General features: G+C 40.8%; 1 protein-coding gene across 1 annotated transcript; it reads left to right on the top strand.

Annotated features, from left to right (window-relative positions):
• The first annotated feature begins 26,290 nt into the window (after nt 1–26,290).
• Nucleotides 26,291–56,195, top strand: SLC25A36 (solute carrier family 25 member 36). Its single transcript, XM_071437469.1, has 7 exons — nt 26,291–26,571; nt 35,807–35,977; nt 39,762–39,839; nt 42,431–42,531; nt 49,860–49,926; nt 51,052–51,341; nt 52,037–56,195. Exons 1-7 carry the CDS (start codon nt 26,531–26,533, stop codon nt 52,228–52,230), a joined length of 942 nt encoding a protein of 313 aa, XP_071293570.1. The 5' UTR covers nt 26,291–26,530; the 3' UTR covers nt 52,231–56,195.
• Nucleotides 56,196–72,089: the final 15,894 nt, after the last annotated feature.

Genomic DNA, 72,089 nt, shown 5'->3' with positions numbered 1-72,089 from the left:
TTTGGTGCTTCTAGATTTCCTACCAGAGAGCAACCCTGAATATTGTACAGTTTTTCACAACCAGCTTGTAATTTTTTAGAAACCTTTGGGTTTTCCATACAGCAAAATGTATATATGTGTGTGCAGAGAGGAAGAGATGGGAAAACTCTGAAGCAAAAATATAATTTTTAGGATTGGGGTTTTCTGTTTGAATAAACAACACTAATTCCAGACACATGTCCAAATATTGCTTTTGAAAACTTCTGGCAACACCTTGAGCTCCAGTAAGGATGAACCACCCCAGTTAATGCTTTTGGAGGGAGGACTGTAGGTGACATCTTGCCAGCTTTTCTTTTGGCAGCATCATTTCCATGCTAGACCTATCCCAAAGATTTTGTGTGCTTGAAGTATTCAGAAAATGTTGTTGTTAGGCTGTGGAAGTGAGAAGTAACAATTTTCTTATATTGAATCATATTAATAAATTCTCTTATTCTGCTCTGATAGTTTCTTATTTTATTATTATATACATTATTAACTATGCTAGCAGCAGGACATAACAAATGCAAAATACTTGTTCAGGAACACTACTGTTTCCAGCAGGGAATAATTAAGAATGCATGTCAATAACATTTAGGATTCTAATGAATAAAAGATAACTCATGCAGGCAACTCAGAGACCTGCATAATTTTCTCCAAGAAGGTTAAAATGCATGATGAGTGCCTAATTCATAGGAAAGCACTTTTGGGTCATATATTTCAATATCAGACAGGATGAGATCAAGGTTCAGGTAATATACAGGTTTGAAATTTCATCTTTCCTGCAGGAAGCCTTCAAAAGGATGTCAGAAATCTTCAGTGCAATTCACCTGAAAAGCAGAAAATACCTTGCAGAGGTGGAATTTTAGACCTTCAACACGTTAGCAAAGAGAACATACATCAAAATCAGAAACTTTACCTCTCATTCTTGGGAGCACTGACTGCATTTCCCCAGCTGGATCTGAGCTGGTAAACAACTGCTAAGCACATCTGTGCTCCCCTCCACCATTCCTCTAATTCTCCTAATTGCCAGATGCAATTTAGTTTTACATCCCAAAACAACCTTGATTTTATTTTTTCTAGAAAAACAGCAAAGGACAAAATGCATTTCTGTGGCTCAGTCCATTTAGAGCATCTCATTTGTTTTAAACTTGGCTGTCTATGGCAAGTGTAGGCTGTAGCATTATTGGCTGAATCTTGTTGGGATTCCACACCACAAAATTGTAACAGTGTGTTTAGAAATGGCTTCTATTTCTTTAGTACTCTTCATTTCTGGCATTCTGCAGGTATTTTGAGGACAGGGGCAAGATGGGGAGAGTAAACAACAAAGAAAGCAAGTGCAAAGGCTGTGACTGTACAGAACACAGGCTTTAGACAAGCAGGGTTCATGAGACAGGCATTGGTACACAGATCCACTCACAGTGCTGCCTTTAAAACAGATCTAAAAACCATCAGAAATGTATAACACAAAAAGCACAACCAAGACTAGTTTGCTGGTTTGGAACTTTTAGATGCCTGCCTCTCAGTTGCTTTGATAAAACCAAATGCTGAAGTGCAGCTGATGTCTTGGCATCACCTCCACCCTTATGCAACTGAATAGTTTTCCCAAATTAAAAAAAAAAATTCTTCAAACTTGAACCAAACCTAGAGAATATAATTAGTTTTGGATAGGTTACAACTGCCCTCCCTACCAAGCAAGCAGAGACAGCAGCCAGGACTCCACATGAGGCACTCAAAGGTATCCAGACTGGCATTGGGATGTGGAAGGTCCACAGCCAGGCCTCTGCTGCAGGCTGGGACTGTTCAGGGCTGGTGCAAGGCACACAGAGGAAATAAGGGGTTTTGTGTGGCCCACTTTATCACCTGTAGAAGAAAAAAATGCTGCCACTTTTTGTCAATGTTGTTCAAAATTATTTTTATCTCATAAATGACTTTAATGTCACCTGGCAGCTCACTGTGCCTTTATTCATACAGGGACAGCCACTAACTGGTTTTGTTCCTATTCTAAGCTGGGGTTAGCTAAAACAGAGCAGGATTTCAGGCAGCTTTACCTCTACCCCTGTGCTGTTGCCTAGACTACAATAGACAGATTGGGTTTGGCCAGGTTGGTTCATATGTGTGTTGCCTTATGTATCAAGCGTTCTATTATCACTATAGTGCAAGGACTCCATACCAGCAGAGTTTCATACCTCCTTGATATCTCTCATAGGCAGCTCCTCTAAGCACTGACTCTTCCTGGTCCTTGCAGTAGCCATCTAACTCCAGAGCCCACCAATCCACTCTTTTATAATAATGTTCTTATTGGCTACAGGTGTGGCCTGTTAAGATCAGGCCTGCTCCTAATCTAGTAATCCTGCTCTAGTAATTGGTTCAGCTGCAACTCTTTAGGAGATAAGATTACATTCTATACCACCTTCATTTACCCACACTGTATCCCCCTAGAGATGGGCACAATGAAATCTCTTCTGCCCCTCTGGGTGCCTCTTTCCCCAGCATAGCTCCCTCCCAAAGAACAAGCCCTTTCCCTTAGCCCACTGCCATGTCATGTGTGAAGAGCTTTTTTGTTGTTGTTGTTGTTATAGTCTCAACTAATTTCTTTCTCTTTCAACCCAGTTTCTTCTTCTGTTATGAGGGAGATTAAATGTCTGTGTCAAATTTTACTGTATTTGCTGTATTTTTCTAAAAGATGATGGAGTATTTCATCCATTGGCAATGATGTGAATTTGGGTTGGTTCCAGGGTCCTCCAGATTTCTAGACCTAGCTAAAGCATTTCTGATCTTTTCAAGCTCTCAAGGATTTAGAACAAAACTTAAAAACATTATCAGAGCAAACCCTACATTTAAATGCAAGGGAGTGAGCCAAAATAGACCTCCAAGCATTAGTTTAAAACCCTCAATTGATATGTTTGTTTAAAGGCAGGATTCAAGGTGCTGCTTGGCCACAGGAGATATAATTAAAATGGTGTTTCTGACAGGGAAATCAAAACCCTTCAAGTTGATCTCTTAGCCATGCTCACTAACTGCAGTGATTTAGCCCAGGGAATATGTGATGATACTTTTACATCAGAGCTTTGGAGGGTATTTTTTAAAGAGCAAGCATGTGGTGGAGGTATATCAGGCAATTTGACATTGTAATATTGTCTGATCTCCACCAACCAGATTCTGCAACCAACAGCAGGAAGCAGGGCATCAGCTGGCAGCTCTAAATTCATATTCCAAAGGCTGAGGTACATTTTACAAGCCATCTGTGGCCTGCTCTCAAAGGGACAGAAGGCACACAGGAGTGCTTTGAATTCTAATGAGTGCATTGGCTTGTCAGTGCCCTCTGCACTGGCACCCTGCTTCCCTTCACACTCAAAGTTATTTACCTTGAAAAGACAGCTAAAGGATCCACTGTTCAGCTGAGGTGCAGTGCTTCCTGATATCCCAACCATGTCCCTACAACTCTCCTTTTTCCTCTCCTTCTCTGAGAAGACAGAGTTTCTTGCTTGGAATTAATCTAATGAGGATGAAGAAAGAGCCTCTTTGCTAAAAATAGAGGTAGCGAAGTGCCAGATAATATTTCTCTAGTTTCTGGGAAATTCTACATAGCACTTAGCATAGGCCAAGTAATAATTTACTTGATTTCTCCATCTTTTCACTGACCAATCTGTGGACTCATGTAAGATTTGTCACTCTGACCATTTCCTGGAGACCTTTAGAGGAAATTATTAGTACTCCTGAAAAATATTCTGCAAATCCCAAACAGGATGAGGATGACAAGAGAGGAGCTTCACTGCAAGCAGAATAATTACATTAGAATTACCATGGCACAACTGAAGACAGTATCTGGCCCTAAATCTCTGGTTTCAGGCTGTAAGTGCAAATGTCTTCCTGCAAACAGCAGTTAGACTACTTTCCAGCAAATTAGGCAACATTCCAGGGGGACACTTGGCTTTACTGGAAATGATCTTTTAATTCTTTGTAAATGAAGGACTAAAAATTATGGTCAGGTCAAGAAGGTCTGGGGTGCACTTCAGAATGTAGATCAATAGCCAGAAAAATTCCAAATAGACTCCCAGCTAAGTGTCAGTGCAGATTTTCCTCATGAAATGAGTAAAGTGCTGCTCTATTGGCAACCTCATTATTCACTACTTAGCAGATGCCGTAATGACTTCAGGCAAATGTGAATATTGAACCTGAAAGGTCTCAGTACTATAAGCAGGAAACAAGCAGAAATGACAGTTGTGTTATGTCTTAGTCCCTCAGAGGGCCAACAGAGCAGAAAACAGGAACTCAGAATTTGAGCAAATTGTTCTTCTAGGGCAGAACTGTTCTGAGAGCAGAGGGGTGGAAAGTGAAGCAGAAAGAGCCCTGTGAAGTACCTTCCTTGTTTACTGTGCCTTTCTTTCCTGAAGAGAGCAGGGGCCCCGTGAATGTGACACATTTCTAGTAATGTGCAGGCCTGGATGGGTCACACAGACTCTGACATCCTGCTACACCACTGGTGAGGGAAAACATGAACCATGGCTCCCTCCACAGCAATGGCAAGCTGAGCAAGGAGGGTCAGGGTCCCAGTTGTCTCTGGGTCTGGATTGAAGGCACTTGAGACAGTAATTCATGCTCTGACTCAGGTGTTTGTTATTTCTTATCAGTAAAACAGTCTCACTACTGTGAGTTTGGCAGCTTTTCATTAGAAGGCACAAAATGGCCAACAATCTCTTGTTCTAAGGTCTTTAAAGACTAAACTATCCAATTAAGAACTGACACCTGGATTATTTTCCCTTTTAACCCAATAACTGATCCCACAGAGCCCCCAATGGGGACTTTTCTGCCCAATTACCAAATGCCACCCAAACCCAAGAAGAAGAAGAAGGAAGAAGAAGCATGAAGAAGAAACCCAGGACAACACCCTGTGCCCTCCATCTTGCTTCCATCCACAACATACTAAAGATTCCAAAACCTAAATTTCTCACCAAGTGATACACCTACACTACTCTCTAACTGCCAAGATGTTGAGGAAATTTTCCTTACCCCTGCAGTTTAACACACCCCCAGACTTGGAGGACAGTGACAGTCTATATAGCAACCCTCAGGTAACACCTCCCTAGTCCACTGTGCCTGACACAGCTTAAGATATTGCTGTGCCAATAGAAAAACACTGAACACTAAGCAAAATTTAACTGAACCATTCCTTTAATCCTCTGGTAAATGAAAACTGAATTTCTGTTGTACAACCCAGCCTGCCCTGTTCCCTGAATTTTCATGGAATTCTTTCATATGAACAGTTTATTTCCCTCCCATCATTCAGGGTGAATAAAATAAATTTAAATATGTAACATTAACTGACTAGTGAGATAAAAATCTCAATGCCACAACTCAAGCCTTTTGTATATCAAGCCTAGGGAAAAAAAAAGTGAACAATTAATTTCCATGGCATTAATACAGGCAGAAGGACCTGTCACAACCACCAGCACTGATTCCCAAAAGCAACATCTCTCTGCCAAACACTGACACATTTTCAGCCCAGCAAGAAAATCACAGGGAAAACTGAAGCAGCTGAAGGCCACTTCGAATTCTGTCTGGTTCTGCTTTGTTTGCAAGTGAAAACCCTCTTTGCACTATGGCACAGAACTGTCCTCAAAAGTGTTAGATGGGGCTGTCATTTCCCAACAGACTGAGGGAAGCTGCTCTGGAAGAGGCTGTACTGTAATGGCACCTGATTTACCGTAATGAGGGCAATGTTTTGCAGATCTTGGCCTCAGTTCAATTTAAAACTGGAAACACCAGAGCTATAGCTAGTTTAGCTAAGGGGAAGCTAAAGTAAACTGTGCTTTCTAAAAGTAGTTATTTTTATGATGTGTGAGGGGGAACCTTGCTGTTAGCTTCAGCCATACTGAGCAGAGAGTTTAAGAAAGAAAGAAAACGTTGCACAGGGAGGAACTCTTCCCAGGGCCCAGCTCCCTTGGGATTGCCTCTCCTTGCATGTAAATTTTAAATGCTTGTTGAAGGTCATGGCATGGAAAAACTGAACAGGACTGGTTTTGTGGTGTCCAAACCACAGAACACATCACCATTGCTTCATCTGTGTAATTTCCTTTGCACACCAGCTACTGTTAAAAAAAAAAAAGAAAAAAATGCAAACATCTCACTGCTTCAGTAGATCTCTGATCTTGTCTACAACCATTTTCTGTGTCTTCCTTAAAAGCACAAGCCAAATGTGCCATCAGTAGGAGCAGGGCAACCTTTTGTGGTTTAGGATGTGGTAAGGGCAGCAACACTCGGCACTTTGCAGGTTTGCAGTTTCCCTGCTCACTAAGGCTGGCGTGCTCTGCCTCCCTGTGGTTGCTGCTGTTCTGGCATAGCACAGCTCAGAGGAAATCACCTCCTGCAAGGATTGCCCGAGCAACTCGTTCTTTGGACTTGTTCAAGCCTGAGAATATTTTGGAACAAGCCAAAGGATGCTGTGGAGGCCAGGAGCATCATCAGAGGCAAAAAAAAGCATTTCAGTAATGCTGGAGCTTCTCTAATGCCTCTCTGATTATGAAGAGACATTAAAAACACCACATAAAGTAAGAGGCATTGTAGTGTAAATTAGCTGACTTCTGAGCTTGACTAACTAAATTAAATTTATTCTAAATTAACATATTAATCGTTCAGAGCTAGGCTTTTCAAAGGAAGCATTTATAAATCTTTTGGCTACAATTTGATTAAATCTCTCTTTTTCCAGCCTAAAGCCTTTTTATTTAACACTGGTATATCATGCATGTTTTCTTTGTAGGATATGCTAAAGGCTGTTTGTTCTTAGCCTTTCTCTTTGATTTACAACAAAGAAGAAAAACAAATTACTGTGAATACTGAAGCACTTTGGACACTTTAGAACAATTTTCCTTATTATTTATCAACATTCACAATTGATTGCATAAAACAATCAACTGTATTTAGAACATTTTCAAAACTCATTATTTCTCCTAGCCCTTGAAACATAGCTCACAACAGGTGATGATCAATGGAGCTGAATTTTCAGTGTTATACCATGGATGGTTTTTAATATTTTTAAAAGGTCTTGCAAGGGCTGAGTCTCACTTCTCTGCACCACTAGAGGGCAAAATGTTCTCACAGAACTGCTTAAAAAGAGAGAAAAAATACATTCAGGACGATCATTTTGAAAGTACACAAAGTGTCCTTAAAAAGAGGATTACAAAAGTAGGAAAGAGATATATTATAATCCCCAAAACTTAGACAAAATAGAATTGTATCTTTGGAAGCCATGTGCCTTCTTCAGTCTGAGATCCTCTGTCTGCATTTTTCAGTTATTTTAGGGTTATCAAACTAGAATAAAATTCTTCTATGACTGCAAACAAATAGCAATGGCCTGTGGAATGCATGTCTGTCTCAACTTCAGGAAAATAGTTTTAGTACTATATTTTATTCTTTGCTGATGACTTAATGCTCAAAATATCAATAGGCCATTAAAAAGCTTCTACACAGAATTCCTATCTGTTAATGCAGAGTCTAAATCAGACCTGCACAGATGTAAGGAGATTTTTTTCCCCCCATTATTAAGTATTTGCCTAAGGGCCAGGATAAATGAAGAAAGGGTTTTTCCTGCCTCCACATTCACACATGTACAGACCATGAGCATTTGGACAATCTGACCTTGTCCTTTCTCTCAGCACCTCAGTCTGAGAACGGCTGTCCTCACAGAGAACAATTGCCTCCACTGCTATTTGTATTAACAAGTGGCATTTTGGTAGCATCAAAAAGTGAAATGTGAATTCACCTATATTTTCACCTCAAAGAGTTCTCCCCAGATTATGGATACAACAGAAGTAGTGAGAAATCAGTGATAATTGGCATCTCAACACATACCTGAAAATTTTTTCCTCCAGTGCTACCTAAAAATTTTATCATGGTTTTAAGGCTTGAATCCTCCTTGAATAGTTTTTTCATTCATTTTCTGTAACCAGCATAAAAGCAATACAGAAATTTTAGTCATTACTCTGAATTTCCTTTCTTACACTTTTATTTTCCCTGTGTCCACACATGAAGTTCTACAGAGACTTTGCACAATCCAGAGCTGCTCATTAAGGGCAATCTTTCACCTTTCTCCATCCTAAGCACTGGGGGAAAAAAAGACAGAAGGAAAAATTCTAACAGAACTAAATGTTTTGCATGTGAAAAAGTGATAGAAGAATCCTTCTCAAAGGAAAGTGCCCTGGAACTGATGCAGATGCTCCCTCATGGCTTTTGTGTAAAAGAGTGAGTTCAAATGATCAGTTGGAATAAAATTTTGGATGTAGCAGTATAGGGAGGAGATGATGAAGTCCTGTTTAATCCAACTTAGTAAAGTTTCTCATTTAAATTGGTTCCTGTAGTATTGGTAATGGAAAAATAAACTGTATATGATGAGTTGAACAATAATGCATTTATCTGATGTGTTTAATCATAAGATGTATGTCAGTCCCACAAAAGGGTGAAAGAGTTTTCAGAAATTGCAAAGCAACAGGCCCTGCATTGATAAAGAAAAAATAGGATTTCTTTCTCTTTACAAAACAGTGTTGCTAGAATAATTCCCCTACCAGTGCTTTTGTGAGTGGTGTTCTGAGAAAACTGGTCTGAACTGGCTCTCAGTCATTCACATATCCTACTTTGAGCTTCTCTGGCCATGAGATTGAGTGCATCTTTTAATTATACACTGGTTTTAATAATTCACTGGCAGATTTCTCAGGAACTGCTGGTACTAAGCTCCTTTCTACTGTATTACTCATACCTAGATCAGAGAAATAATTGATGCCCAGCTCCATCAAGACAGGCTGTGCAGACAGGGGTGACTTGCACTTTTAGGGTCCAGTTCTTCATGCCAGGAGTGCTGGATGCTGCTTCAACACCACAGAACAGCCACGAACCTCAGTGTCCTCTTTGTGTGGGACACTTTCACCAAAATAAAAAATATTATCTTCCAGATACCTCATTAGATGGACTGCCCTGCTGGGAAATAGTGCAATTCAGAAAGGATCTCAGCACTGGCACCCATGAGGAACCAGTCACTCCAAGGACAGCAAAAATGAAGCTGCTGCTTCACCCCCTCCTGCAATTACTGATCTAAGGTCCTACAACACATGAGGCATAACTGCTGCCTAATTCAATCTGAGTAAATCTTCAGGTGCTTTTCTGCTTCCTATATCTGAATCAGAGGAAATAAAGCTGTGTAAACATCTGTTTTTCTAGGACTCTGATATCTAAGTCAATATAAAGAGAAAACACTTTGAAAAGTATCATTTTGCTGCTGTGGAAATCCTTGCCTGACTCATATCTTAAGTACAGCATGCAGTTGTGGTCTCTGCATCCCAAAGGCACAAATTAATTAACAGAAAGTAAGTATAAGGGAAAGTAAACAGACCAGAAAGATGTGTGGCAATATTTCCCAGGTGTGCATAATTCCTAGAGCTACAGTGATCATGTACAGTTTTTACAAGCAGTGCCATTGTCCTCTGCTCTTCAACATAGCAGGTAGGATTGCTGGCTTGATAAAAGGAAAATATTCCCACATAAGATAGACCTTAGCTTTGCTAATTCCTTCCCTTTCTCTGTCCTATTTGTGTAGTTTCCCTGGTGTAGTGTATTTTCAAGGATGGTGCCTGACAGCCTGTGATTGATTCAAACTGGTGTGGCAAACAGCTCAAAGGCTGCTTCATGAAAATTGGATCTTAATAGCTTAAATCAATTAAAAAGAACAGGGGGCTCTAAGGGGGTAATAATATTGGAGTAAAGGGACTTTTTCCCTGAACCAACAGTATCCCTTCTATTTGTTTTCAAATAAATTACACTACTTTATATGAATTACTCAGATGGAAAAAGGACAGAAAAATATGACTGCTTGAGGTGAAAGCCATTCCTATGGAAGTCTTACTGAGTGCATTGATTTGATTTTGAACAGGCTTTTGAACAGGCTCTCACTTTCTCTAGAACATGCATTCTACATGTCTATTTAAAGAAATCTGACTCTGCTTTTTAAAGCTGAGCATAGGAAATGAAAGATTCTCCCACAGAGAAGTGGATTCTGTACTGATAAGTGAGATCCAAGACACTCTCAATGCCTTGTACCTGCAGCATTTTCTGTCTCTGTTCCACACTGCATCCATGTGTGTGGCTTTGCACAGAGCTGGCATGAACCCTTCCCTGATGAATGTTCTTCACAAAAAGGAATTGTTCTGCTAAATTTATAGCCTTTCTTAAAGACATTTCCATTTTACTTTTAGGAAAAACATACAAGAAAGTCTGAGAAGGTCTGATTACTTCTGAAGGTCAAATAAATGATTTTCTTGATTTAAAGGAGGTGGCTGTAGTAAATTAAAATATCTGTAAGGTTTTAGGGTCTGTATTAGGGAAGCAGGAAAACAAAATACTGGGAAGTTGCCAAGTGAATCGTCCAGAGACTCTGCAGCCAAGACTGAATGTATAAACACTAGAGGAAATTCTGCTGTCCCTCAGGCAGCAGCTCAGCTGCAAAAAGTGAAGTATGAAACCTAATTACCCTGAGCTTGCAGGGCCCATGGCATCACTCATATACTGCTTTTAGAATGTCCATCCCCCTAACTGGATTTATTTCAGTGACTCAGTCTTTAAGCCCCCCTTCAGCAGTACCCAAATTAATATGCAGAACTGGGAATTATAGGAGTAGGCCAAATTCAGCACTGTGAACTTGGCATAGCTTCCAAAGTTAGTAGAGATCTGCAACAGCCAAGAATGTGGCTCACTAACCATTGTCCATTAATTTATGTTCTAAACAGATGAGACAACCTCACCACCTGGGAATGCTGGAAATTTACAGTGGAAGTTAAGAAGAATCAGGTCTGCACACACAACTTGTTTGCTTCAAAGCCCAAATCTTGGTAGTTTTTTCATTGCTACCATTTATGGCACTGTCTTTACCCTGGAAGGAGACCTGCTGAACAGAGCAAGTGAAAAGAGAACCTGTCCTCAAACATATTTTCTGAATTCTAGCAGAACAGAGGAGGGAACTAGAGGGTTTTTTTTAAAAACCTCTTAAGAATATAACTGAAATAACACCATCTTCCCATACCTACATTCTATCAAGGCTTGCTTCCTTTCCCAATTTGCTGGCCAGGCAATGCCATCACAGCAGCACACTTTTGCACCCAAAGTACTTTTGTACTATAAATAAAACCAGGAATCAGTGAAATTAACGGTTGGCAGTTAAGAGTTAAGGACCAACTGAACCATATTCAATCCATATTGCTGCAGATTCATTTGCTTTGATGAAAAGCTACAAGTAATTTGATAACTGCCTGGAAAACACTCTCCAGTCCAAGTTCTGCTTTGCCTTATGAGTTGTCAACACAACAATTCTCTTCAGGGCTATTGCAGGTAAGACAGGGGCAGAACATAAGGGACAAATCCAAATCCTTCTACATATCAAAAGAAGGGGAAGACTACTGCACCCCTTAACATTATTTCTGGCCCAAACTAAGATTTCTGAATTCCCATCTTGCAATTTTTTTAAAAACTGATTTTTTCCCATAATCTCTATGTGTTTTTCCTAGATAAGCTCTAAGATATATCTCATGTTGAGAAACATTTCCATCTAGCTTCAGAGTGAAATACAAACTTTACACAAACATGCAATCTAACTCCTGAGGGAACTCACCACACCACAGGGCAATCAAATCCAGTCTTAATCTTAACTTTGCCCATATCAGACTGAGAACACTTTGTCCTTCCCCTCTGTGATTTTTCCAGAGCCCCCTCTCTGCTCCTCTCTCACAGCAGTGATATTTTCAGCCAAGCTTTTGCCAGTGCAGCTGGAAGCAGGGAGCTGGTTTTGCACTGCTACCAAGGATCTTCCTCTCAAGGATATCAGCAGCTGTTAGTGTCAGCAAATCCAAAGTTCCAACAACTGTCTCCATACCATTACTGTTCTCCATAAATCTCTTTGATTTTGAAATCAAACAAGTTAACCAAAATAAGGCCTCTAGCTACTCTTTGCATCGAAGAGCTCTCAATTTTCTCTGAGTTTTACTTGTTCTCAGGATTTTTAGCTAAAGAAAACACTTTGATATATAATCTCTCATATTGGTCATGGCTCCATAAAACAAGTTCTGTTTGTGTTAAAATTGAAAGTCTACTCACTGCTTTCCATGTAAAAAATATTTCCTTTCTGAAAAAGCAAACAATGCAAAAGTAATTTACCAACAAGAAAAAAAAAAAACTTCAGTGAAAGTGAAAATACTCAATGCTAGTAAAAAACCAGCATCCTGGGCTTTAAGCTGACTTCCTGTCCATTCACTACTTGACATTTTCTCTCTTCCTATTTGAGTTACAAAGGTTTTAACCAGATCCTACCCAACTTTAGCCAAGCTGGCCTCTTCACCACTCCATGTTCTGGCAATCCTGTCACTTAAAAATTGCTACAGTCTACAAAATTTTGGGGTTCTCAGCAGAGGAAGTACTAGCAGGGAAAACTTCCTTTTAGAGAAGTGCTGCAGCACAGATGGTAACAACAAATGCACTGTGACTCAAGGCAGTGACTGTGTGTGGATAGAAGAGGGCAGCAAGGGTAAGGGGAAAATCTGGAACGAAATGTTTTATCAATGTCCTCTGAAAATCCCACTGAGCTTGGTGCCCTCTTTCTCTGAACACATGGCTGAACTTTAGGTCAGCAGAGCAGGCAGTGACTGTTCTCATGCTGCTGTGCTCTTCCTTGAGGAAGGAACTGACTGGTGAGTGTGAGGACAGTCCCCAAGCACTCACATGTCCTCACTCGTTCCAGCCCAATGCTCCCCATGCACACCAGCTGGGGAGCCACAGCATGGCCACAGCCAGCAGCCAAGTAGGAGAACAGAAGGACAGGGAGGGAAAAGGTATTAGCTCATCTGTCTTTTCTTGAAAGTGTAAGCTGGTTCTCTGTGTTTTACAGGGTTTGAAATATTTCTTAGGAAAGCAGAAACTTGTCACTGAACCCAGGCCTTAGGGGTTTTGCTGATAAAAAAAAATAGTTTTTCACGTTCTTCAAAGCACATCTCAACATAACTAATGGTACAGCACTAATCATCCTCTCCCCTGGCATTCACAGTCACAAGAGATCTACTGACACTGTTTTTATACTCAATAGTGCACTACAGCTTAGCCAAACTCAGACTTAGCTCTTTAGAACTCCTTACTCCTTAGAACCTGTGAGAATTATAATAAGAATATTTGCTTTTAGACTTAAATTTTACAATATCAGACTGGCAGTTTTAATAATACAATTACAGATGACTAAGTCTTTGCTCTGGTAGGTTTAATATACCAGAAATTCAGGCATACTGGATGCAAATGCATGCCTGCAAAATAAAATTTATCATAACCCAGCTGCAAAGCTAGTCTTGGATATTTTGATGAAAATTTGGAGACATACCTTTAATGCTGGTCATGAAATCAATGTGAAGTGACTCTGTAAGTGCCCATAATATGACCCATTCAAAAATTCATGTTTTATAAGACTTCATGAAAAGGCATCAAGCAGTGGAAGGAAGGATAGAAACAGGCTGCCTTTGCTCTGAACCTTCAGGAGTAACTCACCAAGCCTTCCCCTAAAGCACCTGTACAGTTATGGCTTTGGGGTCACCACATGTTCTAGGACCGCTTCCTTAAATCTTGCTAGTAAAAGGAAAATGGGACAAAATATAATGCATTGAGCTATTCTCTTCCAATGAGAATAGCCCCACATAGATGCTGCTTTTGCAACACTCTTCCACTGCAGGCAGTAGCTTATGTAAGTTAATACTACAATAAAAACATACATTCATGCAGTTAAGGAACTTCATTTACTGCAGTTTTCTCTGTGGTCTGGATTGTGGCTAGCAAAGGGTTGAAACAAGAAGCATAGACAGAGCTCCAGGCAGTAGAAAGCCAGTTTGCACTGCTGATTCATTTGGGGACTCCAAAGGAGCTGTTCCATCTCCTGCTCTAATATGTTAAAAGGTGGATGTGTCAGACATAAAACATGATCTGTGCTCTTGCTGTAGGCAGTTCCACTTGCAGGGCTCTTGCAGAAATGTTGGTACAAGGGCTCTGCATTTGCTCCAAACCTTGCTTACAACACTGACTAGGCACAGAAAAAAGCAGCTTTTTTGCTTTGCATACTTGTCATAAGAATGGAGAAAGGAACAGGGAGAGAAGAAGCATCAGAGACAATGCAGAGACAAGAAGGCTTTGATTGGCTCAGCACTCAGAGAAATGCAGCCTGTCCCTGCTCCTGTCAGGAGGCTGGAACAGGAGCTCCTGCCAAGCTCTGTACTATCAGTAAGTTTCCACTCTCTAGATGCATGAGCACACATTTTTGTCTCCAGGAGGGATGTGAGATCATCATGTGAAGAGGAATGGTGCAGAGTCCAAAGGGCTCCAAGCAGGACAGCCTCAGATATTGATGAAAACAGTGTGTTTAGAGAAGTTGAAAACATTCCTGATAGGAAAAGGACTTGGTTTATTAAGATAAATACAAGAAAGGGAACTGCTGTCAATTACAACAGCTCCAGTTCCAGGTCATGGAAGCACTTAGCACTGAACCACTTTTCTCAAGCCAGCTGGTTTTATCTGAAAGTAAATGCCAAGAAAAGAGGATAAGCAATGTGTCAGGTCAGAACTTAGTTGTCCCACTTCACTCTGAATTCTCTGTAAATTTAGAACCTCCTAAAAGCTGTGCTCCTCTTTTCCTCTCTTATAACATTTGGTAACTTCACCCTTCTATATGGAAAACTGGAAGTTCACTGGTTAGACTCCCTGCACCTAAACCTCATTGTCAGATTCTCTCTCACTCTCTCTTTTCTTTCTTTTTTGTTTTGTATGGAGGGGGGTTGTTGGGGTTTTTTTGTTTGTTTGTTGTTTAGTTTGGGGTTTTGTTTGTTTGTTGCTGTTATATGAAATTATTATGGCAGCCACTGCAGTCTTTCTTGAAACATCTGTAGCTTTTTAATATCCTGCACTGTGGCTCCCATAGGAGCAAGAAGCTTTCAGCAGTACCAGACATGAAGTCTTGCCCAGCAGAACTAGTCTTGTAGAAGTGACTCAGCTGAACTGGCATGTTCAAAGTATTTCACATACTTTGCCAGTTGTGTACTTCATATACCAATGCCAAATGCATTTTTGGGTGATAATTTAATAATTCAAAAAATTATCACTTCCTTCTGAAGCTCACCTTAAATTTGGACATCATCAGCACTATCACTCCCATCTGCTTGTCTGGAGCACTTCTAGTGAGAAACAACATTTACCTCTAGAGGCATTCCCTGATGCCCACAATGAAACACTACCACACTGTTGTAAAATGGCAATTTTGGCCTCGTTTCCTGAACACCTCTTAGTAACAGAAGAAGAGCAAACAGGCAGTCTGGTGGTGATTTGAAAACCTTCAGGGTTTCCTCCAGTTCTGGGACATGCACTAGTTATCAGTGGTTAAAATCTGAAGGGCTACCTCACATATGGGGTGATAGTGCACACATGGAAACTGCGAGCAGTGAGAAGCCAGGCTGTGCAGGAGCAGCTCACACTGCTGTCACTGCTACTCTGCTGCCACTGTCTGCACTCTCACAGGAACCAGGCAGTTCCAAAGCAAAGAGCAAGTTTCTCCCACTTGGCCCTAGAAAGTTTGATCACTTAGTTCTGTCAGACAGCTCTAGTGAAGCATTCCAAGTGCTGCAGATGACTTATGTCCAGTTCCCTCCACCTGATGCTACAGCAAGCAAGCAGGAGCCTGGCTGGTGTCTGTTCCCTGCTTTGCTGCAGAAGCTCAGCATGATAGAAGCTCTAACCTCATTTTGCATCATTTTTCAGTGCTGCAGCATGTGAGAGAGAAAAACATGGCATCTCTCTTCACACTAAGCTTTTCTGGGTGGTGGCAGTGACAAGGTGCCATTGGGGAAATTGGAAGACATTTCAAGTGGTATGACCATTTCAAATTTGGGAAAAAGAACACAAACACAGGTCATACAAGGTTCTTGAGTTAAGAATGGAATAATCTTCGAGTACTTCTTCACTATTTACTGCTTTATAGACTTCAATGCAATAAAACTCTTTTATAGTCAGAAAGTTAACACAAAAACAACCAATCCAAGTTAATTTATCAACAAATCCAGAGATCTCTGAGTGAATACTCTTTAATATCTTTCACTCAGCCTTATTCCTATTGTAATTCTGTACACAAACATCTCTCTTTGGTGTGGAAACATATGTGGCTCCATCCATCTCACAGCTGGCTCTGCCTTCTTGCCAAATTATTGTGCAGTATCCAGTGCAATGTAAGAAATCACCACCAACTACCAGAGTCTGTTGCCTTTTGGCTCATTTTTCTAATAAGGTTCCTGTAAATCCTCTGAACTATGGCCAACTGAACACATCTGTTGTTGAGCAGAACACAACCCCATGAAGAGTACTTCTCCCCTCTGCAAGGCCAAGATCACCAGCTCTTGGAGTCAGAACAACCTACTTCCCAGTTTTGAGGACAAACTCCCTGCCAAAGTACTTCTCAAGAGATTTTCTGATTCAGCATTTTCTTTTCCTGTCAAACAACAAGTCTCAGCAATGCAAGGTCTCAGCAATGGCACCTCTGCCTGCTGGAGACATCATTGCTTGGGGCCTATGAAACATGACTGGGAGCCAAAATATACACTCAACAAAATCAGAGATAAAACCATGCTATTTATCAAACCTATTAGATTACAAGACATTGGAGGAAAATAGGATATTTTCATGAAACAGCCCAAATAATAAAGGTCAATGGATAAATATTGTAGTCTCACCCACCATAGAAAAGATCATTGCTGGCAAAGACACTTAGGAAATAGCACACTTAGGTCCCATTAGAGCCTGGAAGTGACACCTTGAAGTTTGTTCAGTTTTATCCAAATTGAAGTATTTCCTTCGCACATATGTGCATTAAACGAGCTTTCATTTTAAGTGTTGAAGTCACGCTAAAATAATTGAAAAAACACTGGAAATTCAATGAGGTTGAAAAAAAGCAAACCACTGTTTTCTGTAAAAAGGGTTTGGACATGGACATATTCACTCAAAATCTACACTCTGTATTCTATGAAAGAAGTTTGAGCACTGAAGTTTTCACCAGCTATGTCTGAATTATGTTGCTTATAAACACAACCAATGATTTGGCTGCCTCCTCTAAAGCTAAATTCACACTCTCATTTAAGAAAGGGAGACACTATTGCACTGGAAGAGCCCTGCTGTTTATCTTGCTTTTAATTGATGTCTCCATTATCTGACCTCTCAAAAAGGCTGCAAAAGCAAACAGCACAGTCCATGTTTGACTCGCCTACTCTCTCCCTGGCCAGGCTGATCTATTGATTGCAGTTGAAGATTAGCCAACACTGAAGTGCAGCTGATCACATTCTGTGTGAATTAGGTTCCACACAGAGTCTGAGGAGCTGGAAATGTCACACTGTTTGAGGATGCTCAGTTTTATTCCAACTGAAGTATTTCCTTCACACACATACACACACCAATGCATCACCTCCAGTACAGTGAGAGAAGTCACTTGGCCCAAGATCATTAAAGCAATTAAACTGAGCCTCTATAGAGACTGCAATCCCCAATTCCAGCTACTGAATTTCTTGGAAACTGTAGTCAAAACAGTGGATATGCTTATCTGACCTGGTGGAACATAAGCCTGTCTTTTGATCACCAAAGAGTTTTGGATTTGGGGGTTTTACAGACTGCTACCTAATTGCATGTCATTAACATCATGGTGTATGCTCCTCTCCAGCATTATACACCAGTACTGTTTAAAAATACAGGAGCAACACCCAACTCCAGCTGTAATATTCTTTCTTCTAAAGCAGGGATGAAAATGAGGACTTTGTGGAGCTATATTTCTAAGTATTCTATCTATTTGTTTCCAGAATTAGGCTGAGATTGAAAATAAACTTCCACAACAACCTATTGAGATATAACAAGCAAAAAACCCCTATGTTTCTAAAATGGCATCAGCAGCTGGCAGTGCTGGCAAGTTTTTCATGCATAAAAATTTCAGGATATATCTGCCACCTGATTTCAATTACAGTTCCTCCAGTTAGAAAATATCACTAATAACTACAAGTGCAAAAGAGCACAATTTTCAATATATACTCACATCTTCAGTCTTTTGTGTGACTAAGTGACTGGGAAAAAAAATTGTATCTTGGATTTGGTCTAGGATAGAATTCCTAAAGGCAACTCAGAGAATTAGAAAACAAACATCCCATCTGTTCACAGCAAATGTAAGCTAAGTGGCATTGAAAGTCTCACTTGTATCATTTAACATATGTTCAGACCTCAGGATTCCCATCTCACCCCCCAATAATTTAAATCTATCACTGCAACTGTTTCAGTAACTCTCTTGCATAATATGGAGTAAGGGGTCCCTGTTAAAAACATGGACCTTTTTTCTTGTAAGGCTCACCAATGTATTTTGAACTACTTTTCATGCCTATATTTCAAAGGCAGTTTGAACACACTCTTAATGAGGGTTCCTTCAACAGCTTTTTTATAAAGTGTCAGCCTGATAATTGTAGGGGAGTTGAATTATAACCTAGAGGCCTTGTTTCAGTGGTTTTTGTAAACAATAGGAAGGCAGTGTTCTTATTGTGATAAATCCTTGGTACTTGTCAAACCCTGAGAATAATACATTCTTAATTGAAGTTTATGTTTACCAGAAGGAAGCAGCAGACACAATAACCTCAGATCCAACTCACCATTAGCTTACCTTTCTGGAATTAATTGTTGCAGAACAGCAAGTAACTTCCCCTCCAAATGCTACAAATTCAGATTTTTAAGAAGAGAGCCAACAATCCAAGTACTGTCATTCACTGCTTGTTCCTAAAAAAAAAAAAAAAAAGACCAGAGGTTAAAGCCATCCAGAAAGACCTCCACATATTGTTAGAATAAAAACCTGTCATTTTGTTACCAACATTTATCTCAGAAACCCCTCTATCAGTATTTCTACCACCATCCAGGGTGTACATATAAAACAATTCCTTGAATGAAGTTTTAATGCTTCCCTCTTCCATCTTCCCTCAGATATTAGAATTGTCCCTATCTATTTCTGAGGATTATTTCAACATCCAGAATGATGACTTTCATTATTTGAGTATTCTTATTCTTGACACCAACAAATCAATAAAAGACAGTGAAGGACAGTGGGAATGAGCAGTGGGAGCTGGGCTCCTACTTCACCTTGATTCCAGTGGGGATGTCCCTTCCTTCCTTCCTTCCTTTGCAGTGACAGATGGTGGTTAGGAAGGAGAGCTTGGTTTAGAGTAACTGGTAGTATCTTTTAAAAAAATAATTCAAAGCACCTGCTCTAGCAGAAGACAGACATAAGCCTCAAGTTACACAGCAAAGCTCCCCTCAGACTCCACTTCATGGAAAAATGTGGTCAAATATCTCAGAATTTCAATACTGTGCTCCATTCTCGATCAAACACAGTGACAAGCAAGGAATCAAACTTATACTAATCTGAACTCAGGTCTTGTAGAACACAGAAAACAAAGTCAGTACTGTACTACACAGCAGGATTTAGGAACACTGAATTCTGTTTGCAGGCCCTTGAAGCACATGTGTATTGCATAATCTCACACAGGCTTGGCTTTGTGAACAGATAGACTTCTGCTTGGCACCCATGGCAAACTAAAATCAAGATAAGATTCAAATATAACTGGAAGAAAGAATAAAGAGTGTATTCTTAGCCAGGAATTCTTGTACTCTGAGAGATGGAAATTGAAAAGACCACTTTTTAAAAGAGAGACAGAAAATTTCATCCCATGATTACAAATAGGGGGCTTGAAATCTAGGTCACTATGGACACTGGGTTATGCAGAACTTCTATTACATTTATGGGGATAAATACATCATGTTTTATCATGAAAATATAATAAATTCAATTTCCTTATCACTTCATGTCATAGGAAAAAATTAAATATAGTTCTTCCAACCACAGTGGCTGACAACCTAACTCCAAATCCAGTCAAAATTTGAAAGATTAGTTTGTCAAAGCCACCACCATCAAATCTCACTCATTTCATATCACAAAAAACACTGCTCTTTCCACAAGGCTGATAAGATCAAAGTCATCCAAGCTGCAATTTCATCAAGGCTGAGGAACATACAGCATGTTATAAATGAAACTGCTTGAGGTTCATTGTGTCTTAACTTACCAAAAGTGCACAGAAGATTTTGTAGAGTATTTTCAAAGAACTAGGAAAAGACAACTCACTGTATTTTATTAGAGAACACTTTAAAAAATAAGAGAGCTTGTGCTTCACAGGAGAGGAAATAACAACACTGAGAAATGAAAAGTTACCAGGGCTTTATATCTGAGACTGTGGTGTACTCCCAGAACTTACATGAGCCCACTTGTGCTAAAGAAATCCCAGAAGAAATGGGGATTTCACCTGTTTGACCTGATGCCCTGTCCCAGAACCATTACTTGCTCACCATAATCTTGTTAATTTGTTTTAAATGTCAAGTAAATCCTTGTAAGGATCCTTGAAAGTAAAGTGTTCCATGAAGTCTTGAATAAAATAGAGCAACTTGTAAGTGTTCCTTTTGGTTCTGTTAAACATCTTTTAAACTGGCATTGCTTACACTGCAAGTAGATTCTTTCCATTTCTTCAAGTGCCTTTTCTAGGCAAAGGAATCCCTTCCACAGGCTGTTCAGGGGCAGAAAATCAATTACAATCTGACCCTTTAAAAAAACAAACCCAAATAAACTTTGTTTCCCCATCATTTCTGGAAGTAAATGAGACTGTCAGAAGAATCTAGAACATGATAAGACATTTCCATAGCCTACAGGAAACACTGAAACTTCATACAATGAAAATAAAATTCGAAATAATACTTGCCCCATTAGGATAAACAACCTGTTAATAATGCTCAGCATTCTCCCTTAGTAGTAGTAGCTGATGTAACAGTTTTTATTCTAGTTATGGTTTCTACACTTCAAAATTGAGGCCCCAATTGAGCTTTGTGTCATGTGCTTAATATCCAGGAAACAAACTATACTGTGCAGCTACACACCAAAACTTCCAATTAATTATCTCTTGCAAAAAACAGAGACTCCTGGCAATATTTCTCTATCTGGTTCATTAGCAATAATGAAGCTTGTGTCTCTAATGTACACCTGGGTCAGCAAATTCCTTGTCCAGGCTTAGACAAGCTAGAGAAGTAACATCTTCTCCAGATGGACATTAATTATTAAACCACATTTATCAAGGGAGAGCAGCGAGGTAACTGACTCCCTAAGCAACTGCCAGTGGCCTGAAAACACTTGCACAGCCTCCATGCACATCCAGGGCAGCTGGGTTTGCTCAGTTGTCCAAAGCAGGCTGTGCACCTGAAACACCAAAGGCCAGCACAGCCCAGAGAGCAAAGGGTGCTGCTGTGATCCCCCTGCAGTGAGACCCAGCCTCTCCAAGAAACACAACAGCCAGGTGAGGTGCAGGCAGTGAGCACACCACTGCTAAGCTCCCTGCATTTGCCAGCTCCATATCTGCAAAACCCATGCAGTCACACATTCACCTTTTCTACATGAGTCACACTTCCTTCTGCCTTTTGATTAAAAAATAAAAGGAGGAATTTCTGTTTCATTTAGAAGTGAGTAAATTTCTCAAATATTTGAAGCTTTTGACATCAGGAAATTTCTCTCTGAGCCATGGGACATTGTTTACACAGCTCTCTCAAAATCAGCTGAGGACAGAAGCCCTTGCTGTGGGGATGGGCTAGAACTGCATTTGGATTCACACCTTTCAAAAGAGGGGTGCCTTGACAAGGTACCCCACCCCTCCTGCCACAGCTTGAGACTCAGCTGGGCACAGGGTGCATACAACACTAGAAATCTTTCATTCTACCCTCCAGATGCTGAAGAAAATCACATCACAGACTCTCACTTTTTCTTCTCTACCTGAATTTATTCATGACTCCTGGTGACTCTGCTAATATTGACCTTTAGCTTATGCAGTATTTTACTGCTCTGGTCTCCATAGTTTATTGCTCTGACAGATTTTTTCAGCAGAAATCATGTCTTTTCTTAGCCTTTATTTACCCAGTCTAAACAAAACAAATCTTTTAAGTGTTCCTTGATATGATAAGGCATCCATTTGGCAGATAATCATTTTTCTGTACACTTGATTCTCTGAATAAATCAGCTGTAAAAACTGACAGCCTGTCATGCAAAGTGCTGAGGGCCAACCATGAGGAATTATTTCCTTTACTCTGTAGTAAGTACCTGCATGTTCCTGACTGTAAAACCCATATACACTTTCCCAGTCCTCATTTACATGATACTGATATCCCCATTCCTTTTTTACAGATCAGCCACTCCTCTTTTCTTCTTTCTCTACTTATTATCCTTTTTTCCTGTCCTCTTCTCCTTTACTTTCTGAATATTATGTAAGCTACAGATTTTAGATAAACAAGCAACTGAGCAATAGACTTACAAATATTTCTTTACAAATGTGTATTACAAAGGTTTTTATGTCCTCAAGGAACAGAGGCTGCTCCATTCTCAAGCAAAAGAAGCCTACACAAAGTATAAAGACAGTTGTTTATCACACCCTCCCTGCTGGCTTTCTTGGTCAAAAGGTTATTTCTAAATCTGTCACTGATCTGTTCAATGCTTTTGATTAAACATCTGCCTTATCTCATTCTGCTTCCTTACTTCTGAAATGGAGTTTAAAATATGTTAATAAGCAGATTGATAGAATTGTATTGATAAAACTAAGGAACTTTTTAAATCTTTCAGAGTGGTCAGCTTAGGACAGAATGGATGTCTTGTGCTTTATACCATTGCACAAATTCACTTCTACAATTTCAAAGGAGCAGTACAAATACACTCATTTTGTTCACTTTCAGAATCAGTACACTTTACAAGCTAAAATATTCCTTGCAATATCTTCCTATGATTCCAGATTCACAAATTAAAATATGCCCAACTCCTGACAACAAAAATCCCCAATTCACCATTCATGCTGGTGGTATTTATCACAGGAGTCTGAGTCACACAAGTCAGAAGGCAAGTTATTTATAGGACAATCTTAAGATTTTGGGATTTACATGTCCAAAATTCTTTTCACTTCATTGAAAAGCTCTAGTGAACATACTAGCAGAGAGAAAAAGAACACTATGTGAGAACCAAACCCCCATCTCGCCTGTTTTGAACAGTTGATGGAAACAAACTAGATAAAATATCAGGAAATTTGTATTTAAAAGGGATTAAAAACCTCAAAATTCACCACCCCCACCCCTCCTGCAAAAAAAAAACAAACCAACTTCATATAGATCTTATAGAACGTGTACTAAAGAAACCCATCCAGTTTCTTCCCAGAGGCTTGTTCTAGATCTAAATTTAACCTTTCCACCTTCATTAGCAATAATGAAGCAGCTCAATTTCTCAGTGTCATCAATAAGCATGAGCTCAAGGCTCATTTCTAAGCCAGACATATCAGGAGATTATTGCTGGCTGTTTAACAAGCTGTACTACATCCACTTACAAATGTTGAATCAAATTGCTTTTAAAAATGCCTTCCATGGAGGCATTAGACTATGAAAAAAAAAAAAAAAAAAGAAGCCTCAGTCACCCACTACTCCTTTACCAAAGCACAAAAGTTGTAATTTAAAGTCTAACATTAGCCTGACTTCCTTGTGAGAGCAGCCCACTGTTTTCCCTCCTGGAGTAACAGCTCACTCACCTTTTGTTGCTGCCAAGTCCTCGGCCTTTGCCTTGCTTTGTGCACTTGTAGTGAGGTCTCATCTCATCCCTACCTTTACCCATTCCAGTCTGGGATGTATTCCCAGCACTCCATCCCCTGGAACTTACAACCCATGACAGTTCTCCAGGCACAGACAATTTGTGTTGGTACTAATTCTGGCCCTGAGACAGAATAGATGTTATGCCCTGGAAAACTGTGCCTTGCAGGGGGAATATTCCTCCTCCACTCCCACCCCACTCCCTGTGCAGTGCATGATTACTCCATCTTATTCCATCAGAAAGAAATACAGGAGAATGTCACACATCCTCAGGAAAACCCACACCAAGTGCAATTACACAAAACATTACCTTGTGAAATTTACAGAAAATATGGCATAGTCTCTGACAATTGCTCGGATTATAAATGTTGAATTCCTAGAAATAAAAAACATGTAAACAGGAGAACATGAAGTTAGTGGTCACGCTTTTGTGAATACTCTACATTCACTCACTCTTCTAGAAGCTCTTGAAGTATTAGAAAGACTAAAGAAAATGAACATGAAGATCTTATTCATACAAGTCTTTGTAAAATTGTATTTTTATTTAAAATACCATTCACAGGCTATTTCCCCCCCTATCCAATTGATAAAGGGGTTACCATTGGTTGCAATATTCTAATAAATCACTTTTCTTTAAGTTACTTCCTGAAATGGCTCCTAGCTCCCTCCAATGGGCCAAAACACACTGTAAAGTGCTCTTTCTGACTATTTCCTTACTGCTGGAATTACTCATTTCAATGTAACCTCAATTGTACATGACTGCACTTTATAGCAAGAACATAAATCTTACTTTCATCAGCTCTCAGCTGCCCATGCACAACACAGTGGATATCAGAGGTGTGACAGACTTCCATATTTTCTTTTACAATTAAAACACTCAATATGCACCCAAGGGTCCCACAACCACGGGCCACTGAACCAACACAGTATTTCGCACATGAAACAAGGAATTGGGGTCTTATAAATGGAAGGAATGAAACAGGATGTTGGAGCAGGGTGGGACATGGATTAAAACTGTTAGCAAAACAAACTGTAAAAATATGTGGCAAATACTCAAACAGCAACATCTGAAAAGGCATCAACACAAACAGAGAAAACTTTTGGCAGACACACAGCAGACAGTAACAGTTGTTAGCACACACAGAGAAAAGAAACACTAATTTTATACAAAATACATAAAACAACACATACAACAATCAACCTCAAAATTCCAAGATCAAAACCAATAGGAAAAGTCATCAGACTTCTTCTGGGGCCTCCAACCCCTTTTTGGGAGGACTTTAACCCCTCTGTATGTCTTTAGGGGAGTCCTATGCCACTAAAACATCATCACATACCCAGCAGAATCAATTTATGTGGTATGATCTCGTGGTTATTGGAAGTTCTTTCGCACTGTGCTTGTGTCTTCCCAATTCAGAGGTGGTTGGGGGTCTTTGATGAAGGCTTCCAGGGTCTTCTTCATATCTGAATTTTTCAACTTTGTCTTCAGAGCATGCACAGTTATGGTGTTCCATGGTCTGTCTGGTCTTACCCGGACGAAATTCTTTATTTTGTGGATAACTGGCTTTGCACTTGCCTATATTTGATAAGTACTACACTTCTCTATCTCTAAAGCTATCCACCTGGCATGTTTTATCTTCTTTTTTTGTCTACTTAGCATTAAGCAACTAGTTAAGCACATATTAACCATTACATTGTATAAAGAGCTATGATTCAGGAGCTGTGATTCTGGTTATATAGATATATAAAAAGTCATTATTTATATAATGTTATCGGGTTATATAGATATATAAAAAGTCATGATTAGGTTATATAGGTATCTTATAACTCAAGCTCTATAAGTACCTTGTAACTTTGATCTACGTTATACAGGCATCACTTATCCCCAGGTTTTTGAGGAAAGTCAAGATGAAAGCCACTCTGTGAGCCAGGATACTCCTTGCAGAAACACCCAAGGAGCAGCGTTTGGGTGCCTCTTTGCAGAGATGGGATTGCTTCAGTAGCTGAGGCAATGACCCAGAATTCAAGAGAAAGAAGAAACAAAAATTAAGGCCACCACACGCTTTCCTAATGCTGCTGCTTTGGGGTGCTGAGGGCACTGGGGCTGTTTTTCATACCCTTTTCCCCAAACTTTTTGGGAAGTTGTCACCTTCCCAGCCCCAGCGGTTATAACAGGAGTCAGGTTGGAAGGGACCACAGTGGGGCATTTGTCCCACGTCCCTGCCCGGGCACAGCACAGGGAGCAGCCCGGGAACACCAGGGACAGTAACAGCCGCCAGCGCTCCCCACACGCGGCGGCGCCGCCTCATGGGGGTCCCGCCCCGCCCACTCCCGGCCTTATGGGGCACCGCGCGCGTGACGTCAGACGCCGCAGCCAACGGTGGCCTCTGTTTAATCGGGGGCGAGGACGTTCGTTGCATATTCACGAGGCAGGCCCGGTGCTTGTGCTGATGTCACGCTACTGCAGCCAATAGCAGCCTCTATTTGGAGGGTTCATGCATATTCATGTATGCATATTCATAGCCACGCACTTTCGGTGCTGCAGCGGCCGCGGCGAAGGGCGGGCCCGGCCCGGCCCGGCCCCGCTTCCCGGACGGCCCGTGTGCCTGCGGAGCCGCGCCGGCAGCGGGAGGCGGAGCCGGCCCGCCCGTATTTATGCTGAGCCCCGCCAGGAGCGGCGCCGTGAGTGTGGGGCGGAAGCGCCCGGCACCTCGTTCCTCCCGCCCGGGTGCAGGCGACGAGGATGAGCCAAAGAGACACCCTGGTGCATCTCTTTGCCGGCGGGTAGGTGAAGGCCTGGGAGCCGCTCCTGTGCTTTCCTGTTCTCCTCCCTGCGCTACGGGTCTGGCCCCGCTCCCGTGCCTGCCGCTGGCTGGCCTGGCCTGGGGGTGGCGGCGGCGGCCTGGAGCGGCTGCCTGGGGACCCCTGGGTAGGGCTGAGGGGGCTGCCCTGCTCCTCCGTGCCCGAGGGCCCGTGGGGAGGAGGGAGCGAGCCGCGCTCGGCTTCCCGCCCCGTGCCCTGAGGCCTTTCCGGGCCCGCTGCGCGCGGTCGGGCCCGGCCCCGGCTGTTGCGTTGTGTCACGGCTGGAACGCGGGCCCTTGGGGAGGCGGGGGTGGAGGCTTCCCGTACAACCAGTCCCTCTCTCTGATTGCATTCCCGGGTTTGTCCCTGATCTGGCGTTTTTGCGGAGAAGCACGCAGGGCCCGCCGTGCGTGGGCTCCCCGCTGTAGGGAGCAGCAGCACCGGGACTGGCGTGGCGGCCTCGCGGGCTGGCACTGCCCGCTGTATCCGTGCCATGCGTTTTAACGCTCCGGTGTGTGCTGCGCTTCCCTCTGGGGCTTCGGCACCTCCAGCTCTCCGGCCACAAAGGCAGAAGAAATGGGAGGGGGAAATGTACTCAGAAATAAAGATGTAGCCTTGGTTAGGTTTGAGGTAACTTTTGTATCTTCACAGCTATTAAAGAAGTTTCGAAATGTATGTTTTTAGGTTTCAAAATGTATGGGCTGTATTTGTGAAGCCTGTGGTTCTTCTAGGGGCAGGGTGGGAAGGACACCCAGCCTAAAAGGGAAAGCTGGGGGTCCTTGATTGTGATACTGTGTTTGGGTAGTGAGCATGACTGTACAGAAGTGATAGAGGACACACCTTGCATCCCATGAGAGAGCTTGAAGCTGTGATTTCCCTTTGTGCTCCTCACGGGCAAAAATGAGCTTGCTGCTTCTGGACTGAGGTGTTGGAGGTGGAAGAACAGTGGTTGATTCTGAGCAAGTCTGAGTGACTTGGACACATGTCAGTACTCTCTGCTTTCTGGCACACTTTGATGTGTTGTACACCTGATCCAGTGCCTGTGTGGGGCTTTTTCATCCCCTTGATTTCTTGCACCCTGTTTAAGAGGAGAGTGGTTATGCGATGCACCTTGATTTCTTGCACCCTGTTTAAGAGGAGAGTGGTTATGCAGCAGGAGGCCCAGGATGTAGTAGTGTGTACTGTTTTCTGCAGACTTTGCATCCTTGTAAGCATTCAGAAAAGCAATAGCAGGAGCTGGTGCAGAGAATCCAGTAGAGGGCTACAGATATGATGAGGTGTCTGGAGCATCTGTGTTATGAGAGCAGACTGGGGGAGCTGGGCCTGTTTTCTGGTCCAGTCTGAGAGGGGATCTCATTAATGCATGTGAATATCTCAAAGAGGTGCCAAGAGAATGGTTCCAGACTCTTTTCAGTGGTACCCAGCAACAAGACAATGAGCAGAGGCCATAAACTAAAACACAAGGGGTTTCACCTCAACATGAGGAAGAACTTATTTATACTGAGGGTGGCAGAGCACTGGAGCAGCTGCTCAGGGAAGTTGTGGGGTTTCCCTCTCTGGAGACATTGCAAACCCACCTGGACATGATCCTGTGTTACCTGCTCCAGGTGACCCTACCTTGGCAGGGACATCCCATCCTGCTGGTAGGGATCTGCAGAGCTCCCTACCAGCCCTAAGGATTCTGTGAGTGGTGCCTGATTGTGGCCCTTCAGCTTGACAGCTCTGCACAGGGGAGATTACTGAGCAGAATTGTGCATTATGTCAGAAGCAGGTTTGTAAACCTGAAACTTGAAAGCAGATGAGGATTGCTCAGCTCAGCTTGCTCATTCCTATTTATTGCAGAGCAGTCTGGTCGATGGGTAGGTGCTGGCCAGCTGGGTCAGGGGTTATGCTGTGAGGAAAAGGCTGAGTGTGAGCCACATGTTTCTGTACCCTTAGTTCAGCCAAGCTAACACTGTCTATTTGGTCACATTTGGCAGTAGAAGAGTTTTTTGGGGTCATCTCATGACTTTGCAAGCATGGCACCCTGCAGATCACCTGAGTGATCTTTAATCTTCAGCGAAACTTAGAGGAAGGAAGCTTTGTTTGCCTTTAAGTTGCACCAGAGCCTCTATGGAAACAACATGATTATCTCTGTCTGCTGGTGCTTCTTTTTTTCCCAGATGTTCAAGTTCATTCTTCAGTTCCTGCTTTCTCTAATGAAACTCTGACAGATGACATTGCTGGTTTAGTAGCATAAGTGGGACTATCCTGGGATTTCTCTGTAGCTGCCTAGGCTGTATGGGGTTTTTTTGTGTATGGGGTTTTTTTGTGTATCTTCTCTTCTCCCACTTAGTCAAACAGCAGCTGTTGTCACTGTAGGCATTATGTTGGTAGTATAAACTCAGGTACTATTTATTCAAGGATGCAGTTGAACATTCTTCATTCTTAAAAAGTCATGTGATTGACATGTGGGATGTAGATGAACATTTTTAGTTCAAGCAGTAAGTTATGGCTGCTTTTTTAGTTGTTAGACTCATTTTAAAAAGTAGTAGAAGACCTTAATGTTTTGCTATATAGAAAAGATTAATATGTTTTGGATGTACTGCCTTGCAACCATACAGTGAAAATTCAGGTGTTGGCTACAAAAGTATTGTTCAGGTTTTCATGATTTATTCTTCATTTCCAGAAGTTATGGCAGTAATTGTGTATCATACAAACTTCCATCAGAGCAGTGAACTTGTGTGAGTGTTGTTTCCTCAGCAAAAGGAGGGGTTTGGGTTAGGAGGTGGACAGCTGCTTTTCTGACTTCACACTTGGACAGTCTCAGGTTTGCTTCTTTTCTTCACTCTTGGTGTTTCTCGCAGAAATTTGGCTGTTTTCTAATTTAGTGTGTGAGGAAGTATAGGGAGGAGCTTCTTTATCTTCATTATAGAAGTGTCTCAAATTGGTCTGTAATTGTAATCATACTCTGTCTGACAGAGCTTCTTAGCAAATCCCTACAGAGGGTAAAGTGGTTAAGGTACAGAAAATGTGTTTAACATAAGTGTCTGAATTCTCAGCAAGATCAGACACTGCTGAAATGTATGAAGGAAAGGTAAGAGACCCTTGGGCTTTTCTGATTTCAGAAGGTTGTTAATAATGTGTAGCAGGCATTGTGATGATGGGGGGCTTTTTTACACCATTTCAGGAAACAGCCCCTTGAGCCATAACTGAGTTGCCCAGCACTCAGCTCCTCTCTGCCCTAAAACACATTGGTGGCATAACTCTGGATGTATTTCAGAGCAAGTGAGAAGGAATTGGTGCCTTTCCGTCCCAACTTGAGGTTATCTTTATATTCAGATACACTTTTGTGTGAAATAAGACAGTGTTTGTTTAAAGCTTGGGGTTTGCTCCATGGGGTTACTAAATTGCATGAAAATTGCTGTCAGTACTTGAGAAACTGTGCCACTGATATTTTTCTCACATTTCTTTCTAGATGCTTTGAGCTGTTTTTACTTAATACAAATGTTACTGTAAATGTTGATTTACCCAGTCTCCTAATAAAAGCTACACTGTTCATGTTGATGTTTGTTTTGGGTAATGGAACCCAGTGATGCTTGATCCCCTGGTGGTGTTTTTCCTGTTTTCACTTGTAAGTTTCTATGTGGCAGCACATCAGGGGATTTTATTTTGATGCTGTTCATTACACACTACAAGTTTGATTAGTATTTGTAGTTTGTGGATGTGAGCTTAACTTACACTTTGTAAGTTTCAGCAAAGAAACATAATCAGTGAGTAGAGTGATTAAGGGTTTGTGGCTGCTAGTACTGCAGTTGAACAGTATTACAGCAGGAAAACCCTGAAACTTCAGGATTAATGAATGCTGTTTGTGAAAGCTGTACTTGCTAAAGCCCTTCTATACTCTCTGAAGGCTGATAATATAAATGTAATATCCAAAGCTGCAGCTTTGTTGAAAGTTACTCTGGTTATAAGACATGTGCATGAAACTGCTGGTAGACTTGGGATCTGAATTTGCAGTAACTGATGAAGAGAGAAAAAGTTCTGTTCTGCTTGTAAGTGGCTTGGATACTTTTTTTTTGACAGAATTTTGAGCTCAGTTTACATGCTGTTCATTTGACAGCCAGTGTTTGCATGGAACTTTCATTTTGTGCAGGAAAGATAAGTAACTGGTAAAATACATGAATTAATGTAGACCCAAGATAACAGGGTCAAGGTTTATCTTTAAGTCTTTTAGGCTGTGGTTACAAACCTACTGTGAAAGGTGAATCTGAAACTACCACCAGACAGCCATGGCTTTTGTTTTCATAACATGCATCATTTTCTCAAGGAATTAAAAAAATGTGCACTGACAGTGTTAGTTGGAAGTCAGGCTACACTGGCATTTGGGATATCAATCTGCTTTAGAGCATTTTTAGACAGCCCAGTGGGTGAATTTGAGACCCTCCTCTGTGCTGGAGCTGTCTCTGCTGGTACTTGCAGTGCTGACAGGTACCAGTAGAAGACACTTGGCTGCTCTGGACAAGGGCAGGGACTCCTTAGCTGATACCTTAACCTTGCAATAATAAGAGAACTTTGTTGTGTAGCCATGGCTGGAAGGAGAACCTGGGGCTTGAGTGCCAAACAGATTTAGGTTTTTGAAGCATGTATGTATTTTTTCCTTGGAGTGTCACACAAATAATGCAGATGTGTCTGAGGAGAATGGCTGTCAGAGCTGTACCTATTGAACAGTTAGCAGAATTTCAAGCCCAATAGTTCCAGGTTTGTTTCTGTTAAACCAGTGAGATGATGGTCTTGTAACTCGCCAGTTGGGATCAAATTAAATGTGTTGCAGGTAGTTGGAGTTTTTTTTCTTGGGCTTTTTTTTTTCTTTTCAGTATATGCTTTCTGTAGGGGAAATGTTCTCCTTAGTTTGGGAGACCACTGCCATCTTCCTAGATTCTTCAGCCCAAGAGATGTCAAGTAGGCAACTCTTCTTAGTTTTATTGTTTTCTTTTAGGTTTGTTGTGATCCTGCAGATGATAACTACATCTTGTGATGTCCATGTACCTTGTTCCACTGAATGTGACATCTCTTTAACTTGTACAAGAAGGCTCAAGTTGAAATTTTAATTCTCTAGATTGACTGTATTCATAGTGGGATTTTAGTCTTCCTTTTTTAACCAGTGTATTTATTTTTGTGGATTTACCTAGTGATCTCTGCTTTTCTGCCCTTCAAATTACTTGGGGCCTGCAGCTGGATTCTCATACCCTTTTAGGATCAAGGTATTTTTGCTGAAAGTCAGCTTTGCAAGATTCTTTTATACTCATGTGGTAAAGCTGAAGAAGGCTTGTAGTAAACATTGATTAGAGGCAAATATCACATTTAGGATAGACAAGATGGGCAAGTGGTCTTCTGAATAGCATTCCCTGGAAACTGCAGTAAGCATTCAGACATAGGAGTGTCTCAGTCTTGCCATTCTTCACTTCCCATTTATACTGTGTCAGCAGGTGGGTTTGTTCACCTACTTACTCTAGCAGGTGAAATTCATCTAATCCTGGAGAAAAAGTTACACATTAGTGAATGTTCCTACAAGTCACACTTGTTGGGGCCTGGTGCATGCATGACTGGAAAAACTCAAGCCCAGAGTGGTTTTAGGTAATAAAAGTTTCTGAAGTACTTTACAAAATCCTACCTGCATTATTGAGAAGAAATCTCATATTTTTCAAACTGCTAAAAAATGTTTTTCTGAACTGTTCTAGTTCCTAGTTTGTTTTAAACCACAAACTAAAAGTATTCCCCTTAATTTGAACCAGGGAGGAGGGGAGCAGGAAAGGTGGCAGCAATCTGCTGGCAATTTATAGAGCACTTGTTGTAGGCTGGAGCTGGTGGCTGGCTGTCAGTGACCTGCCAGGACTGGAGCACAAAAATGTAGTGTCTCTGGTGGTATTCCCAGGAGTGTGTTAAATAAGCAGGGCTGGAAATACATTTCTAAGTAAAATCCACTGTCCTTGATGCTGTAACAGAACAGCTGCTATGCTTCTTTAAAGTTGCTTATTTGTACAGAGTGCATATTTTTAATTGTTTCTCTTCTTTGTTTACCCACAAGCTCTGTTTATTGACAGTTTTTCATAAACAGATTTTTGTCAAGCCTTGAGGTGTTTATCTTAAAGGTCAAGTGAAATAGACAAGCCAGGGTAGTTACTGGATTATGCCTTTGTAATTCAAACTTAGTGGATCTTGTGACCATTGAGAAAGTTCTGGTTCCTCAACATATCAAAACATTTCTTTCTCTCCTTCCGTTTCAGATGTTGTCTCTGTTATATGGGGCTTTTTGAGGGCTGGGAAAGTGATGTGTTACTTTAACAGAAGTAGAAATTTGGGATTTTTCCAAGACTCACATTACAGAACCACACAGCACTGTAGAACTTCTTAGCTTTCTTCAGCTGTAAGAAGAAATTTGAGATCTTGAAGACTGGGGACAGAGAAGAAGTTTGAATTCAAACTATCAATAGTTAGTGGAAAACATTGAAAATATTGTTGGGTTCAGTGGAGACATCTTAAATTGTTTAAGAAAAGCCTCACCAAAGAAACACAACAGCACGAAACTGCCAAGGGTGCTGATTATTTGAAATTACTTGAATGGCAGAATGTGGTGCAGGAAAAGGTTCTGAAAGGGAGGCAGGTGATTCTGCTGCTTCTTTAGGATGCCTGTGAGCGTGGTGCTGCCTGCTGTTGATCTGCTGGCTGTCACTGCCCAGTGCCTGCTGCAGCCAAAACAGCGAGCACAGAGCAGCTGTGGATCAGCCGCTCCCCAGGAATCCCTGCTGAGTGAAGGGTGTCTGACCATCCCCCTGAGTGTCTGTCTGGTGGAAGTGCTGCTGTCAGGCATCCCTTGTGATTGGGGTGTGGTGCAGGGGAGCATGCAGGCCATGAGCTCCAGGTCAGTGTTAATCTTCAACTTCAGAAAATGTTTCCGCTCTGATGTAGCGGGGGGGTGAGAGGGGTAAGGGCTCCAAACTCCAAGCCCTGTTCAAGAATGCAGGTCAAGTTTTTTTGTCCTCATTTCTTCCCTACTTCCATAGCATTTCTCTCATTAATATAAATCATACCTTGTGCTTTCTCTTGTGACTACTATTCCTTGAAAACATGTTCTTGTGTAACCTGTCCAAAATAAATGCAGAAAAGTTTTCAAGAGAGCAAGAAGTAAGCTCGAGGAGAACAGAAGTGGAGGGGTTGCAGCAAAGGAAGTCAACTCTAAAGCCAACTTCCTTCATTGCCTGCAGAGGCATGTTACCATGGAGTTGGGGTCTGGCTTGAACTGCAGGAAACACAGACAGCCTTCTGTCTGTCTCAGAGCTTTAGAGCTTCAATAGCTTCAGGTCAGATTGTTTTAGGAGCTGACCTATGTGTGCTTCTCATGTGCTGTTCTTGTTTTGAACCTTCACGTTACAGGCTCTTACTATTTCCATCCCTGGCTAAAATAAATATTAGCATATCTACCCTCTTTCTGCAACTTTTAGTTTTAAAATAAGTCTATTTGTAGCTTAGTGTTAGAAGCCAGTGAATTGCTCATTCAGAGCAGGCTGCTCTGATGTCTGTATCAGGCTGGAACTGCACGTGTGCAGTGCACACTGAAAGACTGTCTTTCATCTTCCTGTGATAACACTTTTTTCCAGAGTGCCAAAGAAACTCAATATCTTACCTCAATTAAACCTTGAAAGAGAAGAGACTTCAGTCTAATGTTGGAACTAGGGACAGCCAGGATGCCTTTAGGCTTAGTAATAGGATACCTCTAGGTCACTGGGTTTAAATGGAGTATTAAGTGAACATCCAACTTCTACTTGGCACCTCTACTCTCAGTTCACTTCATACAAACAGATTAGGTTTGTAGGATGCAGTGCTGTATTTTTGGTATTCTCTGTGGTAGAAGAATAATCAGACTACCCTCCTATCAAAATATATAGGATATCTTGAGTCTTAGCTATTACTCCTAATTTGGACTGAACTCTCCTTTTCACTTTGGAAAAAAATTTAAAATTACTTGAACAGGCTTACAGCTTATTTAAGGGTTTGGGGGTGTTTGAGCTTCTTGTGTTAGAAAAAAAAACCAGCTGATAGCCATCTTGTCAGAATAAAGCACTTCCTGTTATGTATATGTTATTACATATATTTATTAGGGGAAGCAAATATGGGCCCTTTGACTTTAGTACAATTTGTATTTATGTGTTAGTGGATTTCAGACTGAGCTGTAGTTAGCATTAATACTTGAACTGAAATCTAGGTTTGCTTCTTTGGGTTGGATTGTTTGTTTGTTTTTTAAAGGAGATAGGTAGTGTCCTGGCCATAGTTTTAAGAAGGTGTTGAGCAATGTTAAGAATACTGATCTCTGAAAAGGTTCAAGAGACTGTCTTGGAACTCAGAATTTGTGGATTTGCTGTTTTTCCCTCCAAGGCTGCAGTTGCAGAGGTAGGGCTGTAGATGTTAATACGTGGATTCTGAAGAAGCCCAGGAAGGCTGTGAGCAGAGCTGGGCAGGGCAGAGTGCTCTGGCTGCACTGTGGTTGAGCAGAAGGGCAGGAACTGCTGTCAGCACAAGTTGTGCATGGCCTGCCTTGGTTTGCTTTCAGGAATGAAAGCAGACTGAAGCAAACTGGGTAAGTCTTCACCTGGTCAGCCACCTGAGCTCTTCTGGCTTTGCAGTTTCTACTCTACAGTACCTGGTCAGCCTTGCTGAAGTGGGCAGAGCTTGGGAAGCACTTGGACAATCACTGCTTTCATGGTGCAATGACCAAAATACAGTCAGGCTTTTGAAGATATTACTGAATTGCAACATCACAGACTTTACCAGTTTTTACACATAGTCCTGTGTGCGTATTGCATAAATTTTTTCTGCCCTTAAGGATTTTTGGCACCTTTTTTGTGGTCAGGAGCACATTAAACATTAAAGAAAAAGGTAAAATTTATCATAAGAAGTTAAACATTGAAGCTACTGAGCTGCTTTCCAGAACTGATTTGAACAGTGTGTACTATGCACCTTCACTACGTTTTGTCTGTTTAAATTTTCACTTCAAGTTGTGGGGTTTGCAGACTGACCTAGCAGTTTGCTTGCCTTCAAGGGCACATAACTGTCATTGTCACACGTGTTCCCATTGGTTCTTCACTTTTTGCAGTGGGATTGTGTTGACTATAATGTCAATTCTATCTGAATGTGTCCTGCAGTTTTTCTCTTGAAAACATGATCCTGTTTATCTTTGCAGCTGTGGAGGTACTGTTGGTGCAATTCTGACATGTCCACTGGAAGTTGTAAAAACACGCCTGCAGTCCTCCTCTGTGACTCTCTACATCTCTGAAGTTCATCTCAACACTCTGAATGGTGCTACTGTCAACCGAGTAGCCAGAGTTTCTCCTGGACCTCTCCACTGCCTGAAGTGAGTGTACCTGGCACAAGGGTTTGGCTTCATTTTGGGGAGGGAGGAAATCAAAATCTGTATAAAAGATTCAGACTTTATATCTGTCATGATGGTTCCAGGAGATGATTTTCCATATTTTGCCTTTTTAACTGTGTTTCCAATTTTTTGAATGTCCTTCATGCTTGAGTTTGGATGTTGAAATAGCCAGAGCATGTGTACCTTTTGCAACTCACAGCTCCAAACTGCATCCCCAAAATTCACTAATACTTGAGTGCCAGACTCCCATTTTCATCCTAAAAAAGCATTAGTATAAGACTTTTTTTCAACTGTTTTGTGTCCTAATCATAGAAGTTAGTGAATATGGAGGCAATTAAAATTAACCCAGTTTCTTAGTCTCTTTCAGCTTTCACCACCCCCACACAGTTTTTGTCTTTGAATAACTTCTGGTGGATGTGTGTCTTCTAACATTCTTTTGGAGCTAGTAAGAAATAGCTAAGGCTGGCTTTTGCAGTGATCTCTGTTGTTTGTGTAGTGCCTCACTGAATGGGGGCTGCCTTTCCTCTCCTTGTTTGCAGTGCTTGTGTAGTTCAGGAGCCAGCAGGGAATCCTGCAGTTCAACTGCTTGTATGGCCCACAGGAAGGGTTCATTTTCCCTGGGGGACTCAGGCTAGCCAGTCCAGGGGAGGGGAGGTACCCTCAGTATTTGGAGATGAAGGGAGATTTCCTACAGGAGGGACCTGCTGCTGCTTCTTGCATTAGAAAGTTGATTGAATCTTGACAACTTCTATTCTTAATTAATCAGTAAGAAGTAGTTTGTAGAGAGCCCCTTCTGGCAGTTGAAGTCTAGGATTTAACCTTAATCTGGTTAGAGCATAGGATTTGCTGAAATGGGGGCTGTACCCATGTAGCTCCTTGAATGGAAGATCATTCTTATCATGAAAGTTTGGGTTCACAGCCTTTTCATGGCTCTTTTTTCAGGGTCTGATGGGTGAACATGTTGGGAACAGATGTGGGAAGGAAAGGCTTGGATTGTGACCAGCGAGGAGATCTGCTTGACTTAGTGGCTTCTCTTGATGGAAGTAGAATGCTTCAGCTTCTTTCTGAATGCTCATTTATGAGTTTATTTTCCATTTAGAAATGTATATCAATGAATAGCAGGTTGAATAGATGTGTTTTTGTAATGCTTGTCTGCTGGAAGCCTGCTATGCTTTAAATGCATCCTTAAAACTGAAAATAACTTGGTATTCCCAGGTAGCAAATTCAGACTGAGGTAGAGGTAGCCTGTGATGAAATCTATTGGCTTGTTTGTTTTGTTAGTTTGTCTTTAACAATTGCCCTCTCACATGTGCTGTTTATCTGTAATACAAGAATGGATCTCTTCTGCTGCTGTTGTTCTTTGCTTAGATGTCTTTTCTTTAAGGCCATTATCAAGGGGTTGAGATGCAAAGCCTGGGTTTCAAGTTCTTTAAATACAGTAAATATGAAAAAATGCCAAATGACCTGGCAATGGACTGTGATAATAAAAATACATACGTGCTGGACATAATTACCCTTGGTTAAGGTTAGGGCTTGGTTAGGGCTGTTTGGTGGGGAAATAAAACTGGATTCCTTTGTCACTGTCATGTCCTTACTGTCATTAGATATTTTTTGACTCATAGCTGTCAGACTTTGATTGTGTCATAGCAAATTTGGTGCAGTGCTCAAGGCTCACATTACTCAGTCTAAAAGCAGAGTGATTCAGGCAAATTATGTCAGATTTTCAGTGAACTGACTGCTGTAGAATCACTTCTGCATCTTAAGCATCAGTGGAGGTGACTTGAAAGGCATCTCTGTCAGGAACCAAACTCAGAAAAACAGGTGACTCTATTCTTTGGCAACAAAAGCAAATTATTTTTTTCTCAAATATGTGTTGCATGTCATATTACATTTTCTCATCATTCATGTTGTACAATTTAAACCTGAGGTCTTGCTAATGGAAATCTCATGAGCCTCTCAGTGCAGGCTCTCCATGTGACATAAGACAGTCACCTGAGGTTGTATGGAGCACTTTCCTGCTCTTCCAACCATGGATTTGCCCTTAACTGCTTTCAATAAACAAGTGCAGGCCCTGGGATCTGCTCCTTAGTGCAAGAAGTTACTGTCTTATTTTCAGTGCAGCCTCTGTCACTCCTCCAGCTGGTGTCTGAATGCAAAACAGCATCAGTAACTACCTCCATTATAATCCTGTTGCAACCTCTCTTTATCTCTTTGCTGCTCTGTCAAATTCTGGGAGTGTAGATCCAAAAGAAGCAAACAGACCTGGTGCACTTCATTCCTAAGTTTCAAAGACACTGAGATTCCTGTTGCTTTGAATACATGTCTAGCAATATGTGCATATATACATGTGTAGCACATGATGTGGTAGTAGTGGTTTAAGTGGATACAGATCATGTTAATTGGGTTCAGCATTGCAAGGCATTAAAATGCTTTCATGATGACAGACAGGTCCAAATAATTTGTATTTCCAAGGTGTCTTTGAGTGTGTGTTCAGTATTCCAGTTACTGCTGTGGAGTGATGCTGCTCACATAGGGAACTCGTAGCTGATTGTTATGGACAAAAAGCTGGATATTGCTAGACACATTAAATGTCACTATTCCTGAATAGCAGTGGTAACTGCAGAGCCACTGGTTTGGTTTTGCTTAGTGGAAGCAAAGGTAAACTTTTAGTTTGACTTAGCAACAGAGCAATGGTGAATCAGCACCATTGAAATCAGGATGTCAGAATAGGCTTGGAATCTCTTTTAGTGCTATAGATTGCTTTCACTTGTTTGTTCTGATAGTAAATTCCAAACAAAATGGCCATTTATACGAGGCTTTATTGAGTAATTGACTTGTCATTAACCTGCATGGCTCTTTGAAGAAGAAATATACAAAACTATTTGTGTACATTTACCATTGTTTCTAAATCGGTAAGCACAGGGTTCTGTTTTGTAGCATCTGGGAATGTAGTTAATTCTTAACTTTAAATCTGGTTCTAAAGTAATTGCTAGAGCAATTTCCAGTAATGGGATGCAGGTAGTCCCTGTTTCTCCTCCCATGTCCTACCATACTTTTAAACATACCAATGTGATTAGCATCTAGATTGTGGGGCAGACTCATTTCACTAGAACTGAATATTCATGCATAGTCTCTTACTGTGCCAGCCTACCTTGCTACATAGGTCTTCAGCTCTTCTTAAAATCCCCAACTGTGTGGGATCCATATTGCAAAACTAAAGGACTAAAAATGCCCTATTTGAAGTCTCAACTCAATGCTTGTACCACACTTTCCTGTAAATTCTACAAATGTGCAAGGTTGCCCTGCCACTCAAAGTTCACAAACATTGGGAGCTGAAGGGTGGTGAAAGGAGTGTAGTGTAGAATGAAGTTTTTTTGCTCCTGAACAATCTACAACCTACATGAATGGTAATGTTTCCATGCTTAGTATTTTCTCCCTAATTCAAAGACACTTTCTTTAACTTCCTAACAGAGAACTCTGTACATGTATGTGTTCCTACATATAAGTTAAATCTGTATTTCAATCTGTTAAATCTGTATCTCATTATATGTGAGATCTCAAGTCTTATTTCTGCATTTAGTTTGTGCTTTTCATGGTATTTGGGGCCATAATAGAATTTTTTATGCTGATTCTAGGAAATGACTAATTTTCTTTGTGGTCCACACTGTATTATTGCCAGTAACTATGAAATATGATGTAGTTTTGGTGCTTAGTGCATTCCTTAATTTTGCTTTGAGTGTTACAGTATTGTCTTCTTGTTTTCTAGGATGATCTTGCAAAATGAAGGCCCTCGTTCTCTGTTCAGAGGGCTGGGTCCTAATTTAGTTGGTGTTGCTCCTTCCAGGTAAATACAAACATGCACAATAAATGAAATACATTAAAGGCTTTAATGTGTATTTGAAATAAGTCTTGCATCTGCAGTTGTAAATACTTAATTAGCAGCAGGTAACCTTTGGTTCCTGGGGTAACTTTTTGCCTGAGGAATTGAGCCATTTAGGTACTCCAGAGCTCCAGCTCTCTCAGCATTTCCTATCCTATATGCTATTGAATAGTATTTACTGTTGTGTGCTATCCCTTATGCAGAGTTTTGTCCAGTTAACAAGAAAAATTCTTAAGGAATTGCACATGTAAGCGACAAGTTTGGATCTTGGAAAATACCAAGGTAGCTTCCAGTTAATCCATCACCTTCAGGAAGCAATTATGTGCTTGTAGCCTCAAAACACTGGGTCTTCCTTCCTGAGTTCTGGTAAAGCACAGCCTGGTGCCCCCTTGCAGGAGGAAGCCTGTTGTGATATAAAAAGAGTGAGACACTGGGTAGGAGGAGAGACTTAGCAGCTGTCCCAGGGAAAGCAGAGCCAGCAGTGGCCTGGGCTCCAGAGGGTACTGGGGCACTGCAGGGCTGAGGATGTAAATCTGATCTAGTTGGCACTGGTGTCTGTTGCTCTGCATCAGCACAAATACTCCAGTTCCTCAGCTGCTGCTGGCAGGCAGAGAGAGAACATTTTGCCAGAGTTTGAATTTATCCTTACATAGAGCTGTCAGCTGAAGTTCAGCCCAAAAATGGGAGAATACATGGAAAAAGTATAAAAGCTGTGTAAAATTAATATATTCCTTAGGCCTGGATAAGGATACTGGAAGTTGTTTCCTGGCTCCTTTTTTTCCTTCTCTGTTTAAGAGAAGAGCCTTTATGCAGAGGGATTATATTCCACAAAGGTTTTATTCTTCCCTTGACTTAGTGCCTTGCTTTTGTTTATTTGCTTTGTTTGAAGAGAAAACATTCCTATCTCCTGCACATTCAGTGGGAGATCATCTTAACTTTACTGGTTTGAAGTATTTGGAGGTTTCTGAAAAATACTACTAAGCTGAACTTTAGCTCTGATGAGGTAGTGTTCTTTAGATCCTCTGCATAAATAAGAAAAATACTTAATGAAATAATTAGGTTATCTTTATTTTAGCAATTTTTTAAAGGATTTAGGAATATCAGAGGTGCTTTCTTATCACTAACTTAGCACTGCCCTTTGGAAAAGCTGAAGTAAACCCAGCAGCACTTTTGTTCTTGACACCTATGGAATATCAGCACTTCCTAGTCTGGAGAGCCTGTACTTTTGTGCAATAGATCAGTCTGTTCTACCAAATCTTCAATATTGGTATGACTTTAAAAGCAATTTTTACCCAGGAATGGGATCCATTGCATAAGTGACTATCCTCCATGAAGAAGATCCTCAGTTGGAAAAAAAATATATATTTCTTTTCAATCAATTATATGTTAAATCTTCTGTTTCCCTTTGGTTCTTCCCCTAGGTGAAATACTTAGCTTGCTAAAATGTCTGCTTGATGTACTGTGTAAACCTTTTTTGTAAGCACATCTTCATTTCCCTCTGGCTGATTCTGTCTTCAACCAGTACTTCATTTCAATTAAGCATTAGCTAAGTGGATTTAACATCAGCTCTTTGTATAAATAAGCTGCAGAGAAGCATATTTCATAACACATCCAGTGTACTTAACCGAGTTCAGGTTCCATTTTAGAAATTACACCCGTAAAGCAAGCACTTTATCTTCTTTGTAATAAAGAAAAACATGTTCACACGGCTAATGAGGTTAATGTTCTGCTTGGGAAAAGTGGCACATTCATTTTTTTTCTCTTGCAGAGGGGTGTCTGTAGATTTAAAACAACTGAATTACAACCTGAAGTGTGAGGTTTATATGTGCTTAAAATAAGTTTTTTAGATGTAATGAGTGAAAGCAACCATTTTTTGTAATATATTGAATTGGGTTGCTGACTTTGCTAGCTTTGTTTGGAGACCAGCTCACAGATTTGCGTAACACAAGTTTACAACATTTTTCATGGTGTGTTGAGAGACAAAAATCAGCGTCTATTATAAATAGAAGTCTGGAAACAAAATGTGAGTCACAGCTTCAGAGCTGTTCTAGCATTTAAAGTATAAATATTTATAACATCAAGTTATCAACATTTAAATGTTAAATGCTATAGTAATAAGAGTGTTTGTTTCTTTTATGAAGCTGCATACTTGGTAGTTTTCTTCAAATTGTCCTGCTACTGAAATGACTTTAGGTCCATTAGAGAAAGTTTCTATTATTTATGTTGAAGAATACTAAAACTTCTTTAGTGCTTTTCTTCTCTGGCTGAACTTCCTAGTGTCACAAACATCATTGCCATATTTGAAATTATCTGTCCTCCCCCTCACTAGTTGGTAATTGGAGTTGTTGTGTGGAAAAAAAGTGTCATGTTTAGGTTCTTTATGTCATTTCTAGAATAGTCCCACTACATTGCAAGAATTAATCCTTGAGTAGTTCTTCACTGGGGAAGGGAGTTATAGCCCAAGATAATCTTTAGTCAGTGAAGTCATTGGTGCTACTTGTTGAGAATTTGGAAATGTAAAACATATTATAACTTTGATTTTGTTCTAATTTTAGAGCAATATATTTTGCTGCTTACTCAAATTGCAAGGAAAAGTTGAACAATATTTTCAATCCAGATTCTACCCAGGTACACATGATTTCAGCTGGTGTGGCAGGTAAGGATCTGTAACTTTTTAGCTTCAACCTACAATCATATCTGCAAATAAGAGGTGACAATAAATATGGAAAAAAAAACAACAAAACAGAGCGTGCTCAGTAATTGAATTATGCCTTTTTACTGGTTATCTGCCTTGGTCTGTCATTAAACAGGCTCTCTGGAGAATGTATGCATGAAACTGCACTAAGTGATAGATAACAGGGTGTGTGAACAGTCTTCTCTAGAAAACCTCCATGCCTGCTTTTTCAGTTGTAAACTTGTGAAATGAAAAATGTAACCTTTCAAAACAGTAACTTGTTGCTGTGTAAGCTATGAACAGTGTTTGCACTGACTCCTGGTTTAATTCTTCCTAATCAGTTTTTTTACCACCACTCTGCTACAGCTTTGTATATTTTAATTATTTTTGTCCTTCAGAAATGTGCCTGCAGTTATTTGTGTAAATTATATGTAACAGTCCCTCCTCCTTTGTTCATATACCAGTCTATGAGAAGTTTGCTCTGCCACTAAAAAGTCAGAGAAGAGCAGATTTTTCATAGTTCTCATGTATTTTCATCTCTGTAGAAATAATTCCTGTTTTATATCTGCAGTGTAACTTTGGTGTATTTTAGCAGCTACAAGTGTTTGTTGCTTGATTTGAATATTCTGTGCTTTGGGATCATTAACAAGGGGGAGTTAAAGGCAACTGAGCTGAGTTATGGTCATGGACTCATGCTGATAAAATCAAAACATGAGTTGGCAACACTTTATCTGTTGTTGCTTGTGCCCTTCCTGCCCAAAAACAAATGTTCAGGGTTTTTTATAGGCCATGGGCACTTTACAGATGAATTCTGACAATTTAATTGTTCAAGTTCCTAAGTCCTGTCAAATGTTACAGCCAGTCTGTAGAGTGCGAGTACTGGCAATCTGGAATGGACTGATAAAGGAGTGATAACAGAATAAGGAATAGGATTTGTTTTCTATTTAATGCTTGCTAATAATCTGATACATAGAGATATATTACATAGTATATAAAATATAAGTGACATTAGCTTTATACCTAAATGACACTAATGTTCATCTCTGGCACATGAAATGTTGTGACAGTTTTTAATCTTTAAGGTGTAAGAAGAGCTCCTTTACTTTGCCCAAGTCAGACAAGGACAATGCAGTGTTTGGTTTTTAATCATCTAGAAGTGAGTGGTTTTGTTTGTTGGTGAATAGCATGGGGAATGGGATGGAAGGGGATTTAATGTAGAGTTCAGCCTAATCAGTTAATTGCATCAAGAAAGATGAAGAGTCTTCAGGTCCTTGTCAAGGGAATAAAACATGCCCTTAATTTGGGGGCAGGGGGAAGTGTGGGGGGGTAATAAACAGATCTGTCCTCAATTGAAGGCAACTTGTGCATCTCATGCAGTGCTGCAGACAAGTGAAGATTCTGAGTGTTCCTCATCTTTGGAAGCTGCTGCCCTCATTCTGTAAAGCACATTTGTGGGGATGTGCTGTAGTGCCTTTTCCTGGTGTTTGCAGCCTCAGGCTGTGGCTTGTCATGGAGCTCTGTAGCTGCTCCCCTTCAGAAGGTTGGTGTTGTGCATTTGTACATGCAGCTGCAGTAAACTGGGAAATGGATTTGAGCCTTTATTGCTGTTTGCCTTTTTTTCCTTTTGTGTACAAGTTCTAGCATTGAACTGCTCTTGGGGCTGTTCACCTTCTCATACTTCCCAGGTTCTGCAGTTGTATTTCTAAACCACAGTCAGTGAAACAGAATGCTCAGTGCAGGCTCACACCATAGGTCTTGGCACTGCACAGTACAGAAGTTCTCAGGTTCTTTGACAAACATTTCAGTTCTCTCTTCTGGTGTTATTCTGATATATGAAAAGGACTGCAGTTAACAGTGCTTTCTTGGGAATGTGCTAACCTTGTTTTTGTAATTCTAATATATTTCAGAAAATGCACTTAAACCAGCCATTAACAGTTTTACCTGCAAGGTTTGTATTGCTGTATGATGCAAATCACCTTAAAGAAATGGCAAAATAACAGGGACAAGATCAAATGTGAGCTCTTACTTGGTTGACAGGTTAATGCATAGGATCATTGCAATATTTGCTTTGGAACGCAAGGTTTCAAAATTGGCAAGGAGGATAAATACTTCAGAATTAGCAAAAAAAATAATCAGTATTGGTGTTTTTCTTTTTCAGCTGCCATTGGTTTCAGTAAGGAATTGAGTAATTCAGTCTTAAATGAGGGTTGTTGTTTTGTTGGTGGTTCTTTGGTGGGTTGGTATTTTTTTGGATATGACCTTTCTGTTTCATAAAGTCTAATACCTAATTAGCATGAAGTGGGATTTGCACTTACATAGCTTTTCCTGTAGGTTGCAAAATACAGTAATGATGCAAAAATATGTTTTTAAACAACATAATTGTAACATTGTTTTATTAAAGTACTGCAAATAGTGAACTTCAGTCAACTTTACATTCTGTTTATTTGTATAATGTGCTAATACATGTCTCAGGCTAGACTGATGTCATTATTAAATAAGGATGGTTTTGTGCACTTGGTGGTTTTGGGAGTGAAAAGCTGATGTATAGTATTTTAAGCATATTTTTTTGTTGGTTGGTTTTAGGCCTGATTCTTCATTCTCAAAATATATATTTATGGTTTTAAGGTTCTTTTACTGAGTTTGTTTTATTCTAAGGAGAGTGAAGTATCTGCATATTAGTAACTGATGCCTTATGCAAGCAGAAATGAATGCTGTCTTCTTGCTGTGCTAGTTTCCAGCATACAGAGCACATCCCCTTCATACCTAAAATATCTGTGTTGACATGAAGAAGTACTCAGCAATCCTTTTTGCTTACTCCTGAGCATAAACATGGTTCTCTTTTTGCAAACTAGGGCAGGGAATATATCTGAGCTTGGTACAAGACTGTTTGCTTGTGTGAAGAGAGTTGATTTCTGGACATTTCCAAGTTAGGCTAAATTCTCAGATTCACTATAAACTCTGCCTTCTCATTGCACTCAACCTCTCTCACCACAAAGAAGAAAAGCTGTAGAGAACTGAATGTGACACTTGATTCCTGTATGGCTTTCTTGTTTGCTTTTTTAATGATTTACAGCCTCAATCAGAAAACATGGTTGCAAATCTGCTGCAAAACTACTTTGCCTTGTATGCTTTTGCTATTTTTTTCTAGAGTTTTACTGGCAAACCAACCCAAATGCAGATTTTTTAAAAAATTACTAATATTTATTTATTTAAAAATAATTGGGATCAGTTTATTACTTAGAGATACATTACTTTGTAAGTTTCTAATACCATGTACACAGTTAATTCATACCAAATAAAATGCATATTTAGTTCACTGACCTTAGAAAGTTGGATTTCATAAGGCATCTTTTCTGTCCTAAGACTAGGCTAGCTTTAGTGAATAGTATTTTCAAGGGAGTGGGGAAGGAGGAGGTTTCACTTGTAAATTTTCTATATAGGTAAGTATTTGGAGGTATAAAATTAAATTGCTGCAAATGAGCAGAAATTTCAGTACTCAGTGCATTTTACACATCTATTTTAATATCTGTGGCCTGTTTTGATTATTTTTCTTTCTTTTTTTCCTAAACTTTTACCTGCAAACAGTTAGATTTCCCAATAACTGACAAATCCTTCCGCTGGGATTCGATTTGTACACTTGTGTCTGATGAGGTCACTGCTTGTTGTTATGATACAGAAAAGCCTGTGTCTATTTTAGGCATTTACTGTACATTTCTCCCGTGAAAAGAGTGAGATCGTGTCATCTCATGCTCCCCCTCCGCAGGTCACTTCCTGCAGCAATATGGACTAACTTAAACCTCGTGAGTACTGAACTGAGCGTCTCTTGCAGCCTCTAGTGTAAGAACCACACCTTGGGTTTGTGATATTATTGAATAAACACCGTAAGGGGAACACACTTGTAGCTTGAACTCAGATGATGTGCATTGTGCAAAGACATCACTTTTCCTTAACTCTGTTTAGAGTGATTTTTTTTTTTTTTTTCTGTGCCGTTCAGGGAAAGGTAGGAAATGCCTTTCACTGAGAGCTGCTACTCTCCTTAGCTCTGGTCAACTGAAAGCCCCTACTGGGTTAAACAAGGCATTTTGGGAGGTTTTTTTCCCAGTATTCCAGAGCTGCCTTTAAAATGCTGCAGCTGATATTCTGTGTTGTCACATTTATTTCAAAGACCTCTGTTCTTTTTCTTTTTTAATATGTGTATATAATCCTTTCTGTCTCTTTCTGTTTGCTCTTTTGGTTTGTTTTTATTTTACTACTTTTAAATTTTTATTCATCATTCCATGTTCACATGCGTCTGTATCAATTACATTGGCTTATAGATTAAAAAGCACCAACCCTATCCTTTGAAATATGATGCATAATAGGAATACCTGGGATCTTACCTGTCAGTAGCTGGGATAGCTGAAAAAGTAGATTGAGATAATTCTGTCTGAAGCTGGGATAAAATAAAATAAAACTACAGAAGTTTGTAGTATTGCCAGATTTATCTGTACTTTTTCATGAATCTGGGATCTTTCTTGAGGGTGCAACACATTGATAGGCACTGTAAAGGATTATAAAGATTATTAAGGCTTTTAAAAAGAAAAAAGGAAACAATTGATGGATCTTCCTGGCAGTTGTTGAAAACCCCCAAAGTTTGTTTTAACAAATATTTTTGCTACAGATTTTCCGTATTTAAAAATCAAAGTTTATCTTCTCAAGGATCCTAAATGGTATATTTCATGTTTTGGAGGGCTTTCCTTGGTGTCAGCACCACACAATTCCTTTTTCTTCTTCAACTAACTGCATTTGCTACATTAGCTGTAAGAATTGACCTGTAGTGATCTCACCTTGAAAGCTGAATTATTGGAGGCCCTTTGATTTGAAAACTTTGGTTTGAACTGTCAGCTTAGGCCTGTGACAGCCATGGGAAAAAATACTGGCCATGTTGCTGAGTATCTGATCCTACATTTAAATAATGCTTAGAGTGACCCCAGGAATGCAGTTTTCAGTAGAGTAGGGGCTGCATCCTGTGCCAACCACTCTTCCCTGGAAATTACCAATATACTCTACTCACCCACTGATGGCACCTATGCATTGCCTGCTCCAGATTCAGGATTTGCAGACACCTTTATTTTGAGTTGAATATGAAGGAGAAAGGCCATATCTTACAGCCTAAGAGTTACAAAATTCTTCCTTTAATAGGAATGCAAAAAGATTTTTGCCTTGGTTAACTTGTAATTAAGAACTAGAAGAGACTTGAGAACTAATTTTGGTTTTTTAGAGGAGTCTTTCATGGAAGATGTCTTGGTAGGGAAAGTGAGTGATATTTTCCCCCACCTTATTTCAAAGCCTTTGTCGCAGTTCTGTGCATTTCCTAGTGCACTTCATGCCACAAAGATTCTGATTGGAAGCCAAAATTAAAACTTTATTAGTGCCAGTGTAAAGAAATAAAACCATGCAAGAATGGAGTTTCCTTTTAGAGTAGATGACTCCGGCTCAAGCACTACTGGAATCAGTGGAGTTTCTGTGACATGAAGTGACAGGTCAGACAGGTTATGACTGCTTGAGCTACAGAACCTGTTTTGCACATGTGGTGTTTTAAAAACATCTCATGCCTTGTTTTGGCCGAGTTTTTCCCGAGTGCTTTGAGTTTTTACATCATTTGCCTCCATTAAATAGAGATATAGAACTCTTGGATTGTTAGGATTTCACTGCATTATGTGAAGGTTATAAAGAAGTACTGAGATATAGGAAGAATGAGTAGTGAATCAGGAAAAAAAAAGCCAATTCCAAATCTTTATTATCTACCATAGGAAGTTGCTTAGTTAAGTAGTTTGAGCCAGTTTAAAAATCTGTTTAATTAGAAAATTGAACAGAAGCCTCCAATCTGTTTTCATTCTTCTGGTGTATAAAACCATCTCAATCTTAGTAGCTGCCAAATCTGATAATTTTTTTTTAAGAACCTGAATTGAAAACCATAATGACCTGTTTAAGCTTTGAGGGTGGGCACAGATCAAGCCTTAGAACAGTTAAGATCCCCTGGCATTTCTGAGTATTGCAGACCTTTGTGTGCAATGTAAACCTAGATTGTGATTGAGCAGGAGTAACATGTATGCAACCAGTTCTGCTAAATCTGCTTCTGTGAGCTGTTAGTGATCTGATCAAAGAGCTTATCAATAGCCTGTTGCTGGATAAGTACTGTGCCCCAGCCATGCCCTGAGCAAGGTAACTCTGTCCTTCCCCACACACCCAGTCCATCCCTGTGCAGGAGGGCAGTGTGTCTTTGTAGTAATAAACCAGCCATGTGTGTCACGTAGAGAGCAAGTGTCTAAATTTATCATCTCTTGCCTGGCCATGTTCCAGCTTTTCCCTTTTCCTATTCTCTCCTGCAGACATGACACCTCATTGATGGTGCATGTGTGGTATTGCAGCTTGAGATGATTTTTTTAATTTTACTTTTTTTCAGAGCTGCCTTTCACTCTGCTTTCTCTCTCTCTCTCTCTCCACAGTTGTGCAGAAGTAAGAGTAATTCTTACTTCTTTTTTTTTTCTTTTTTCCTTTTTTCTTTTTTGTTTCCTTTTTTCTTTTTCTTCTGTTTTCTTTAGTGGACTGAGAATCAAAGCTTTAACCCTTGGCCCTTATGCAAGCCTGAGTAGTTGCTGTCTGTCTGAATAGTTAGAAGTCACAGTGTTTACTTTTAACAATTTAAACACTCATATGCTTATAAAAGTATCCCAAGGCCAGCCAACAATCTCTGCTTTGAATACTAAATAAAAGATTAGCATTCAAATATAACTGCTCTTTATAGTTCAGTATTAAAAGGTCTCCTAATTTGCAGTAATAAATGCCTTTTAACTGCACCAAAAGTAGTATTTATTCAGTCTGCATGCTTTTAAACTCGGATTGTATTTCAGGTAACAAAGTAAATTGAGGCAATGTTTTATAGCATCTCAAATTGCTATTGCTGTCTCTGCAATGCATTCTTATTGACTTTTTTGCCCAATTGGCTGACATTTGTCTAGTTGGCATTGCTGTTCTGTGGTGTCAAAACAGGGTTGGTATTAGATAGGCAGAGAACTGTACTTAATTTGGCTTTTTTTTTATATGGGGCATCTCGTGCTAAGAATCAAACTTATTCAATATTAATGTAAAATTTAAAAACAATTTAAGTGTTTATTGGCTGTATGGATTCACAAAATGGGGACTTGAGCAAAATCAGTATAGTCCGAGTTTTTGCATCCACTGTACCTTAACTGTGTGCATTTGGAATTTAGATGCATCTGTTCTTGTGATATTATCACATCTAATTATGTTGGTTTTACATTTTTTAGGCTTTACTGCGATCACAACAACTAATCCCATTTGGTTGGTGAAGACACGATTACAGCTTGATGCAAGGTAAAGTGCTAATAGGGAACCTCACTGCTATGATAACATTGTACTAAAGTCTTGTGAATCTCTTCTCACTCCAGAATGGAGTGTATTCTTAAACATTCAGCATTTCAGATTTGCAAAGTTGATGCTGGTCTCTCTACAAGTTACACTATCACTTTTCTTTTTAATCTGTTCTGAGACGTGCTTGAGGCACTGTAGTGGACTGACCAGCAAATTTCTAATGAATTAAAAGGTTAACAGTTTCATTAAAATCATGTTCTACCAACCATATGCTTATATTTTCATTCAGTAATACATTCTCTTTAACTGTTGAGCTAAACATTGCTGAAATACAGATTCAGTATTATAGGAAATGTTTAGGAAAATGCTTTAAACATCCCCATTTCTTTTTATTCTGACTTGCTCACTTAGACCTCTGCTGGCACAGTCCATGTGCCTGCACTTGCAGCTGTAGTGAAGCACATCTTTACAGAGTTGTCATGGGTTTGCATAGTTGTGTACAGTAATCTAACTACTTCAGTATGCACAGCTCAATTCAGTGAGCAAGCTCAAAATGAGAATAAAACTTCATTTGCCAAATACTGCTTGAAATAGGTATGTTTAATGAGCATTTTCCTTGACATCAGCAGTGGCTTAGTTCAGTCAAACAACAGCTCCCAGTGTTGCACTGGTTGCTGTGCCAGTTGTTTGCTGAGAGCTGTAATGCTGAGGGCTGCTCTTTCAGCTCTTAGCCACTGAATGCTATGGAGCTCTTTATTGAGGTAACAATCAGGGCAAATTCATTATGCAAAAGGAAATGGTCATTTTTCTCATGAGTTGCTGACATTGATAGTCCATTTGGGAGTCTGTTTCCCAGCAGTTTATTGTATGAGAGTTGGGGAGGCCTAAAGCTACCCAGCGTTTCACTGTGATATTTTGTCTTTAGTCACTGTGTGAAGTTTGGCTTGGATTCCCTGTAATGCTTTACCTGTGTTTAGTGCTGAAGGCCTTTGAGACTGTGACTTGGAGCCCCTCAGCATCAGTGTTGAGTATTTCCTAAGTCTTCTTGTCACTACAAACCTGTTGAATTAATTTTCCAGTCTCTCTGGTTGCAGCAGTTGATACTCTGACTTGTTTTCTCCTTTGTAGGAATCGTGGAGAAAAGCGAATGAGCGCGTTTGAGTGTGCCCGCAAAGTTTATCGCCTGGATGGCTTTAGAGGCTTTTACCGGGGAATGTCTGCGTCCTACGCAGGCATATCTGAGACTGTTATTCACTTTGTCATTTATGAGAGTATTAAGAAAAAATTACTGGAGTATAAGACTGCTGGTGCCATGGACAATGAGGAAGAATCGGTCAAAGAAGCATCGGACTTTGTTCGGATGATGATGGCTGCTGCCACTTCCAAAACGTGTGCAACATCAATAGCATATCCCCATGGTAAGTGGGACATGTGCAGCTGAGACCCTGAGGCAGAGCCATCAAAGGGAGTCTTAGTGAGATTTGTAGCTAGCTTTGGTTTACTTGCTCAAGAAATATTTCCCTGTCTGAATATCAGTTTTAGCAGGTCAGTGTGAGTATATTATTCAGAAATGAAAGTGCTTTACAGTGGATGTCCAGCATGGCCTTTTCTTAGGCAATGTTTATTTTGCCAAGGGATTGGCCAGGATATGGCCCAAGGTACTCAAAGAGGTACTTTTTCATATACTTTCCATATACTCAGCAATTTTCCCTAATGTGCCACCCCTTCTAGGGATGCAGGCTGCCTAGTATGTATGTCAGTTGCACTTGATCTTCCTGCAAAGTAGTTGTGTATACGTTGTTGGTAATGAACTGAGTACTGAACTTATGTCAACTTCTGAGCTAAAATGTAACCCCAAGCAACAGTCCTCTTTTGGATTGTAGCTAAGCAAATGAACTTGCCTTGTTTAGTCAAATATCTAATACTTGCTCTCTTCTTACACATACTTGGTTTGCTACTCTCTTTGTCATCCTCCTCCCTTTTTTAAAGAGAAGTTAGGAGATTGATTGGGGAGGGGTGTAAAAATCCCTGATCGGTTGCTGGGAAAAATAATGAGAAGTGGTGAATGTAACCACTCAATTTTTCTTTTTTCTCACTGGTTTTCTTTGTACAGAGGTTGTACGAACAAGACTAAGAGAAGAGGGAACAAAATACAGATCTTTCTTCCAGACACTGTCTTTGCTTGTGCGAGAGGAAGGGTACGGCTCCCTTTACCGAGGTCTGACTACACACCTGATCAGACAGATCCCAAACACGGCTATCATGATGTCCACCTATGAAGTTGTAGTCTACTTACTTGATGGATAGCAGTGTGACAAGGTGAAAGAAGGTGGAAGACTGAAAGACTGGAGTGGACCACTGAATGTCAATGCCAATGTGGTGGGCTAAAGGAGCGTTCTATCAGGAGCAAGCAGCTGTGGACGAAACAGAAGGTTGATTGTGGGCAACTCTGAATAATTTTGCTGCCTTTATTGTGTGGTCTCATGTCAATGTGACAAATGGGAACTGCCCCTTAGAGAATGCCTTCATACATCTCTTAATTCAGAATTATTCTTTTCTTTTCATCTGTTAAACTAGACAAAGCCATTGAGTCATCTTCAGAGACCTGATGGGTGAGGGAGGGGACATGAAATATGTTGCTGGGCAGTCCTATTACTTTCTCTTAGTGATTGCTCTCAGCTACATCATTTTTGTTCTGTTTTACTGCACAGTAACCTGTTGGAGGAATGGGCAAGACAGTACTTTCATAGCTTTCTATACCTGAAACTTCCATTTAGTTGCTCTGAAGATTCATTAAGAGACTGAGGTAGTGTGGTAAGTGTGTGAAGTTTTTCATGTTGCTACCTCAAGACAAAATAAGGTGCAGGGACCCAGAACAGTTATTTCTTCACTACAAAAGGTGATACCTGTTGTAGCTTTTTGGTCTTGATTGTTTTGTTTTGTTTTCCTTGATGTTTGAGCAGTGTTGTGGGTTAATGAGACAGAGTCTGATTGTTCAACTCTTCAGGTTATTGGTCTGTTCATGTTGGTGTATGTGGACTTCTGGTCCTGCTGCATCATACTTTTTCTTTTCTGAAACCTCTCCTAAGGCAGAGAGGCCTATGAAACATTGTCCTGTCTCATCAGTTTTCCTTGCCAATATTTTCAGGTCACTCACACAGCTAAGGAAGTTGCTGAATGCCACTTTATAGCCTTTTTAAGGATTTGTAATGTGATGAGAAATCTCAACTAGTCCAGCCTCCCATTTGTGAAGACAGGATTCACTCAGTTTCATGCTACCTAAGCACAAACTGTATTACCCTTAAATATCTGGCAAATCCTGCCTTGGATTACCAGTGTTTATATGGGAGTACTGGGGGAGAACACATATCACTGTGGCTAGGGTGACCAGAAAGCAGAAAACAGTTGAAGTTGTTATACATCCTGTCAGTGCAGACAGGCTCCGTGCAGAAGGATGGAGAAATTGTAAATAATATTTTCCTGAAAGCATTCCCCCTCATAAATGCTGTATCACTTCTCTCAGCTTGAGCCTGTGTACTGAGCTATAACCTTGTCCTCCACATTGTCTGATTATTCAGGCATTGGTTTTGTTCTGGAAGCCAATTGCACATTAATGCCTTGCATTCAGCAGTGAGGCTTAGCTGGTTTATGCTGTCATAATTTACAGAATTTTCCAAAATCATACAACTGGAGTGTCAAGCAGTTTAATATTACAGGAAGTTTTACAGCTTTACAGACAGATACCTTCTCAGTCTGCATCCACTATCCTCATGAGGAAGATGATAATTTATAAGTTGGGGTCAATAGCTTTCGCCATATAAATGCTGCTCCACTGGCATGGACAGAACTGTGCTCTCAGCTCTTCCAGTGTGGTACTTCAGTACACTTGAACTGTGCATCATGTGCAATGGCTTTATTTTATGAATGACTTCTTATGCACTTTGTGGCCTTCTTAGGGCTTATGACTTTCTTCCTCTTACTGATTATCTGGAATCAAACCATGTTTGTAATATGCAGTTTGGCTTTAAACAAAGCATGTGGTTTGATTTCTGTGTAAGCTGTGCAGGAGTGTATGCTGTAAATCCATAGCATCTCTGTGGCACTGCTTCTGTAGGCTCTGTGTAAAACCTCAAAGCTTGCAGAACAATCAGTCTGGGTTTTTCTCGTTTGCTTTCCTTTATTTTGACCCTTGTCATGTTTTCCATAGAGTGTCAAATTATTTGAGTATTTCATGTAATTCTCTGTATTAATTGCTTATTCTCTAAAAGCCACCTACAGTAAGTACATTGACCTTGCAGTGCTATATTGACTTCCCTGCTTGGAAAATGTTCCCTATTTTAAAGACAGTATGGTCTGAGGGGTGACCGTGGTGAGCTTGATTGTCTCAAACAAGTGAAAGGAGTGCTTAAGTGATTTTAAAGTGGGCTTTTTCTAGTGGTCTCCCTAGGAAAAGACTGGAGTACTTATGACTGACCTTAAGCCTTGATGTGATGCTTTTGTTCAGATAAATAAATGCAGTAATAGTGACTTACTGTAATTTTTGTGATGTAGGAAGTGGTCACTCTTTAGGTTATCTAGATTACACAGTCATAGCCGAAACTTAAATTGGCAAAGACCATACTCAGCTTTGGAGTTCATGAATACAGTGAACACTTGGAGTAGCCTAGGCTTAATGAGAGATCCTCTCCTCTCTTTGGATACATTGTCCCTCGGTTCTGTGTTTGTCTCCCATTCCTGGGTATTCCCGGGTACTGTGTGTGTGCCTTCTCTGGCTAAGAGCAGAGCCCCTGGAGGTGATAAGTAGGACAGTTAAACAAGGACAGTTGAATATGGGAGATAACAGCTAAAAGCAGACAATCAGCTTATTATTCCACCTCTTTAAATGTTTGTTTTCAACTTCAGGGGTGATCATTTTGGCTACTTTTGCATAACCAAACATAACCCAAACATTTCTCGGGATTTTTCATTATTTTTAAACTACAAGTACCTGCAAAATTACCTCTGATATATTTCCCAAAGATCTTTAAATTATTTATGTTGTTGTCTTGATATTTATTATAAAAACTCAAGGGAAATAACAAGATGCTTCATTCAATAATATCCTTAACTACAGAGCTTAAAGCAGTGCATTTCAACTTGGTCATGTTCATTTGTATTTGGGTGTCATGTATGTATGTCCCACCTGTGTGCGCTAGGCGATGGGACGAGTGAGGGACTCTCTCTTTGTTTAGTCGTGAATTCGTTCCTCGTTTCCCCGGCTGTGTGGCGAACCGTGGCCGGCAGGTGGCGCGCCCTCCGCGGGGTCCCGGCACGGAGCAAACGGGTCCGGAGCGGCGTGCGGGGCCCTCCCGGCCCTGCGGGGCCCTCCCGGCCCTGCGGGGCCCTCCCGGCCCTGCGGGGCCCTCCCGGCCCTGCGGGGCCCTCCCGGCCCTGCGGGGCCCTCCCGGCCCTGCGGGGCCCTCCCGGCCCTGCGGGGCCCGGAGATCCGCGCTGCCAGCCCCGCTCTCCGTGCTTGGCAGGGGCTCACACGGGGGAGCTGTGGAGGTTCCTGGTGTTCTAGTTGTAACTGAGACATCGCCTGTCGCTTTGCCATCTCTGCCCCTAGCTCTGTTTACATAACGCACTCCGCATCTTCCCTTGCCGATTGAGGTGTTAATGACAGCGGATTGTTTGTTTGTTAATGACAGTTTCTGCTAGTCTGTTTTTTGTACGGCATCTGCAACATTCCTCAGACTGCAGCATTGTAAAAGAATGCTTCCAGAGACAAGAGTGGAGAGCCTTTATAAATGTTGCTTCCTGTTTAAACTGTTCCGATTTGGAAAACAAGCTGAATGCTCAAGTGTGCCTAGGTAAATGTACTACTTTTTTCAACTTTGTCTGTTAAGACTGAATTATGTAAGTTTTTTCAGTTCTTCTATTTAAGAGTCTGCCTACCCTGCATATGTGAACATAACTATGCCCTCAGAGTCATAGCTAAACACTCACAGATGACAGATTGAGAACACTTCAAGTACTCATGTGAGGTTTGCTATTATTCTTGCATACATGTAGTTGGCTGTAAACTATGTGCATTTACTCTGTATTTATATAGTTAACTTTTTGTTTGGATTGCTTTAAACTTCAAAGCAAATTAAAATTATGTGCTTCTATTCAAATGTTGCCTGCTGTGCTAAACTGTACACTGTTTTTAACCTTTGAATTTTTCTATTATTGATACATACCAGTGCCTGCACAGTTGTGATTAAAAATGAAAAATTAATTAACCCAGTGAATCATTTTATCTTGTACCATTTTATAGTAGCTGAAAATAAGGTGTGTGTATTGTATCTTTAGTATGGCCTTTTTGGAGGAATTCATGGATCACTTAAACTAGCAGCATGTGTTGGTGCAGTTGGATTTGAACACTGTTACCTCTACAGAACCAAACAACCCTGTCTGTCAACTGAAATCCAGAAGCTGGTGACCACAAAACTCATGTCCATTTGAAGTGCCAGTTAGCACAAGCCACTGCTGACAAAACTGAAGGGCAGTAATTCCTTAAAATGCTCAGAGTTAATTGCATGTGAGGTCATAACCAAGTCCTTGAAGCTGACACATAGTTAGATATCAATATTGTTTTTCTTACAATAGTTGGTGTTTGATGTGGGATCTGTCTTGAGCTTCCTCACAACTAATTCTGCGAATGCATCCATGGGGTTTGTTTGGGGAGTGCTGCTTTTCCCCCTCAGTGTGTGTTCTGAGTCTTTGCAGCCTCTAATACAGAGGCAGGCTCCATGTCTCTGATTTGATTCTTTCAGCTATTCAAAACTACTTCCAAACTTGCACATCTGTGATAGCTTTTTTTCTTTCAGTAGGTGTTACTGTGAATTGCTCTACCTTGCCACACTTTAAGGGGCCTTAAATCCCAGGCCAGCCAGGCTTAGAGGTAATCAGTCTGCTGGAACCAGTACAGGCAGCCAGTGTTCTTATCCCTGACACATCTGAAATTATGCCTCTGACTGGCAGAGCTGTAGTTGTCTGTAATTGATCTTTCACTGTTACCCTTCAAAGGAGGCACTTTGGCAGGGCAGAGCTCAAGGGAAGTCTATGGGGATGTTTTGAAGCTCATGCTGCTTTACAACCCCTCTCTGCTAGAGCAGTTATGTTGAACTTGCCACAGTCAAAAAGGTAGTGTGTAAAATGAAGGTGCATTTAAAGTGCTAATTGGTTATGACTTGGCATTAATGCAGCAGTGCAGTCTGACAGAGGTAGCCCAGAAGCACGTGAGGCTTGACAGTGATGTCTTTGACAAAGGAAAGCCCTTCAATTCCATAATGCACTTACACTGCAATAAAATGTACTCCAAAGACAAACAGTCCCCTCATCTTGTATGTGCTGCTGCCAGCCACTGTGCTCTGTGCTAACTCAGAACATCCTTATCTTCTTGCACAGCTTCTGTAAAAGGCAGGAAATGCCAGGACTGGAATCCAGTTTTCATGAGCAAATTGATGCAAACAGAATGGGGTCTTGAACTGTGAAAGGCAGATTGGAGCACAGGATCTTCTGTTTATATAGATGGAATATTTTAAAGGGTGCTCCTGAGACTGGGCTCACTACTGCAGACACCTCAGTGATGAGGTTGTGTGAAGTTGACTAGAAGCTTTCCAAGACAAGCTCGAGATGGTGAAGTGCTGGTAATTCCAGGTAAACCTCTACAAAGGCAATGTTTCCTCCGTTATCTGTGTCTCTGTGTCTGTCTGAAGGTTGGTAGCTTTTCCTAATCCTGCTCTGTAGCAGACACTGGGGATGGGACTGAGGCTGTGCATGCATCCCTCTAAAGAGAAAAGGCCAGTTCTCCTAGGACTGTTCAGTATTCTCTTAGGATAGAATTTGGCTAAAATGAGCACCAGCCAAGACCCTTCTGGATATGAATGCTGAAGGGAGAGCACACCTCCTGAGAGAAGGTGCTCCCCAGTTTCTGTATTTATCCTTTAGATGGGAAAATGAAGTGAATGCTGAAGAAATAACTCTGTTCTTGCTAAGAAAGCCCAGTAGTTGTGAATCTGTTCCCAGAAATGGGTCATTCTTCAAGGAATTCTGTGAGAAATCACAATGGATTTCCCAAGGTATTCTCTTTCAGTGTATCCTGGAGTGAGGTCTGCTTGGGGAAGAGTTTCCTTTCTCATTCCCTGGAAATAGTTGAAGACAGATCCTGCTGTTAAGGCTTTCACTGACCAGAAATGCTACTTCCTGCAGAAAATCCTTAATGATGTGCAAATAACTTTTTTCCCTCTGGCTGCTAAAGGCAGGCAAGCCCAATTTGTTCCTAAGCTGGTAAGTTTTCATTATAGTTCTCAGTTACTTTTATTGTCATTTCTGGAGGTATTTGTTTCCATTCTGTCTCTTCTGGAATGCAGTTAGCAGCAGAAGTTTAGAGTTCTGTTAAGCTGCACTGCCACTGTAAATGTTTCTGACCTTTGCAGTGACTTGCAAGGTGATTTGGGCAGCTCCAGCTGGATTCATGCTGGATATGCTTAGAGACTTGGAAATTTGCTATGAATTACTTGAAACAAGAATGATCTATTATCACTGACGCATTTTCCAGAGAGACTGCTTGAGGGGAAATACTGAAAAATTACAACCATTCAGCTCTGCTTGTAGGGTGGTCCAATATTATTCCCTAATTCATTCAGGCAACAAAAATTTCAAGTGCTTTCTTTGCAATGCTAAAAAAAAAATTTAAAAAAATCATAAAACCAGTATAAAAAATATTGACCTTTCCCCATTAGGGAGAAGAATATCTGTCCTAGTCCCTAATTGTTATAAACCAAGGAGACCACTGCCAAAACTTTATAGCTGGGATGTAAATGGAGTATTGCCTCTCGAGCAGGAGCAGCTTAGATCTGTTAAAACCACACACACATTTGGACACACAGGGCTGAACCAGTTAGAGCCAGCATTCCCCAGACTCAGGACAGCCAGAACTGAACTTTCTTTCCATCACCTTCTTTCCCAAGGTAAAAGATTGTTTCCTTATGGCAGGGAAGGGACACTGGAGTGCTCATCAGGTATGATGGGATATTTCTGTGGACAGCATTCTTGGAATTCTCAGGATCTGAGCTTTTTCACTTGGGCTGTCACTTATCTCACCCTTCTCACCCTCCATGGAAAGGTGATCAGGACTAATTTGGGAGGGATGGGATTTTTAGAGATGACAGATATGGGAAGGTGCTGGAAGGTGAGTAAAAGCACGAGAATTCTGACTTACCAGAGAAAATAAAATTATATGACCATTCCCCTTTTTCCCAAAAAGCTCAAGAAAGATACATCTTTGTGAAACTTTGAGCTTTATTCATCCCTAGCTATGGAAAAACCTGTTATTCAAATGGAGAGTTGGCAACACAGGGTGGCAGCATCTGCCATGCTTCCTATTCCTGAAGAGGAAATAAGATTCAGCACTAAATTCCTTGCTGAGGAAGGATTCAGGCAAAGAGACAGCAGCTGGGAAAGCAGGGAGTTTCAACTGCTTCTTCAAGCCCCTGGGATGAACAAGGCTCTGCACTGCATTCAGTGTTACACACTAGGTATGCATTACTCAATGATATCCCATATTTCCAGTCTGCGTTTTCTGAAAAAAGAGTAGAGGAGCTTTTCCAGCTCCTGGTTTCTCCTCAGCCTCATCTCCACCTACAGCTTGGAGGGGAGATGGAACAAAGCTGCAGCAATTCCCAGGCCTCTTGGGGTACTCCTTCCCTCTTTGCTTGAGGCAGACATAAAAGTAAGAGGGATAAAGGGTGACTAAACTGTTAACAAGGAACAGAAACTCCTCCTAATTTGACTCTGCACCTCTTTACTAGATGTTTGTGTTTGTGTTTTTCTTTGTGGTAGATTTTGATGATAAAAGCAGTAATGGAGAAAACATTATCATCTCAATAAGTACAGCAGTTTTTCTACAAGAAAACTGAAGTGGCATTACAAAAAAAAGTTTATAACAGAAACATCCACAGCCATCCTGAGCTGACAGACTAAACAGCATTCTTGGGACTGAGCAAGAAGCCTGGCAGTCTCTGCTAAAGGCAGGGTAAGAGTGAAATATCAGCAAAATCACCCTGAAAAACAATAGGTGGGCTATATATAAAAGAAGGATGAAGTGGATTAGGATGGAAGGGGCCTTAAATTCATCTTGTTCCAACCTCCCTGCCATGGACAGGACACCTCCACCAGACAGTGTTTTTCATATTGACCCTGGCTAATTCACTCTCTTAGATGAAATAAATGAAAAGGAAAAGAATTGAGGGATTAGTCAGATGAGCTTTGGATAAGGAAAAATGAATTATCTCACTCCACTGCAGGGAATAAACAATTTAGCAGTAGTGTTCTTAAAATGGTTTATTATGCTTAAGTAGGTTTAGAGGTGTTTTCTACAGGAAGGATTGATGAGGTGGCCTAATATGAGATAATTTAAAATCTCACCTATAGTCTTCTATGGAACTATATTGAGGGAATTTGGATTATGGTGAATATTACTACTGTAACATTGAGGAGTGTTAATCATGAACAACCTGGTCTAGTGGGAGGTGTCCCTGCCCATGGCAGAGGGGTTAGGAATGAGATGATGCTTCAGGCATCTTCCAACCCAAACCCTTCTGTGATTCTATAGCAGGACTGCATTGTGCAAGGGACAGATGTGCACCTTTGGAATGTCAGCTGCCTTCTAAGCAGGCCCCAATTAATGCAGAATGCTTTAGGTTACTATTAGTGCATGCAAATCAATTTTCTGCAAACTAAGTAAAAAAAAAATATGTAGTCAAACATTCTTGATTTTGCTTTCTCTTGGTTTAATTTTTTGAGGATTTAGGAGTGTTAGTGGGAAGAAAAGCATTTCTACCTGTAATATCTGATCTAAAGGAGCTCTAGCTTAGCCTGTTAAGTTGAAGTGTTACCAAGTGGTTCCTTGTGAAAAAGCAGTGTAAGTCAGGAAGCCCAGAGGGACCAGTGAAAAGATTTCTATTTTTGTAAAAGGTCATTTTGAACTTTTGACTCTGAAACTGGGGGCTTGTTCTTGACCCTGGCACTTCTGGACTCTGGACTGAGGGTGATCAAGAATATTGAAAGCAGAGCTATACAAGAGTGCCCATTTTCACTTATGGAAACTGACAGTCTTGCAAGTATGTGAAAATCTGATCCAGGGTACAGTGTGCTTTTTCTGCCAGCCAACCTGCCTATTCATAGTGTAAATGACTGCACTTTTCCCTCTGGGAAAAATGGCGAATTTGTTCAGGTCCCAATATGTCTTTTCATTATGCAACTTTACCCCCTTCTATCAAAAGCAGCTTTTTTTCCTACAGTAACAGCTTTTCCCACTGTTTTTCTAGTCGTTGGAATTTCAGTGCAGAAACAGTGGTGTGGTGTTCTGGGAATTGCATGCCAGCTAAAGCAATTCCAGGCATTGTTCTCCCAGCTCTATTTCCACCCCTCCCTGGACCCCCCACTTCAGCTTTTCCAGGTTAGTGGGAAGTCAAGAATTAACGAAGATCAAGTTACACTAATGCCTAAAAGATTAATTGATGCTGATTATTTCCTTCTTTACAGGGAATCAAATCTCTCCTAATATGAACAGAAAGTCTAACATGGTGAAAAGTTTGATACTTTGAGAAAGCACTTTGAAGGTTAAAGATAATGCTAATATCTTACAGTCAGAATTATGTGCAGCACAGTAGGGTCACCGACAGTAAACCATGAATGGGTCACAGCACTTAGAGAACAGAAGTATCACATAAATTCACATTCATAAATAACATCTGGAGTCCCATAGGACAGGAAAGGAAGTATATTTGAGCTTTCTCATATTTTCCCTCAGTATGTGAAACATAAGAATTACTTCTTATTTAAGGTGACTAAGTGTAAAGGGATGTACATATAAATTACTGAGATCTAGCTCTTGGGGCTGGATTGTAACATTTTGTTGAGCTTATTATGATTGAGGTTCATTCTGTATTTGGAGTTTCTGATTATGTCAACCTAACTGTCAATCAGAAAATCTTGACCCACATTGCTTAAGATGTATTTGGCACCTAACAGCAAGTGGTAGAATAAACAAACCAAGTGAACTATCTACAGTGCTTCCTACAGAGTCCATTTACAGAGCTCTGTCAGAAATGTCTCTGCCCTCCAGGGATGAGGGCATAAGACACTAGAAAGAGGTGTTGTTTTATATGACTAGTCAATATGAAAACATTATTCAGAGTGGGAGTTCTAACAATAAACAACAAAGCCATGACCCAGGTCTTGAATAGCCTGGAAAAAGCTTGAATATATCAGTGTATAGAGATGTTAGTGCTTTTCTTCACATGACTGATAAACATTTGGAAGTGGATATGACTTGAAAGAGAGAGTGTTTAGTAGGTCACACTTCTAGTAAAGTTTCACGGATGGTATTTTCTGTACAGGTTGATATTGAGGCTAATTTTTGTGGCTGATAAACCTGGTCAATTCTAGTATGCAGCAGTGACAAAACACACTACAACACTAGTAAGTCAGTAAGTTGTTTATGATATGAGGGTGTCTAATACCTTGTTGTGCTGTGGCATTGCTGTTTAGATAGATCATAAGGCATCTCCCAAGGATTTATAAAACTTGAAGAAATGGAACCTTAATGTGCAGATTTAGTATTACTACTGAGAAACTCTGTCATTTGCAGGTGATTTATGGCTTAAAAGTGCCTACAGAGGCATACACAGTAGGAGCTTAAAGACCATTGGAAAGAGAAGTCATTTTTTCTGGTTCAGAACTTGCCCAGCTCCCCAGAAGGGCCTTGCCACTCAGCCAGCCTGGGGTAAACCTGTATTGTTACTGTTCTGTGACTTCTGTGCAAGGCTAGAGTAGCAACCAAAGCACCTATGCACATAAGAAATTAGTCCCCTCTCATTTAGCAATGCAGGACCAAACAGGGATTCTTGTGTGGTTGAATCCAGGTCCTTGTGGGAGCTTGTGGCCTAAACCATTCATAACTACCAGCTTCATCTTTAAACTAATTAGGTTACTTGTTCCACTGGGAGGTTGCCTGAAAACCTGGCTTTCTTGTGTTGAAACTGCTCTAATTTACTGTCCCAGCAAGAGTCCATGGAAATTGATATCACCAGTGACAATAAGTGCCAACAGCCCTCTAAAGAGTCACTTGTCATAGGTACTTTGTATTGGAGAGAGTTTCCTTGATTTCCCTTTTCCTGCTGGCTTGCTTTTGCTTTTGAGTAGCATCTTGCATATGGAAAAGTGCCCTGGGTTGCCTTGTTCTTGGATTGGCATAGTAAAAATGCTGTCTTATTTTTTATTTTAAAACAGTTCATCATATTTGTACAAACAAGCTGAATAATCAGCCAGCTATTGTGTCCTACAGTTAGCAAATAGCACAGCTGGCCCAGCTTCTGTGCACCCCAGCAATTAGTTCAGACTGACTCTCTTGGATTGTTTTTGCTGTATCTTGGATCTCAATTGCTGGTTTGCAGCACTGACTCTCACACTCTGTACAAAGTTTTTCTATGCCTCTATAGACACTAAATTTCCTTTTCCACATGAAATTATGACACCATTGATATATTTTTGCTTGTAATATTTTTGCTTGCATCCCTCTGTGGGCCTAATTCTGCCCTCAGATGAGAAATCCTTCTCATTTGATGCCATCATGCCAGCCTACTACTGCTCTTCCAGAGTACAGTGTAAGGCTATCCTGAAAAAACATTCCAGTGGTTTTTAGCTCTCCTTCATTGCTGCACACCTACCACTGCTCCTGCAAGTTTGGGGAACTGCTGTCCTGATGTTGCTGCATTGTGTGTGTCTGACCTTCAAGCCTGCAGAGTCCTTCAGTGGAGGGGTTGTTTAAAGTCATGGGAGAGTCAACACTTCCATTCCTGGCTCTGCAGCTGTGCACAGCCACCAGTAAATCATGTTCTCCTCTCAGTGGGAATTAGCCATGCACTGACAGGCTGGGGATATAAATAACAACGTGTGTGGAACTTGAGGTGCATTCAATTGATCTGGCTGATAATAAAATAATTCACTGGCAGCTGGTCTTTATTACAAATTTCATCGCTGTTCCTGAAAAAGCTGAGTTGTTATCCTCCCCTTTTTTTTTTTTTTTTCTGAGAAAGTTTTCCATTTCCCATTATTTCCTGCTGGGAGCTATATAATTCATAAAGCAGGTGACTGCACTGCACTGATTGAGGCTAATGCCAACAGAAGGAATCTTGAGGGGAGAAAGCTCTTCCTGTGGGGGAAAAAGCTGTTCCTTTAAAGAGTTAAACCACTGATTCTTATTTAAAAAAAAAAAAAAAAATCTGTCTTCTTTTGTGCTACTCTTGATGCCAAAGAGAAATAGATTTACAGGTATTTCAGTGAACCACAAAAAGCTGTCTCTTACTTTTCCCTTTGACAGAAATAGCTTTCTGCTAATTTCAGAAAGGCCTTCTCTGGACACTGTACTTAGAGTGGTTTCCTGGATTCCTCCAGATGAGACTTAGTTTCATTCAAAAGGGATTATACATCTTGGACTCAGAGAGCCTTTAAATTAGAGCTGCCTAAATGTAACTAAATTTATGCCAGCATTCCCTGTCCTTCAGGCTGTTATCCTGTGCCCTCATGCAGGATGTTTTCACCCAACCAACTGCAAGTCCTAACACAAGCCTTGCATAAGTGAAGCCATTAAATTGACAAGACCAAATGGGGAAAATATTATGGGTGCACAGCAGTCAAATTCTAAACTTAAATGAGCCAAATTATAATTAATTTTTATTTTTATTATTAGAATTTTGTTTTGATTGTTTGGGGAATCCTGTGAAGCTGAGGTAAATCCTTTGATGTCTAACAGTTTATGAATATTTTCATCATGATATCTGATTGCTATAGTCATGCTTTGAGATTATTTTCTTCATGAAGTGAAGTTAGTTTATTATTTGAAATGATACAAACCCAAATAAGTAGCATTTCTGTGACTGTAGTTCTGGACTGCTTTCAGTAAGGATTTTTCTTTGTCATCATTCAGTTGAGATGTTGCAAATGAAAACCTTTTGCATTTTTGTCCTTATTCTGAGACAAAGACAGAGGGATATTTTGATATAACCAGGAATTGCTTCAGGGTCTGGAATAAGTGGGCACATTGGAAATAATCTTTGTTTTCTCAACACAGAACATTTCAGAACTGGACTGGCTTTTGTCTGAAGCAATGCACTGTCATCAGCTCTCTGCACAGTTCCTTGCTATGCTCCTCTAGGTCAGACACTTTCAAGAACAACTCCCATGCAGGAAGATTAACTGGGATGTGGCTGAGGAGTCTGAGAGTGAGAAATAACCAAAAATATTTGAAAGTCATCATGCCTGGTATGGGCCCAGGACAACACCATGGGATGGGCTTGCAGGGAGGGAGAAGGGGAGCAGCTGAATGGATGAATATTCAGACTATTTATAGGCTTCCTTCCAAATCTTGTTTGGAAGGCTGGCCTGCTTCCTTAATCTTAGTGAAGCTATCAGATCAGCTGTACTACTTATGAGGATTTTTATTAATAGAGCTGCTGGAGAGACTTTTGGTTTCTTGTTGCAAAATGTAAAGAAAATCACCACAATGTAGAATGAAAAGCAGGCTTGTTAAAATCACCACACGAAACCTCAGTGGTCCTGAAATGAGAATATAAGCAGACCCAGAGAACAAGTATAAAAAGTATAAATTTTGTTCCATCAAGCATGCTGTTCTGAAGGGGAGCTGTGAATTCAGCTTTGAATATTTTCTTGTCATGGGGGTTGCTGTGACCTTCACAGCAGGGAAGGGGAAAGAGCTGTAGCTCAGAGGGAACAGAACCTTCTTTTCCTTGCATGAGTATCTGAAGCTCTCCACTCTTCAGACTGGGAGGTGGTGTTTGACCATCCTGCACCCAGTTCTGACTGCCCTGCAAGGACTGCTCCTGGAGCTGCCCATTCCCCTGCTCTGCAATCAGCAGTGCAGCAATAAAGCTGTGTTTGTGCCTGCCTCTTCCTGGGCCAGGTTGAAGAGTTTCCTTTCCAGCATGGTCCATCTGCTGTCGCCATTCCCTTTTGGAGGGAGTTTCCTCTTGGATGTGGTGCTGTGCACATCTCAATGATGCTGCTTTCCAACACAAATCCATTGGGATAATAATTTAGCTAGTAATCAACTGATTATTTTGTCAGGAAAGCATCAGAATATGCTTATATGTGGTATCTTGGTGCAGTAAAAGCCAGAGATGGGACAAGCAGCTGCGGGGGGGGATTGGAGTGACTCTATGTCCGTGGTCTGGGCACCTGGACACACCTGCAAGTGGGTATCACTTAAATTTAAATGCTAAATTTTCTTTTTCATACATAAATATTAGTTAAATACTTGGTTCCCATTGAAAGTCATCCTGAAGTTCAGGACTTGGGTGTTTAACTCCCATTTGTGTCTTTTGAAAGCCTCCACTTTTTATTTTGCCAGTATGTAGCATCATTCCAGTGGGCCCAGCTAATTTTGAGGTACTCAACATAAGAAAAAAATTATAATGTGAAAATGCTGTTAAATTTTACAAACCTGCTTTGCAATGCAAAACTCATTCACAGCAAAGAAGTTGAATCAAAGGCTCACCACTGCCAACTAATTATTTAATGTTCTCCAGCTAATGTTGTTATGCTGCCAAAAATGTGTTTCCATCTTTTTCTTTCCTCATTAGAAGAGGATAAGCTATAAATTATTTTTCTGCTTGAGTTGTTTGATTTGGACTAAATTTTCTTTTGTGAAACTACAAGCCTGCTCTCTCTGCTCACCAGTAAACTTGGAAAAATGGCATATAATTTCTTTGTTGCTGAAGCTAGAAGCAAATACATTTAATTGGGTTTTATCACACTTTTCAAACAAAATATGTTAAAAATCTTTATATGAGCATCCAGAGACTGAAATGAATGTGTGACTGCTTGTTTCTACAGGGCTTTGAATATAATGGTACAAAATAAGGTGGTAGTTGTTTGCTTCTCAAAGACTTGGGAGATTTGCCTTCAGTTTGCTGGTGTTGTAAACCATTAGGTGCTGTAAGATTGCTGACAAGTAGCTTAAAAAAGGCTTTTCTTAATACACACCCGAGAACAAACCCTGGAATTGGGGTGCAGTTCAGAGGTGCTCAGGGTACAGCAGGGAGTTTACACCTGAACACAGATGCCCTCAGTATCACCTACAGCTGGTGCCTTTGCTGCACACCAGGACTAAACAAACACTGGCACTCTGTCCGTGTCAGTCAGGGGCTGTTGATGAGAGTGCAGGCAGGATCCCCTGGATTTGATCCTAATGTAAATTCACACCATCTATGTGTCCCCTTGTTGCAATAGGCAAAGATAAGCATTTTCTAGTATAAGTTTATTTTTTGGACAGCTTGTAGCTGTCCCAGCTGGAACTGGGAATTCATTAACTCTTGCAAACAGCATACTTCAGTCTGGTTCAGAGACTGGGAAACAAAGAAAACCCAGGATGTTGCTGCTGTGATTTAGTAAATAGTGCTGTCCTTCTGTTTCAGTGCCACCTGTGCCTCCCTCAAACAGGACAGAGAATTGGTTGGATTCCATTCCATCGAGACCTGGTTTCTTCACTCCCACCCAGTTGTTTGTGGTGCTGAGGTCGCAGTGGGATCTGTGGCTGACAGGTACCCCATGAGGCACCAGCCAGCTGCTCTGTGCAAGAATTCCAGAGCCCCTTGCTGACCAGATTCCCATTTTTAAGTATCACTGCAAACAGAATCTGTTCTCTCAGTCTTGTTCCAGGTTCTCACCAGCCTTGTGTTAACTTTGTCAGATTCCTGGAGAACACACCTGCAAGGTGATGGGGTTTACAGTGCACCAGGGCAGCAATGGTTGGAAACAAGGGTAAACACTGGAAAAAACAGGAGCATTTTTACCCAAATAGGCAGTGGTCCCTTACATATCCTTAGTGCAGAGACAGCTGGCAATGGTCAACTGGAAGTAATGCTGCACTTGAGCTAAAGCAAACCTGTATTTATTGAAATAGAGCTGTTCCTAGGAATCGGAAACATTTGTATTTGTTTTGAGAAGTAAAGCCAGCACAGGAGATTCCTTTGGGTTAAGAGTCAAAGTCTGAGATGTTCAAATTGAGGTCTCATGACAAGGCATTTCTAAAAATGTGTAAATAATCAGTCTGTCAGATTTTTGGCAGAGCTTTTGCTTATATCTCCATAGTGAGCCTGACAGTTTTAGTGCATGGAACTGGTCAGTCAAAGGAGTAATTGAGGAATTAAACTATTGTAGCCACAGATATCTCAAATCTGTCATAGCTGGATTCTTTTTAGCTAAATTCAGCATAAAACACTCTATGGAAGTAAATGGCTTTAATGCCACTGGAGGAAATGGAACTAAGAAAAGGCAGGTTGAGGTCTTGGTGACAGTGGTTGAAGACTCTGAAGCAGAACCTGGCGAAGCTGTATTAGAAGCTTGGCTCTATCTCTCTGTATTTTATCAGCCCTATTTCAGGAAATGGATGTGCGGGACTTGGGTCTGAATGCTCCAATTTCATTGCGGGAGGGAAGGGACGCGGGGGAACCCCAGCGCCCCTGCCGGCCGTGCCCGGAACTGCACCCAAGGGGAAGAGGCCGGGACGGGGTCTCCGGTCCTGGTCGGTGCCAGCGCCAGAGCTGCTGGTGTTTGTTTGCTTTATTGTACATACCAGTAAAGAACTGCTCTTCTTATCCTCATATCTTTGCCTGAGAGCCCCCTAATTTCAGAATTATAATAATTCAGAGGGAGGGGGTTTACATTTTCCATTCCAAGGGAGGCTCCTGCCCTCCTTAGCAGACACCTGTCTTTCAAACCCAAGATAAAATGCCAGTCCTGATAAAGGCAAGAGTAGGGGTGGTTCATTTTCAGTTGGTTTTTTTGGCTTTTTTTCCTTTGTTGGGTAAACTCTATTTTTTTGATTTGTTGCTATTTCCTGGTTTCTGAATGTGCAATGTTTTCAGTGTTCGATCTCATGCTGCATAGAATTTGTCAATCAGGTTCCTAAGAGTCCTTGGCCTTCAATGTGGATGCTCTGTTTGAGTTTGTTGTAGTACAAAAGGGAGGAAGATGCTGCAGACATTCAGATGGCAAGTTAACTTTTCTAGAAAACTTTTTCTCTACAACATGGGCAGCCTTAAGACCATACATAGCACCTGCCTCAACACTCAGACCTCAGAACTCTGGTGTTCTGACAGTGATTGAGATGGTCTCTGCCTGAGCCTGTTGAGTTCTGGCTCTTTAGGGGCATCACAAATGAAATCACAGCACCCAGGAGAGGCCTTGTGTTGAGTAGCCTGAGTACAATCCTAAATCATAGAATCCTCCTGGCAGCATGGCACAGAGCTGGAGTCTTGATCTCTTGTTCTCCAAGTCTCCATATCTGTTCATCTTCTCAGCTGGGACTACACAGGCTTTTTAACACAGAAAAACCACAGAAAGTATTCAAAGTGGTGCAAATGTTACTCTGCTTTCAGAGGTTGCTGAGCTTCCATGTGCCTATTTGCCATCTTTAACCATAGCCCTGCAGGCATTTAGGGATGACTGTGTAGCTGGGAGGGATTGAGCAGTGCCTGCATCCAGACATCCAGACTTCTTCCACCTGGGCTCCTGGCACCCACAGATCAGTGCAAGTTCTGATCTTGATGAAGCTCATGGGAGTTGAGGAGACTTGCAGGACTGAGGAACCGGGATCCTGGGCTCAGTAAAACCATGTTGGCACTCACTTTTGTCAGCATGGGTGTGTGATATCCTCAGGAAAAACACTGAAAGTGAGAAGAGAGTACAGCAATCAGTTATATGCAAAGGAAAGGACAAACTGCCCTTGGATGCTTCCAGGTCACCTGCCAGGGTTTGACTGCCAACTTCTTCCTCCTCAGCTTCATGAAAACCTTTCCATTGCAGAGGTCGTGTCTATATCTAACAATCTGAGTAAAGTAGTCTCTACAGTGGATATTAAACAGTTAAACCCCAGGCAGTGAGTGCCTATTTAACCACTCTTCAGAAGGCTGAAGGGAGTCTAAAAAGGACTTTTAGCAGAGCTGCAGTAAAATCATTCAGAGCTGTCTTGCTGTCCTGAGGTTCTCCTGCTGCAGCTGAGATGCTGCTGTAGGAAGCAGCAGTGTTATTCCAGCTTGCAGAATCTGTTTCCCTGAGCTGGTACCCCTTGGTGTGTGGTGAGTAATGGAATGATAACCTGAGAAATGCCACCACCTCCGGGGTCAGTAACTGCTCCCAAGTAGCTCTGAGTGTAACAAATGTTTCCATCAGGGTGAGTGGAATTCACCCAAGTGTGCCCCTGATGAGCTGCTGTGAACGTGCACTGTGAGCTGGGATTTAAATTGACAGAAGCATCTAAATTTGTAATGAAGAATTTTTATCTTCCATCTATTTTACTACAGAGCTGTGTCCCATATGCCTGCCTCCCAGCTGCACTTGTGGGACTTGGAAATCTTTTGTTTCCTCCCAGCTGAGAATCAAGTAAGGGGGCGAAAATACTGAGTTGGTCTTTATTCAACTCTTGTATTTGTTTGCAGCAGATTTGTGAAACAGATTTGTGGAGTTTGCTGCTGTCTTACTTTTCATTTACAAGGGCACTCTGGATAGAAGCAGCTTGTTTTAAAATGCATTAAGTAAGACATGCTTTAAAAAGAAGTTCAGAAATCATTGCAGAGATGACTAAAGATTTTATTTTGTAAACTGTATGCTTTATTTTAAAATGCTGCCAAGTATTGATTATGATCTTAAAAAAATCCGAAGGACAGAGAGCCTAAGTCAGGGACAGGATATTAATAGACACATTATCAGGTAAAAATAACAACTAATGTTTTGGGAGAGAGAGAATTTTCCTATTAGTTCACCAAATGCCCTGTAAGCAATACATTAAACTCATCTCTTCATTCTCTTGGCTTTCTGGTTTACCATGTTTCCCTAGTGCAGCCTTGGAAGAGAATGAAAGGCAGAAATAGCTGTAGGGTTTGTACCAAATCCCTTTGTGCCTTTGACACCTTTTGTTTCAAATTCCTGCTGTAGTATTTGACAGAGATGGGTCTGCCTGCAGGTAAATAATAGCCCCTGCTGCACTTAGAGGTATCCTCTGTCTGGGCATTAGTGAGCAGGGGAGGGCTGAACTGTGCCACTGCAGGCAGCTTCCAGGTGTTCCCTTCTACAGCCTGCCCTGGAGGAAGTTGTCCTGCTGGGACCTCCCAGTGAATCTGCTCCACTGCAGTTGCTTACATGCAAAAATGTTTAATGTGATTTCCAGCTCTCCTTGGATGTGTACTGCCAGGTAGGTCCTGCAGGGAGACACAGTGTCATGGACACAAGGATGTGTTTGGGAGCCACGTTCCTTCCAAAGGGGATTTTCTTCTCTGGGCTCCTACCCTGCCCTTCCTTTGGGCAGCCTTGCTGTCTGGGAGCTGTTCCCTTGTGGCAGGCAGAGGTGGAGGATCTGGAACATCTGGATGCACTGAAGCACAGTCATTTGATAGATAACACATTTGAGGTTTTACTTAATGCAGTTGGAAGTATAATTCAAAACTGGTGAGAGCCAAGTTTAGGATGGAGGCATAGACTGCAGTGTCAAGGTCAAAAGTGAATCTATTAAGGGTCTGTGAAAACTTCCAAATGGCTTTTTCCCTGCTGATAACACAAATTGTGCTACTTTAAGACTATACAGACTGTATTAACTGTTTGACAATATTGCAGTGGATAGTGATGAAAGAGGATTATGCTAAAGCCAAGAGCATATGTTATCTAATTAACATTATATATATATATATATATATATATATATATATATATATATATATATATATATATATAATTCTATGGATCTCCAGTTATTGATAAGTTTGGCACTATTTTCAACTTACTTCTACCAATCTGTTTCTCTCCCTGTTGGCTAGTTCCTGTCAAATTTCTCTGAGGCAACAGTAAAAATTATGGTCAAACAAGTTTCTTCCTAGTAGACAGTGCCTGGGGAAAGGATCTCCATGAAGTGTCCTTGTCAAAGGGAACACCACAGGGTGAGTTTGCACCTGACTGGGCATCAGAGAAGCCACCAGGGGCTGAGTTCTTTGACAAAGCTTCAGTTAAAGCTCTCAGCTGTGAGATGCAGCAAACCTGAGTGGTCCTGCTGCTCACAAAGCAAACTG

This window comes from Agelaius tricolor, unplaced genomic scaffold (genome assembly GCF_023055355.1).
Source record: "Agelaius tricolor isolate 1412-34295 unplaced genomic scaffold, bAgeTri1.0.p SCAF_12, whole genome shotgun sequence".
In the NCBI taxonomy this organism is placed as follows: domain Eukaryota; kingdom Metazoa; phylum Chordata; class Aves; order Passeriformes; family Icteridae; genus Agelaius; species Agelaius tricolor.
The sequence above is the reverse complement of the archived record's forward strand: the minus strand, read 5'-3'. Positions and strand labels throughout refer to the sequence as shown.

Bases quoted from the DNA above. Each gene is read 5' to 3' on its own strand.
- SLC25A36 (XM_071437469.1), top strand. From the start codon at position 26,531: ATGAGCCAAAGAGACACCCTGGTGCATCTCTTTGCCGGCGG. The intron at 39,840-42,430 runs GTAAATACAAAC...TTCTAATTTTAG, and splicing joins GTTGGTGTTGCTCCTTCCAG to AGCAATATATTTTGCTGCTT. The intron at 51,342-52,036 runs GTAAGTGGGACA...TTCTTTGTACAG, and splicing joins ATCAATAGCATATCCCCATG to AGGTTGTACGAACAAGACTA.